The sequence below is a fragment of the Nelumbo nucifera genome, chromosome 1 (assembly GCF_055504915.1).
Source record: "Nelumbo nucifera cultivar China Antique chromosome 1, China Antique-T2T, whole genome shotgun sequence".
Taxonomy (NCBI): domain Eukaryota; kingdom Viridiplantae; phylum Streptophyta; class Magnoliopsida; order Proteales; family Nelumbonaceae; genus Nelumbo; species Nelumbo nucifera.
The window spans coordinates 9108976-9180502 of NC_142649.1; the positions used below are offsets into that span (position 1 = coordinate 9108976).

At 39.8% G+C, this 71527-nt stretch overlaps 4 protein-coding genes, 1 long non-coding RNA gene, 2 other non-coding genes and 1 pseudogene across 8 annotated transcripts in view; 7 read left to right on the forward strand and 1 right to left on the reverse strand.

The window, feature by feature from the left end:
• Positions 1 to 1830: 1830 nt before the first annotated feature.
• LOC104586828 (polygalacturonase-like) lies at positions 1831 to 3707 on the reverse strand. Its single transcript, XM_010244195.2, has 4 exons — positions 3195 to 3707; positions 2699 to 2988; positions 2344 to 2572; positions 1831 to 2236 (listed from the first exon to the last, which is right to left on the reverse strand). The coding sequence occupies exons 1-4, from the start codon at positions 3636 to 3638 to the stop codon at positions 2012 to 2014; spliced, it is 1188 nt and encodes a 395-aa protein (XP_010242497.1). The 5' UTR covers positions 3639 to 3707; the 3' UTR covers positions 1831 to 2011.
• A 3695-nt stretch (positions 3708 to 7402) lies between these two features.
• Positions 7403 to 14217, forward strand: LOC148802881 (vicilin Cor a 11.0101 pseudogene; annotated as a pseudogene).
• On the forward strand, positions 11470 to 11542 carry TRNAR-UCU (transfer RNA arginine (anticodon UCU)). The gene has a single exon. It is a non-coding gene; the product is annotated as a tRNA-Arg (tRNA).
• Positions 14218 to 18896: 4679 nt separating the features above from the next.
• LOC104591105 (uncharacterized) lies at positions 18897 to 27791 on the forward strand. Of its 2 annotated transcripts, XR_016076505.1 has the most exons (11): positions 18902 to 19323; positions 19444 to 19699; positions 19889 to 20041; positions 24869 to 24942; positions 25090 to 25166; positions 25253 to 25318; positions 25567 to 25927; positions 26010 to 26086; positions 26192 to 26306; positions 26392 to 26482; positions 27656 to 27791. It is a non-coding gene; the product is annotated as an uncharacterized LOC104591105 (long non-coding RNA). The 2 variants fall into 2 exon arrangements; XR_016076504.1 differs by having other exon boundaries at positions 18897 to 19323; positions 19444 to 20041.
• Positions 27792 to 30293: 2502 nt separating this feature from the next.
• On the forward strand, positions 30294 to 31977 carry LOC104591199 (polygalacturonase-like). Its single transcript, XM_088900319.1, has 4 exons — positions 30294 to 30728; positions 31001 to 31290; positions 31402 to 31630; positions 31759 to 31977. Exons 1-4 carry the CDS (start codon positions 30294 to 30296, stop codon positions 31975 to 31977), a joined length of 1173 nt encoding a protein of 390 aa, XP_088756445.1.
• Positions 31978 to 45111: 13134 nt separating this feature from the next.
• On the forward strand, positions 45112 to 47225 carry LOC104591005 (polygalacturonase-like). Its single transcript, XM_010249774.2, has 4 exons — positions 45112 to 45601; positions 46129 to 46418; positions 46570 to 46798; positions 46959 to 47225. Exons 1-4 carry the CDS (start codon positions 45167 to 45169, stop codon positions 47175 to 47177), a joined length of 1173 nt encoding a protein of 390 aa, XP_010248076.1. The 5' UTR covers positions 45112 to 45166; the 3' UTR covers positions 47178 to 47225.
• A 1222-nt stretch (positions 47226 to 48447) lies between these two features.
• LOC148802882 (small nucleolar RNA Z279/snoR105/snoR108) lies at positions 48448 to 48553 on the forward strand. The gene has a single exon (XR_016081760.1). It is a non-coding gene; the product is annotated as a small nucleolar RNA Z279/snoR105/snoR108 (small nucleolar RNA).
• Positions 48554 to 70019: 21466 nt separating this feature from the next.
• The window catches only part of LOC104591004 (polygalacturonase-like), a 2502-nt gene continuing 994 nt past the window's right edge, over positions 70020 to 71527 (forward strand). Inside the window, exons 1-2 of the mRNA XM_010249773.2 lie at positions 70020 to 70591; positions 71280 to 71527. The exon at positions 71280 to 71527 is cut by the window's right edge and continues 42 nt beyond it. Of these exons, the coding sequence (XP_010248075.1) occupies positions 70157 to 70591; positions 71280 to 71527 (683 nt within the window). The 5' untranslated portion in view covers positions 70020 to 70156. The remainder of the gene's footprint in view (positions 70592 to 71279) is intronic.

Here is a 71527-nt window from a genome sequence, read left to right on the forward strand (position 1 = left end):
TCTCAAAGCTATTCAGCTCGCAACAGCTTACTAACATAAGCATCGGAGCGACATCGCCGAACTAGCCACCCCGGATTCTCTGATCTTGTTTTGCAGATTTACTTAGCTCGCCGTCCAATTGAAAACCAGATCACCCTCCAATAGGGAACAATCAGATCGCGCTACATCGGATTAAAATTGGGAATGAAAAAAAAAATCAAAAGAAAAGAGAAAAATTAGAATGAATATTTGGAGCAAGGAGAGGCATGTAAGGTGGAAAACATAACTCTAGTAATATAGTATAGATAGTACTCATAAGAGAAGTGTTCTTTTTGTCACATGGCAAGGTTGCCTTCTAACTAAATTATAATCCACTCAAATATACGTTTAACCGATCATAGTAACTAAATGATGAGCATGGGACTGAGATGCCACTGGACTGGTCCAGGGCCCTTGGCATATGATATAAGAACCGTATATGAAGCCCCCATTATTTTCCTTTTTTTATTTTAAATAAATAACACTTACTTTCATGGGTTATCTTCTAGTCTTCTACCTTATGTATTCTTACTTTTGATTAGTATATTAGCCAATTCATTTCGAACAGCTTATCCAAAATGTATATCCTTCGAAAATTTAAATTATCACATAAATTTCATTTTATATATAATTTAAGATTTTCTTGTCTGCATGTTGAATTCTCCCAAAACCTCAAATGGATAGCAGAAAATCATTTGGTTTGGACTGCAGTATTTCAAACAATTCTCTCTCTCTCTCATGGATACACCATTTAATTGGTTGAAGTTAGGATTCTTCTTGCAATAGATTTTGACTAACTCTAAACCTACATTATTGATATTTTTTATTTTTTTCCATACATACATACACATATGTGTATAAAGAGAGAGAGCTTGGAACAATCAAAACTTGTGATAAATTTAGATGAATATCACCTGATTGGTAATTACCACTTTTTATGATATTGGTATTTGGTAAATTTGATTGATTATAAGTTTTTCCGATATCATGTCCTTTGAATATCATAAGAACATCCAAATCTGATCTAATTACTTAAAACTTGAATATGAATTGTATTACATCTAGGAGTGTTGCATTGATTTTGGATCATCTTAAAATTTAACCTGAATTTGCTTCATTATCTATACAAAATTTAATCGAATTCACATCTTTGGATGTGGCCAAATCTGCACCCAATCCAAATTGGATAGGCACATCAACATGTTTACACCAGTGCCATAAACTACTGAATACTTTTCTTCTTCATTCGCTAAGGTTTGGTAATTAATTTTTCTGATGTGGCAGTAATTTTTGTTTCCAAGAAAACTAACCATGCTGTCGAACACCCCCTGTAAGCACTGCGGACTCCATGAACATGGTGGTCAAGTCCCCGAAGGTATATATGAGAAATGGTGAAAAAGTGAATACATAGAGAGAGAAAGAAGAGAGAAGGTCCCTATTTGGGTATGGGCCCTTTATTTATATTATTCCTCCCCTCTAGAATGTCCTGGTGTGGCATTCCTTATTTTAAGGATTTATCTCCCTTTTGTAGTTAAGTGTTCATGGGGCATTTTAACTGCAAAATAGAGATAAATCCTTAAAATATGGAATGCCAAATATTGCAGCCTAAGTCATGATAACTCTGACAAAATGACTTGGCCTATTGCCTTGGGTTGGACTGGGCCAACTCGGTCTGAGCTTAAGTCGAGTCAACAAAGTCTATGGAGCTTGGGTCTACGGGGTTTTATTGGCCTATGCTCTTACTCCCCCCATCCCCGCCCCCCTCCAAATTATCATTAACTTGAATTCTAATTTGGGAATCTAAAATAATTAGATAAATAATGTTTATATTACAGCACTACAATTTGGAGAAACCTCCTTACACTTTGGATTTATTTACTGTTACAAATTAAATCAAACCACAATATAAATATTTTAGTACGTACAATATAATATAATTTTTGTGTCATCCCCAAACTGATCATGATTCATGTACATATGTGTGTTCATGTTCCTACAGACAACTGGTTGGTTGAACCAAACCAGAAACTTTTCCTCCTACATTTGTACAGGATGACTTTGCTGCTTGGTTTGCATTATTATAAGTAAGCTTTACATCTTCGACTGTGATCGCTGTGCATGGATTCTTGGGGCTACAGTCAAACTTCACAGCAATTTGTGTTGCCGATGTTCCACGGATGTTTTTGTACGCCACCTGGCTAATTTTTACCCCTGAAACCTGTGATGAGTACGTATTCCATTTGTCTTATTAGTTGAATATGAATGAAAAAGATGATCAAGTGAGGCTGTACGTATTTGCCTATTTATAACTAATGAAACAGCTACCTGATTAGGGCAATTCTTTTGACGAGGGCAGTAGTTTTGGTCAATTATGATGGGGTTTTTGACATTGTTCATGATGGCGTCTTCGAAAAGGACTCCTTTCACAAATGCATTACTGGGTCTTGCCCATGTCTTAATCCTTAGCCCGTTATCAGTACCAGACAAAGTAACGGTTTTAACTGTCACATTTTGAACTCCAACTTCGTTGAAGCTCTTGCCTAGACTTCCAATGCTGCAGCAAGAGGACCATATGTACACATAGTTACGTTCATCAGTGATCCACCAAGCTTTGAGAGAGAGAGAGAATCATGATGAGACGTATATATATATATATATATATATATACTACATCGCCTACCTGATGCCATGTCCAGGTCCACATTCAACGTTCTGTATCCACAGGTTTGTTGTAGCAGGGCCAATGGAGATGCTGTCGTCCCCGGTCTTGATGCTAGAGCTCAGGATGGTGACGCCCATCGACGATTCTACATGAATGCCGTCGGTATTTGGACTATCGCCTGAGGCTGCAATCTTAACTCCTCGCATGTTGACATTCCGGCAATTGTCGATCACAATGTGGAATAACTGGCTGTTGATGGAAGACAATCCATTGATCACAATGTTCTTCGAGCTCTCAAATGTTAAAGACTGCAATCACAATATATGTAAATTTAACAAAAGAAAAAGGAGATATATATATCAACCCCAAAGTAGGGGGTGTAAGCGAAGCAAAATCAGTTGATGTTTGAATCGAATATAATCAAATCTCAAATTCAAACCCTATTCTAAATAATCTTGCTAGCTTTTTGTTTTTCGAAACTCAAAACAAGTTTAATTTTCACAAAGCTGCAGACCTTGGCTCCTGTGGGACAACTCTTCCCACTAGTTTTGCAATCCCACAAAGAAGAGCCTTGGCCATCAAGGGTCCCTCCGTAGATAGAAACGCCATTAACATCCTGGAATCGAAGCCAGTAATCTGAGCTACCAAGGACACGGTAGTCGGATGGGGCCATGAGCGTTCCATCTATACGTATTTTGATGTCATTATTCCTGCAATCTTTCCCGTCGAAGACAGAACGGTTGAGCAAATATTTTCCGGGTGGCACATAAATCATGGCTGAACCGACTGACGCACAAGCTCTAGCCCATGCCTTGAGGAACGCTTGGGTTGTGTCAGTTTCGCCACCAGCTTTGGCTCCTAAACTCACCACATTATAGCTCGAACCTGCATATGATGAATGGAAGAACACGAGGGAGAGAATAGAGACAATAAGAAAAGCAATGATGGGCTTCAACATTTCGATCGAGAGAAAGAGACTAAGAGAGTCGAAACTGTTAGATAAAGGCTTTAATTTGTCGAGTTGAATTCTGAGAAATCAATGGAATTGAAAGAAAAATGCAGCACTATGGGCTATTTATAGAATTTGACTTGATAGGAGTCGTAAGGTAAGCTTACTGATGTGATATATAGGAATTTGAGACATATAATTAGCTACAGCCAAGGCAGGTGTTGGTATGATAAGAAATTAAGAAACTTTTAGGAGATTAATGAATCAATTCAATTTGAACACTTAAAGCCTTAATTGGTCAAACTCTCAAATGTGATAGGAGTATCAGTGTCACGTTTGAGAGTTTGATCAATCAAAACCATCCCCGTGAATTCTAGTCAGCTCGAACTCCCAGTGAGAAGTTTAATTAGTTTGAAGAGGCGTAATGCATGAGACATGTGGTATGAAGCTGCTGGGCCGGCCGCTAATAGGTAGCTCAGTTGATGGGCAACTTCAACAATCACGGGATTTGTATTTCATATTTCATATATTTAGGCTGCTATGTGATTCCTTGATTGCCATAGCAGGTATCGGGTCTGATTTTTCATTTCTTCATTTTGACTTTTCCAGGTGACGTTTTCTGTTTTCGGGGATTTGAATGCAGGTTTCCTGTAAATGTTTTTTTATTTTTTTCATGTGGGCATGCATGCAAATATGCAATAGCCCACATGTGATTATATCCTGTTGCATTAGCACTTTAATCTTCTCCCTGTGGGCATGTTTTTCATCAGGTTTAACTGCACCAAAACAAATTGATAATTGGTGGTTTGGTCTGGTCTAGCCTTAAAATGGTTTGGTTCGACTTAAGAAGTCCTCAAACCGTCATTTTTACTTTGATCTAGTTTGCTAAATTTTAGAAACCAGATCAAACCATAAACCATATTAAATCGAAATATTAATAATATATTTTATTAATGTATATGATATATCTACATTATTATTAAAAGTTTGAATCAGGTCTAGATTCTAGCTTTTTTTTATTAAAATACCCTTACTCTTTGAACTTGGTCTCCCTATATTTATGGGGGGGCAAAAAACTTAATTTGAACTACTACTTCTATTAAATTCACTATATTCCTCCTCATTAAGTCCTATATTTAAGGTATTAAGTTCAATTTCCTTTCATTAAATCTTATATTTAAAGCACATTAAATAAATGAACTGTGTGTACATTTCTTGACTAAAACATCCCTATTTATGAATTTAATCCCTCTTTTAACTATGTAGGCAAAATATGTAATTTAAAGTACTATATATTACTTTCTACTTCATACTTCATTAAATTTCCTCTCATCAAGGTATTGTTTCTCACAAATAAATTCAACAAATTAAGTATATATCTAATATTTTTAATATTGTAAAACCTATGTTCAAAACTAACATGAAAAATAATTAAATAAACCACCATTTTGTCTAAGTGGCAAGTAAATAGTTCAGCCATTGGCGTCAAATGGGTCAACCAATGTTCCCATAGTTAAATAATAAAAATTTAGAAATAAATATAAATATTACAAAAAGTATAAAAAGTTGTGAAGAAATTTTAGCACATCTCTAATATTATCTATTTATCATATCAAACAACATTAAACATGCTAAATAAAAGTGTTTTTATTTGATGGAAATGAAATACAATTTAAAACTCATCCAAAAACAAAACCATTTTCCTATCGTGTGGTCGATCAATGATTTAACCTTTTAGGTCAAATGGATCAACCCATGGTATCATAAATAAAAAATAAAAGTTTAAGATAGAGAAACAAGAAATTATTAAAAACATAGAAAATTTGTAAAAACACATTTGGGTGCATCTTTAATATTTTGTATTCATTATATTAAACAAAAATGAATGTGATAGATAAGAGTCATTTTAAATAATGATAGAAATAGAATTAAAAACTAAACTAACTTAAAATGAAAATTGTTTTTATATCTAATTAATGGCCAATGGTCCACAGGGAGGCAAATTATGTGGGCTTAACTCGAGTTCAAGTCAAGATAGCTTGTAATTTTAGATAGCCTAGCTTTGATCTTTGGTCCTCGACTTGGATGTAGGCATAGGTTTAAAAGTTTGGGCTTTTCTATTTTTTTAGGTTGGGCTAAATCTATACTTTCGGTAGCTAAAGTCAAGCCGGATTATATACATACAATTATAAATACATATATAGCACATATTTTTGCTTACATGCATGCATATACAATTATACACATCCATTTGATGTCAAATTTTGTTATAAGGTTAATGATAGATCCAAGTCCAAGACTAATCTTAGTGCATCAAAATTTCAATGCAGGTTGGAGGTTGGGCCCAAGTTAAATAGGATTAAACTTAACTTTGCTCTAAAGCTGGCCTTAAGTCCAATGCATAGGGTTGGGCCTGGGTTAAGCTTAAATTCAGCCCATCCTACTTGACCTGCACCATAATGGTCCAATTGCTTTGGTAAGTAAGTTAACCAATGATATCATAATTAAATAATGAAAATTTTAAAAATATATAGAAAGACAAAAAAATAAAAAATATATAAAAATTATAAAAAATTTAAAGTTGCCCATAAATGGAATGAAAAATAAGTGTGATAAACTAGAATTATTCTTAGAATTAATTATGTAAATGGAATGAAAAATTTAAAGTTGCCCACCATGTCATTTTTAAAATACCTATACTACCCCTATTTGAAATAAGGGATTTTTCACCAAACATTCATGAACATTTATTAAAATAAACACTCCCAAACTTCACCTTAAATTTATGGGTAAATTGCATATTAGTACCTTGTACTTTGGGGTTAGTCTCACTTTAGTACTCGAAATTCAAAACATGTCACTGCAGTACTTGAACTCCCAAAAACTATCAGTTTAGTCCAAAATTGTTAATTGTCATTAAGTGGCATGTAAAAGGATAAAAATGCCCTTTAGATGTCATCTAATTTTCTTTATCAACCAGTCATATTGAACTTACCTTATCCTACCGCTCATCTCTTTACAATCTCATAGCTAAAGAAGACCATTGCTAGAGATAGTCGACGGACAACAACAATATTTCTTGCCTTTCTTTTTTTTTTTACTTGTTTGATGCTTCTTCTACTGATAATGAAGCTCATGCTTCATAGGCAGCAACGAAAATTATACTAAGAATTGAAAAAAAAACAAAAAAAAAAAGGCAACTTAAGGAATTTGGTGGAAACATTAAGGCTGTGTTTGGAAATGATTCAAAAGCCCGTTCAAAACATTTATGTGTCGTGGCTTGATTTTGCAAGAGGTTGGTAATGTTACACTTACATCTGTGCAATGTTCAATAGTGAGATTTTGCATTTTCCGATAGTTTTTCATCGAAGAAGAGGGGAAAGTATGTATCCATTCTTTTGGATACAAACTTTTAATTATACTCTCAATCTCTCATGTATCACCATTGCTGCCAAACCCATGCCAACGGTAAGTTCCCATCTCTCATTTCCGACCTCAACAGCCCAGGAGCAAGTGCTATGCTCCCATGCATAGAGGAAAACAGAAACAGCGTGAGATTTTCAAACTGAGATTTTTGTCATTCTTCTGCAACTAGAGGTAATTGAATTCTCAGTTGTCTTATTATTTTTACTGACTCTTCTTCTCAAGATTTGGTTATTTGATCATTTGACATTATTTTCTGCTAAATTCAAGTAGCTTTCATGTTCAAATCTAAGATTAAGAAGATTTAGTCTTCCAAGAAGTTTGCTTGTGGATCTAAGGTCAGGTTCACAATGTTCTTAGAACATAAACCCACAGCATGGATCATATTCACATATCTGAGGTTAAGAAGATTTGAGATCATGTTCACACAGCATGGAGCATTGGGTTTAACATGGAGTTTTTTGCCATCATCCATGCTGTAAGAAAGGAATCTACATAGTCTATCTATCCAAAGGAAAATTCTAAAATTCAGGAGAAATCTAATTTACTGATGATGCATGCAAGGAGTGATAGGTTCTGATTTGATAATCTTTCTTCAACTATAGTGTAGAGCAAACAAAGGGACCAGAATTTGTAACCATGTATGGATTGAAGGAAAATGTTAGGCAACACTCCAACACATATGGCTTCATTCTACTATGACAATCAACTCCTCACTTGGAGTAAATTGACCTTCCCTCTACTTTCATGGTAAAAGGTACCAATAGTATAATTGTTTTTAAGGCAACTAAGTCAACTTGGACACTCGATTCTAAAAGTTTCCACATAGTCAAGCTCTATTTTTATGGTGAGACTATCATCTCTGATCACCCTTGTTCTCCCTCTTCTTTAATCTTCTTCAACTCCAACCACCCCTTCCTCTATTACCTCGACCCCTTCTTGATCCTATCTCCCATTTTTCATTTTCCTTTACCGACATTTTCATACAAATAGCAACAAAAATGCATATGATTGTGTTTGATTGCAGTGTAATTTTATTTGCATTAGTACAAATTCATGAAAGTACAAGTGCAAATTCTCATTTATTTTTTTTTGGGGTTTTATTTTATTTTGCTTCATATGTTAATTTACTTCATTTGTATTGCAATTAAACAAAATAAGCTAAAATTTTAAACAAAAATAAGTGAAAATTTACAGTACTCAAATCATTTGTACTTCCATAGTTTTGTATTAGTACAAATTTATTTGCATTGCAACTGAATACAACCTATGAGTTTTGAAGAAATGCAGTTTCCTTCTATCCCCTGCTCTTTTAAATTTATTGGAAGTTATTAGGTGCAATTTACATTCTATCCCCTGCTCGTTGTGGTTTTTTCAATAAGGCATGAAATGCAGTTGCTTTCTTATATACTTGCATTTTCATTCAACAATGTTCTCTGTTCTCTTCATTCAACGGCCAAACTTGAATGAAAACAGGAAAAAACCCAAACATTTAACATTCTGAAGAAAATGATAATTTTGGCATTTAAAAAAAAAATTAAGTCACACATGCCATCATGTGATATAAATAATTGTGAATTATTAATGACGGATATTAAGCTGATTATAGTTTGGGGGAAATGACAAGTTTTAAAATTCAGTTACTAAAATGAGAGTGTGAAACTAGCCCCAAAATACAAGGTAATAATCTACAATTTATCCTAAATTTATTAAAAGAATATTAGAGAAAAAAAGATATGCATATTTTCATTCTACAAATTTCCACATTTAAATATTATTGTATCTATTGGCCAGAGTTGGATCCAACTCGTCATCAGGGTTATAATCTTTGGAGCCAAGTTAAATCAATTTAATTCGGGTTTAGTATTTTCGGTGCTAGGCATTATTACGGCATGACTTGGACCAATGTCAGGCATTGTCAGCTTGATACATGAGCCTCACACTTACAAATTACAATTTCCCATCTCAGAATAGGGAAACTATTTTCCCAATTTACAACAATTCACTCCACCTATAAATACCATCCCCCCCTGAATTTGGCATCTTTCCCCCTTTACATTGATTCAAACGGTACGATGAAGCTGTTAGACAGTTTTGTATGCCCTCAGCTTCAATCAGAATGATGTACTTTATGAGTTTATTGTAAATGAATAAAAGTGCATATTTGATTCATGTTCCATTTGTATGTTTCTGTGTAATACTTTTAAACTGTACACTTATTGAGACTCGTGTTAGTTTAGAACGTTCACAGCCAGTGGGTCGGTCTGGGGAGACCTATCCTGACAAGGCTAACACTATGGTGCCACCAAGCCGGTTGGGGTGGCCTGTCTCAGCTGCCAGGGTGAGACCCTAGGCACATACAGTGTAGGATTAATTGAATCTATGAACTGGACCAGATTTCCAGTATTGCCCTGGACCTTGGAGATTGATGGGCAAAACTGGAAAGTTACACCCGACCCCTAGACTCGATTATGATATTGCACTAGGTGTCGGATTGGGCTGTCTTTGATGTACCATTCAGTGAGATCCTTAGCGGGGGTCAAAATCTGGGTATGTTGGGACAGTCCGAGAATTCATCTGAATGTGTGATCATAGTGACATGATCAACCTCTTTGTCGGACAAAGGTAATGATCGGGGATGCACTCTCACTGATGGAAACCAAGACTGTCGGCAGCCGATTTCAACCATTGAGATTTGTTTTGCAAAGTATATTTTATGAGATATAAAAGTATATATATTATGATTTCTAAAATGTTTGCAAGAAGGTTTTAATTCCCGGGATCCATATAAGTAGAGAGTGCAACACTGTTCTTTGCAGCCGAGGGAGAAGTCCTCTCTTGTCGGGTAGGGTATGATCATTATGGGCTGAGAGGTTAAGTGTAAGACCATTGAGGATAATACTTGATGGGCTAATCTTACATCTGCCCACAGTCCCTGGGTGTTACAAGGTGGCTTGGCCCAGGGACCACTTAGGGTAAGTGTTGGGCCCATAGAGCCCATTTGATGGGTTTCAGGGGGTGCACTGTCCATAACAGTGTATTCGGCCAGGCCTTGTAACAAAGGCTGGGCCGAACCCATGTGGCTGATGCGTAGATCAATGCTTGGGTCCCACGCCATACAAGAAAGCTCAACTGGGCAACTGTTAGGAAGGTTAAGTGAGCACATAAGCTTAATGGGCCTAAAGCCCATTTCAAACTGAGCTATTTTATTAGTTAATAATGGGGCGGATTCTGAGATTGATTAGCAGATAGGATAGGGTCTTGACCCTATCCACTCATAGAGTCCAGATCTGAATGTGATTCAAATCTAGAAACCTCCTAATGAGACTAGGAGAAAGCTAATCTAATTTGCAGATAAGATAAGGGTTTATCCCTATCACATAAACGGAGTCTTATCCAAATATGATTTGGATAAGTAGCTCCTAATTGGATTATAAGCTGATCTTTTAGGTTAACAAAAGAAGGAGGGGGCGGCAGCCTTTAGGAAACACACAATCAGATTTTCTTTAGTGTTGAAATCACAAGAAGAGTGAATTCTGCACTCTGCGAATACTCTCTTGCCGCCTCCCTATTCTTGCCGCCCTGTTTGCCAGTTCGATCTCCAATTGTGGGAGAAGTCAAGGTTCGATCTTGACATCAGTTCTTTGGGAAAGAATTAATAGGAAGCTGTGCTCACGTGCCATCCTGCTGATTCTTGCGAAGGACAGAGTTATTGGAGAAGAACACTACTGATTCTGCTCCATCCTACATTGCGCCATCTTCAGTGGGAGCAGTTTTTGGATCCTTCATTGGGCGTGAACCCCTTCATTGGGAGACACTATTTCTCCATATCAGGTATAATCCTCTCCTACTCCTTTTGATTCAGATCTGGTTCAATTTATGGTTCAAGAATGATCATTGAAAATATGATTTTCTAAAATAGGGAATGCGATTCCCAGTTGAAGGGAGAGAAAAATTTTTGAAATTCGCCCCCTTATTCCACAATCTTTGAGCGTCCATATGATGGATCTCTCATCCCTTCAGAAGCATGTATTTGAAAACGTGGGTATTTATTGAATAAATGATGTTATATAGGCACCATTTCAGCATTTCTCCCATGCAGATTCATATGCATAGAGATTCAAATAAAGAAACGTCATTTTAGCGTTTCCTCCAACAATTAGGTATTTATTCGTTGTTTTGCTGATGTAGTGTGCTTAATAACGTTTAATAACACCTAAATATCAATAAATAGGTCCATGATTATTTTTTCCAATTTTGTAAAGAAATGAAGTAAAAACATTTAATGATTCGAAACACATATGAAATAGTTATGAATTGTGAAGTGGAGTGGATCGTAAAACATTCCCACCCGAAAATAAAAAAGGGTGCTTGTGACATTGGATTATAGAAGGGTAAATGGAGTGAATAGTAAAGAGCGCCCGTGGCCTAATGGATAAGGCGTCTGACTTCTAATCAGGCGATTGTGGGTTCGAGTCCCACCGGGCGTGTATGTTTTACAAAGGATACAATAGCCAGTGGATTTTTCATTTTCCATATTTTGCCTCAGCCTCAAGGTCCTCAACCCGATCCAAAGTCACCCCAAACCGTTCTATCAGCAGATTTGGAATTCAATTAAAACTGACCTAACCTCTTCAAATCTTTAACCCGGACGGTTGGACCATTTGGCTCACCATAGAACCAACCATTTATGGGGTCTGATTTCACGGCAAATCATTCAGTTGCAATATATAAATCCATTAATGTGCTCAAGCTTTTGTCTTCCCTAAACTGAGTTCACATGCCTAACCAACTTGCAAGACCTCCAGACACACACACCGTCACGTCATCCACATCCCTCGGTTCATCAATCTCGCTATCTACCTCCCTTCCCTAGTCCCTCGTTTCTTTCGTTCGTCCCTGTCATAATGTCATATCATATCAGCCTATCAGGGTCCCAAATAAAGATCACAAGAACCAGCATTTGATTTTGGGCCAAACGCCCACCTATTTTGCCCGCAACAACAGCCCTATCTTCAAACTGTTCATCATAGCCCACGTATTTGCCCGAAATATAAGGGTCCAAAGACCAAACTCTGACCCACTGACCCACAAATGGCATCCCTCTCCACCCAAACAATTCCCGGCCCATTTGAGGGAAGGCTCAATTTTGAAAATAATTTCAAATTTGAAAGGTATGAGGGGTCAACCATTAGGGCCAACACTGCTCTCCCTTGTCTCCCTTGTCTCCCTTGTCTTGTGTACTACGTGTTCACAGTCTGGTTTGGTGTGGTTTGAAGAAGATCTTAGACCAAATCAATAAATTACAGTTTGAGAAATTTTTAAATGGAATCAAACCATTTTGGTATGGAAATCAAACCAAATAAAATTATTTTATTACAGTTTGGTGCGATTTCTAATACTGTTTGGGGACTTTGGACTATTTTATGATTTTTTTGGGCCTAACCCAATTAAAAAGCCCAAATAACTCTCCTAAAAATTAAAACTTAAAACTTTTATCTATTATTTTATTATAAAATAAAGAGTTCATTATATATTTATATTTTACCATTTCGATTAGATATATTATATATAATATTTATATATCATATATTCATATTATATATATATATATATAAATATATATAATTTCGGTTTATGGTTTACGGTTTAGTTCAGTTTATAAATTTCAATAAACCAAACCAAAACCACAAACCACAATTTAGAAAATTCTCAAACCGAACCAAACCGCAAATTCAATTTGATTTTGCAGTTTGAACCATATAATGAACACCTATGTTACACATTCCCATTCAAAAAAGTATGAATTTTTTTTCCAACTCCTCCCCATCAGCGAAACAGTTATACCCCTCAGCACAATTCGAAACAGGAGAATCCGTCCACCATAGCTTTCTCTCTTCCTTTTGTCGACAGCTTTGTCACCGGCTTACCCACTGAAACCGCAAAGAGATAACAAGCAAAGAGAAGGCAGCCGAGAGGAGGAGCAGCAACAGGAGTGACAAGAGTAACCCCTACTTCTTCGGTGAGTAGAGATTCAGCTCCCGATTCAAGCTTCTGAGTGGTCTAGGTAACTACCGCTTGGCTATCCTGGAAGTCGAACCTAACACTTTCCTGTTCCCCCACCACTGGGATGCAGATGTTGTTGTCATTGTTGTTAAGGGGAAAGCAACAATCAACTTGGTGCGCAATGATAACAGGAAATCCTACAATCTTGAGTGTGGAGATGTAGCTAGGATTCCTGCTGGAACGATGGTCTACTTGGTGAACAGAGACAACAACGAAAACCTCCAGATAGTCACACTCTTGAAGGCCATCTCAACTCTCGGCCACGTCTCGAAATTCTTCAGTGCCAACAGCGAAGATGGGGAATCATTCTACACTGCATTTAGCAATGAAATCCTGGAAGCCGTTCTAAATACTCCAAAAGACAAACTAAAGAGGATGTTGGGAAAGAAAAGGAAGGGAGTGATAAGGGAGGCGTCAAAGGAACAGATTAAGGCCATGAGCGAGCAGGCTTCTTCATCATCAGAGGGCGAGCGTTGGTGGAGCATACACAAAAGTGAGACGAGGGGCCCGTTCAACCTGTTGAAGAAAGGCCCCATCTATTCTAACAGCTATGGACAACTCTACGAGGCCCAACGTAACGACTACTAGCAGCTCAAAGACCTCGATGTCTCCGTCATATTTAGCAACATCAGCCAAGGAGCCGGAGCAATGCTAGCTCCCTTGTACAACACGAGGTCGACCAAGATAGCTTTTGTAGTGAAAGGGAGTGGATGGTGGGAGATGGCGTGCCCACACATCTCCAGTCAGAACCAGAGAGGAAGAGAAGGAGAAGGAGATGGGGTATAGTATGAGAAGGCCAGTTCCCGTGTGTCTTCAAATACAGGTTTCATAATTCCACTGGGGCATGTGTTCACCGTCGTTGCTTCCGAGAAAGAGAATCTGCAGATAATTGTATTCGGGATAAACGCCCAGGATAACAAAAGGAACATCGTTGGGAAAGAACACAACGCGAGGAAACAGATGGACAAGGAGGCGAAGGCACTGGTTTTTGACATGGGAGGAGTCGTTCTTTGTTCCTTGTCCCCTGAAGCAGAAGTAGCGCCACAAACACGATAATGGCGGACGACTGTTCTCCATCTTGGATTCCGCTGGTTTTTAGATAAATTGTAATTTGTAGGATGTAGGAGATAGACCTACTACTAATGCTGCTGCTACTTAGTACGTACTAGAGTCTGGCTAGAGTGAGTAAACATCAAATGTGATCCTTTTTGTAGAAAGAAAACAAATGAGCGAGAGCTTCTGCTTTCTAGTTTTGCTCACCCCCTATGAAATAATAATGAAATGAAGGCTCTTTTTGGTAGTTCAAAAAAATCAAAACAGGAGAAGAACTCTATTCGAAAATCGACGACTTCTCAGTTCTTCCATTCGAAAACAACGACTGTCTTCTTCCCCGTGCTCCTCCATTTGCCATCCGGTAGATTATTCCCCACCGTTTTCTTTCCCATTTTCAAAAAAGGAGAAGAAGAACTCTATTCGAAAATCAATGACTTCTCAGTTCTTCTGTTCGAAAACAACGACTGTCTTCTTCCCCGTGCTCCTCCATTCGTTTTCCAGTAGATTGTTTCCCACCATCATAAAATTATTACCGCTATACCCCTGAACGCAACAACAGGAGAAGAACTCTGTTCGAAAATCGACACCTTCTCTATTCCTCCGTTTGAAAACGACGATAGTCTTCTTCCCTGTGCTCCTCCATTAGCCATCCGGTAGATTGCTCCCTGCCGTCTTCTTCCCCGTGCTCAAAAAAAGGAAAAATGAATTCAGTTCGAAAACGACGACTTCTCTGTTGCTCCCGACTGTCTTCTTTCCCGTGCTCCTTCATTTGCCATCCGGTAGACGACTTCTCTTGCTCCCGACCATCTTTGTTTGTTAGAGGCCCCCTATACTAGCCGTTCGAGGCAGCCGTTCTTGAAGTGAGCTTCGGTCATCGTGCACCCCCATCCGCCAGAGCGGCTTCGGGGTGACGTTTAACAGTGAAGACGTTAACGTCTTTCTTATACTGAAATGAATTTCTTTTTTAAAATACAATTTAAATGGTTGTTTTTAAAGCCGGTTACGTATGATAACCCATATTCACCAAAACAGAGAAGGCGAACGTTGGTTCAATACGATATAGAAAAGATACTTTTTCCATATCATAGATTTTCCCATATTTTTATTATAAAATAAAGATTTCATTATATATTTATAATTTTATATATAATATTTATATATATCATATATTTATATTATATATATATATATATATAAAATTTCAGTTTATGGTTTATGGTTTAGTTCAGTTTATAAAATTCAATAAACCAAACCAAACCAAAACCACAAATCACAATTTAAAAAATTCTCAAACCGAACCAAACCGCAAATTCAGTTTGGTTCAATTTGATTTTGCGGTTTGAGCCATATAATGAACGCCTATGTTACACATTCCCATTCAAATGAAGTTTTCAATTTCCTTGAGTGACTTGCATCTCGCTACAAGGTTGGATGAGCTAAAAAATATGAGTAAATGGGAGATACCAGTTGGATGAGCTACCTAAATTTACTTGTAATATACCAGCAATATGTATACCATATATAAAAAAAATGTTGTTCATTACGCCCTTCCTCTCATTTTTCCCTGCTCCCTTTCTCCCTTTCTCCCTTTTCTACTTCTTCAATTCTCTCTCTTTCTTTCATTCCTTTTTCCCAGCCCTCCCATTAAACTAAGTCACCAAGGGTTTAGTATAACTTATCAGTGGTAGAGGTGTAAAGTGGGATGTGTCGTGTCAATACAATATGATTTTGTAGACCGCCCATGCTTAAGTGGTTGTGTTGCACCATTATTTGGGCCTGAGTGGGTCAAGCCTACCTGGCTCAAAACCCTTCAAAGGTCATGCCTAGTATGTCCCACAACATGAACCCAGGCAGCCCCGTGCCGGGCTGGACAAGAAATTGAAAATAATAATGAAAAAGTTAAAATAATATAGCAAGAAGACGGGTTAAATTTGGCGAATAATATAGAAGGAAGACGGGTTAAGAAAATATAAATTTTTAGTTATCAATTTGAACAAATCTTGATTGATTTAGTTTGATTTGCTAAATCTACTATATACATTTTTAGAAAATATGACTTGAAAATAAATACTAGAAACACAGTTAATTACAATGTTTTTGTTAAGATCATAATTTCACTATTAGTTAAATTTTGAATAAAGTATTTGCTGCTATATTCTCAAAAAGACGAATATATTAAAAATTCACTAAAGTCTTTTTTATAAATTATGCGACAATTAAACTACTAGTTTTCTAAAAACATTTTTTGTGGACATGAATTATCTCTTTTGTCTTATAGCTCCATTGCAGTAAACTCAAGTCTTGGAACCATTGAATGGTAGATCAAATAGAATGGGTGGTTTCCCTAGCTTTGCCAATTTCTTAGGAGAAGAAGAAAGGACAAGAAGGAGAAATGAATCAAAAGCCGAAAAATTGCTATGCATCAAGAAGACGAAGTTCATGGGTTGAGTTATTTGAATACCTAAAACCATCTAATCCACTAGTTTCAATTACCATTTCATATTCAATTGGACCAATTAGTTTGACTGGTTTGACCCAGTTATGCAATTTTGAAAAAAAAAGAGAAAATAAGAAAGTTTCACTATAATGTAGTTTTATTAATTAGAAAATTCAGAAAAATAGGGAGAAGATAAGAGAAAAAATTATTAACAATTTTATTAATGAACAGAAAAAAATCAATAAAGTAAGGAATTTTTCTAAAAAATCAGAAGATAACAAAAAAAGATGGATAGGGTTCAGCTTGGCCAATTAGAAATGTCTTAAGACTAGCTCCTATCTAAATGTAACATAACAAGGACTATGCATCACATTTAAGAATAATAAAATTAATAAAATGTAATAAGAATAATAAGAATTAAGATAAGGGAAATTTTTCAAAACTCACCATGAGTTTTCAGCATTTCTCTTAAACTCACCATAACTTTTCAAAATGTCTAAAACTCACCATGTCACTAACTTGACGTTAAACAGACTAACGGGTGTTAATATATTATCATTTTAACCTTAACTATAAAATATATACAAAATAAATTAACTGGTGTTAATATATTATCATTTTAATATTTAGACATGAAAAAAAGAAAAAAATCAAAAATTATTTTCAAATTATGGAAACTATAGAAATTGAAAAAAGAAATCAGAAAATAAAAATTGTAGAAAAAACAAAAAAAAAATATAGAAAAACACAGAAATTACAAATAAATAACAAAAAATACAGGAAAATTTATAGATTGTAGAAAATAGAAAATGTAAAAAAAAAAACAGAAATTATAAAAAACATTGGAAATTATAACAAAATACTAAAAATGCAAAAAAGAAAACAAGAAAATTGAAAACTGAAAAAGACTATTTTCCTCTAATTCGCCATTCAAGGGTAATTTGGTCATGAAAATTGTTATTTATGCTGACATGGACACCTCTGTTAAGAAGCATTAACGGTGCACTAACGGAAGGTGAGTTTTGGAGAATAAAAACTTACTGACATGGTGAGTTTTAGACATTTTTAAAAGTTGTGAGTTTAAGGGAAATGCTGAAAACCATGGTTTTCAAAACTAGATCGGACCAGACGGTCGGATCGGAAAAACTGGGAACCGATCACCTGTCCGGTTTCGTTTTCCCCCAAAACCGTTGATTTTGGTCAGCAAACCGCTGAACCGGTCGGTTAACTGTTCGAACCGTTCGAACGGTTTCCAATTTTTTTTTATTTTTTTCTTTTTTTTTGTCAGAATGGGCCAGTCGTTCGGGTCGAACGGTCGGACTGTTCGAACTGGTAACCGGACCCCTAACCGATTCATTTTTAAAAAACATGCTGAAAAATCATGGTGAGTTTTAGACAATTTCCCTTAAGATAAATATAAAAATTAATACAAATTTATCTAACACGTAACAAAAATAATTTAAATTGGAATTGATACCACTTGACCCAATTGATATTATCATAAAACTCTTGCCACATTTTCTTTGACAAAAATCCTGCATACAAAGAAATAAATACAAATGCTGAATCAATCCCAAGAGTGCCTAAAATTAGTGGTACAAAATGGCTCTCCACTTACATGAACTTCTGTAGTTGTACTCGTCCAATCTAAAATACCTAGATATCATAAATTAAAAGGAACAACACAACAATAAGGGACCCCTACATCAAATTAAATGAATATATGAAACCGACTAACGAATAGCGCCCGTGCCCTAATGGATAAGGCGTCTGACTTCTAATCAGGCGATTGTGGGTTCGAGTCCCACCGGGGCGTGTGTTGATGAATGATTGCTTCTTTTGTCTGTCCTAAATCCGAAGGCTCTCTCGACTCTCGTTAGAACGAAACTATTTATAAAATTCACTGATACTTTTTTGAACTGTTATAAGTAGTGGCAACACACACACACACGCTGCAAACCTGACTCTCGTGTCTGGCTTGATAGCTTGGGTAATAGCCCAATTGATCAAGGTATTCTTGAATTTCTTCATGGAGTGGCGGACTCTCTATTTCATTTTCACGTGTGTTTGGGTTTTAGTCTCATTGTCATGTATGATGATGCAATTGGAGTCCGGCGCCACGCTGGGACTGGGATGCGAGCAGAGGTCCTTATTAATATGAACTCATTTAGGACTTGTTTCAAGGGAATCTTATCAGTCAAAGAAAGCTCAAGGAACTACTTGGTCACACCCCATCACAGCTCCTTTACTGGAGCTCTCCTTGTCTCATTTAGTAATTCTGGTGGCCTTCTTCACTCTATAATACTTGTTGGCGGATCATGGCAAAGTATATCCATGAACAAACCTTGGTTGTTGTAAGGTAGTCTTGGTCTGTAAATTGCTAAAGTTATTAATTTGTCTGTTAGGCAACATAGAGATGTGAACCCTACATTGGAATATTGACCCTAGAGAATTTATCACTACACTACAAGAAAAACGATGTAAGGAGGACCGCCGCTATAAAGAGAGATAAGGTGGCGTTCTTTTATAGACCGCCGGCTACAAAACTAAAATTAAACCAAAAAAAAAAGAAACTTGGTGGCGGTCTTTATAACTGGCATGGCGGTTTTTACACTTGGACGGAACTTGAACCGGTCTAAATAACATTTCAACACTCCCGCCCTCAACCAAAATAGCTTGTTGCAGAACCTTTGTAAATAGTGGCAGCGATGAAGGGTAATCTCTCTCTCTCTCTCTCTCTCTCTCTCTTTCTGTCTCTGTCTCTCTCTCAATCTTCTTGTTCTTCTTCACATTTTTGCGGTTGATTCAATTTGTTTGTGATTTCTCCCATTTCAGGGCATAATGTGGTGAAGGGAGACATACATAGTTAAGGTACACTACAGGAAAATAGAATAGTAGCGGCAGTTTTATAATTGGTAGAAAGGTGATTGCCGCTAGAGAAGAAGAGCGAAAGATCCCCAGTTTTCCTTCCCTCGCTTCTTCCTCTTATATTTTATTTCTCATTTCTTTATCCCACCCTTTCTCTCTCTCTCTCTCTCTTAATCTACTTTGTACCACTGGACGACATCCAAATGGCAACAACATCCGGCAAGTAAGTTTCTCTCTCTCCCTCTCTTCGATCTGTCCGATTAGGTTTCTCTCTTCTCCACCATACAACGCCAACTAAAGATTCATCGTACCACAACATGATATGTGTCGACGAGGTTCAATAATAGATCGATATTTTAGCCATTCAATCCTATATCATCAATAGTGCCAAAATCGTTTTCTTAATGAGCAGCCATAGCCGAGGCCATGGAAGGGCATGACCAACACCTGTGTGGGATTTGTTGTTGAAGCATCCTCAGTTCATTCAGGTTTTGCTATCTTCGAATTGATCTTCAATAATTGAGGTTGCTACAAGTATGACGATTTTGACACTTAATCAATTGAGGTATGGGCCTACAATTTTGTTCTGGAATTTTGTGGATTTCATTTGGTTTCTTCTTTCCAAGCCTTCTTTCAATTGTTTATTTTGTATTTTGTCTTGTTTTTTTTTTTTATAATTTGATAATAATTTAGTGGATTTTTAAAAGTTTCAGCTTCCATATAACATCTACTGTTAGCTTGTCAAAACAAAATAAATAATTAGAAGCAAGAGTTTCAATGGTTCAAAACTCGTTTTAGTGGGTCAAAACTCTCGTACACGAAAACCACATATATCTAGGGTATCAACATTTTGAACCTTGCTCTTAAATTTTCTAACTAAGTTCATGACATGGTTGCTATTGTTTTGGGTACTATTAGGGCTGAAAGAAAATCACTATTCTTATCTATTTAAATTAAGCAAACTTGCAAGGGTTTTCCTTGATGCAATCTATTTGCAGCAACGATTCTCATATAGTATATACAATCAGCTGGAGAAAGTGTTGTAAACCAAAAGATCATAGAGCCGAAAGGGATTGTATTGTGTGAAGAGCAATTAGTCCAAGTCTGTACGTTGTATTATTGAATGCTTGAATGAAAGTGGACGTACTTCACACAAGAAGAAATTGCTTTCTACTTTTAGCCTTTACTGTGTTAATGTTTTGCACCCGTTGTTCATGAGATTGGTTTGAATGTGGTTCTGTATTCTGATTCATAATGATTAGATGTTTTTTCCTAGGAAATTTGACTCCATTAACAAATGCTTATATATTTTGCATATCTGCTGCCTTTTAAATCCATTTCATATTTTCTTTGTCCCTCGTTTTAATCTAAAATATAGGTAGAACTGCACAAAAACCGATAATAATGAGTATTTCCTGTAATTATTTGTTTGAGAACTTCATCTAAACGATGGCATGAGCATCTCTTCACTGGTTCCTGGTTACATCAATTGAGAATTGTGAAGAGTGGGCTCTTGGTGTTATAGATTGTAATGACTATAGGTTTGAGGCTTAAAGGTTAATCAGGTCAAGATTTGATGGGAACATCTATAATATACCTGAATCATCCATCGCTAGTATGGTAGCACAGGGGAAGTTTCTTGCTATCTTGGAAGTCTGATGGCGGAAATTTCCTTTGTGTGAGCAGAATTTTAAATCTACCCTACCTTTAAAAGCTTGGCTGCATGGATGACATGGAAACGGGAACCAAAATCTGGTGCATTTCTGGGATCCTGACTGGGCCAGATGAAGAAACAAGATTGATCTATCATTCTATTGAAAAGTATATTATTAAAATAGTCCATAATTTGTTGAATATTAACATCATGAATTTATTAAAGAAGGAAATGACAATTTATAGGAAAAATGGCATTCATTGTGTATTTTGGAAAGAACGGCTAGATAACAAAAGTAGCAAACTCAAGCAATGACAATGTGGTTTGGCTGAGTGAATTGATATAAAACTCAAAGAAGAAACTTTTTTTAGGGGTTTCATTAAAACGTGGGCTTGACTACTATTCTAGGTTATAATTACTCAATGTTGTTGCTCTTGGCTATTAGGGTTCTTAGGATGGGGTGGACTGGATACAGAGCTAACCTCTGGCATTTTAATACAGAGTTGTCCAGATTAAAACTTGCATCCTCATACTGTTAGTCTGAGATTTTACCTCATGTCAAGCAATAGAGACCAGATCTACTAGAAACAAGCTGATACACCAATTCAGAGATCAATACGTTAATTTTTTTTCCTTACATTCAATCAGACTCCAAATGCAAATCTCTGATTTGGTGTATCAGCAACTATTACACATCTTGTTGTTTCTAGCATATCTAGACCCATAGAAACTTCAGAGCTTGATTGTATAAATGAAATTGATGGCACCAAATTACTCTTTTAGCTAAAAGGTACTCAGTTGCACTAATAAATACAAATACTATCTCCTTTCATGGTTTGGAGAAGTAAATACATTTGTTTCTGTTGATTTTATGTATGTTCAATGTTTATTGTAAATTATAGTATATGTTTTCTTTTCTTCCTCATCTCTCTCTTCCTTCAACTTGTCGTAACAGCCTAATTTGTGTACCGTCCGAGAACAATTGGTACGTTTTTTCTTCACAGTTCACACCGGAGCTGCTTCCTGACTCTTTGTGTTCCTTTTATCAATAAAACCCATAAAAAGAACTATTAAATGGTGGGAAAAGACTTTGGTACTAACCCAGATGTACTTTTTGTCTTTTTTGAACTCTGAAATCTGGGGTGTTCAAATGGAATGGTTTGAATGAGTTTTTTTCTTTTTTCCAACTTGCAGGGGTGTCAGGCAAGGGGATCCACTTTCACCCTTCCTTTTTACCTTAGTAGCTGATGTGATTAGTAGGATAATTACTAAGGCTGACAGCGAAGATGCCATTAGGGGTTGGAGAATAGGGAGACACCAAGTCCCCGTCACCCACCTTCAGTTTGTAGATGACCTAATGATTTTTTGTGAAGGAGGTATTAGTGAAAAGGTAGCAAACCTAAAGGAGATAATAAAAGGATTTGAAAGTGTCTCTAATTTGAGAATAAATCTGGAAAAGAGCTGCATAGCGGGTATAAATTTGGAGGTAGGGGATGTCGAGGCTATTGCGGAATGTCTTGAGTGTTCCACCTCTACTTGGCCTATGTCATATTTAGGGCTTCCTTTAGGGGTAAATCCTAGGGAGAGTAGATTTTGGACCCCAGTGATAGAAAAGTTTGAGAAGAGATTAGCCTCATGGAAGAGGAACTATATCTCTTTAGGAGGGAGAATTACCCTAATAAGAGCTACCTTGGCTAACTTACCTACCTATTATTTGTCTGTCTTTAGGATACCGGTTAGGGAAGCCAGGAAACTGGAGAAGTTGATGAGAGACTTCTTATGGGAGCTGGGACAAGAAAAAAAGGATCACTTGGTTAATTGGGAAATTGTGTGCAGAAGTAAAGAAGAGGGGGGCTTGGGAATTGGGAGGGTAATTAGAAAGAATCAAGCTCTGTTAGGGAAATGGTTGTGGAGATGGCCTTTGGAAAGAGAGAGATTGTGGCATGAGGTGGTGGGAAGCATTCATGGGAGGTCAGAGAACGGATGGGATGCTAGTGTATCGAGGCAAGCTAACCTAGCAGCACCGTGGAAGGCTATTCACAACACCCTTCCTCAATTCCTCAATTTTATCAGGTATGAAGTTTGTTCTGGCAACTCTGTTCTTTTTTGGAAGGATATTTGGGTAGGAGACTCACCGTTAAAGGACTTGTTCCCTTCGCTTTTTTCTATTTCTTTGTACAAAAACGAGGTGGTCTCAAAATTTGTTTCACCTTTGGGAACACCCTTAGATCCTACTTGGGATTTTGGGTTTCGTAGAGGACTTAGGGATGCTGAAATTGAGTCTCTTTCTATTTTGCTTGGTTGTCTTAATCAGGTTTGTTTGGATCCCTCCAAGCCAGATAAGAGAGTTTGGACTCCTAGGCCCATTGGAACTTTCTCTTGTGCTTCTTTCTTCAAGTCCATCTCTCAACTTTCTTCTCACCAACCCTTTCCGTCTAAAGAAATTTGGTGCAGGACAGTCCCCCCAAAAATTATGGCTTTTTGTTGGGAGGTATTCCATGGGAAAGTAAACACTTTAGACAACCTACAAAAGAGAAGACCTTTTCTCTGTATTTCTCCTAATTGGTGTATCCTCTGTAGAGCTCACGGTGAGGATTGTTACCATCTACTAGTATCTTGTCTTTTTTCTACAGACCTTTGGGCTTGGCTACTTTCGTTGTTTGGGGGTAGTTGGAGTCTACCAGCAGAAGTTCACATGCTCTTCAACCATTCTACCTTTTATTGGCCTACAAAAATAGGGAGAATTATGTGGAGATGTGCTCGTGCTGCTTTGACTTGGACTCTTTGGGAAGAAAGGAATCTCAGAATTTTTCAAGACAAGGAAAGGAACAGCGAAGATTTGAAAGACTGTGTGTTAAACAGGGCAATACATTGGCTGAAGACCTTGGAAACCTTCCATCAATTCTCCTTTAATGACCTTTGGAGAAATTGGTCAGCAGTAGCAAGGTGCTCATCTTTAAAGGACAAATCAATTACAAGCTAGTCTCCTCCACCCGAAGGCTCAATAAAGTTGAACTTTGATGGAAGCAGCATGGGTAATCCAGGATTATCCGGAGTGGGGGGTGCTTTGAGAAATGAGAAGGGAGAGATTTTGTTGCTCTACTCAGGTCCCTTGGGAATTGGGAACTCCATCAGGGCAGAACTCTTAATAATCGAGGGGGATTCCAAAGTGGTGGTGGGTTGGTTAAAAAATTCTGAAGAGGCTATGTGGCGATACAAGAATGAAATGAAGAAATTTAGTTGGTTGACAAGGAATATGTTGGTCACTGTACAGTGGGTGGGGAGATCAGCAAATACTTTGTCAGATGTGTTAGCTAAGCAAGGGGTAAATAGGGAAGAATTATTTTGGGCTCAGTTGTGATTATTGTTTTTCTTTCCTAGTTTACTTGTAAGACTCAAGGAGGGGCTGCAGCTCGTGCCTCTCGTTGGGATGATGTATGAACTCACTCTAAAGTTGCTTCTGAATCAATAAACTTATTATTATTCATCAAAAAAAAAAAGAGTTTTTTCTTTGATCAGATCTAGGTTTCGATCCCGGCATCTGTAGGTTATGGGGTCCATCATGCTGCAAGTATACTGCTCTGGATATAGAAGTTCTCAAGTAAAGAAGGAAAATGAAAACTTATTGGTTAAAAAAATTAATAATTAATAATTATTATTTGAGATGTTGCACACTTTCGGGATTTTCTGTCTATGAGATTTTATGAATAACAATTATTACTTACCTTTCTGGTGTAGGGTCAAGATGGGTTGATTTGGAGATGGATTTGAATGATAAGTCTAAAGTAGAGAATGATGACTTTATTGATATGGTAATCTCTTTCTCTTCTTTGTAAATTCTCTAGTAATATCCTTAGTTCACAAGATTTTAGCCTGTAAAAGTAGCAGTGTTAATAAGAATTCTGTGTGAGAAAAGGTTAGTTAGTCAAAGATCTAAGTGGATGCTTTTTATATTCAAGGTTTTAATGATCACCAAATGGCCAAGCTAAAAAAGAGCAAGGCATTCACACTGGAAAGGGAGAGGGAGATCAGACAGGTAGAAGGAAACTCTGCACTAGCTCTGGCCTGGTTGGTCTGTGAAACTTTGTGCTATTCTTTTAATTAACTGAAATTTATTCACAGGTTGTGGAATCAGTGAATGAGCTTGCTCAAATTATGAAGGATCTCTCAGTCCTTGTGATAGACCAGGTTAGATGCTCCATCTCTCTTTATCAACAATGAACTTTCCTATAGGGTGGTTAATCCAAATTATTTCTCTAAGCAGGGTACCATTGTTGACTGGATAGACTATAACATCCAAACACCTCAAGTTGTTCTTTGACCTTGTAATTCTACCTATAGAGATAGAGAGATGGGGACAACAATGATGACAACAATATTAGATGCATGTCATATTTTTCATGCACTAGATGATTGAAAGAATTTGTTGGATGCAGTGCACAGCTTGCCTTACCAATGCCGGAAGAGAAGGGTCTAGTAATTTCAACTGCACCCATAGTAGCTGATCAAACGCCACATGTGCGTACCAATCCAGTTCTACTACCTCCACCAGTGCCAAGCCCAGTATCAGGAGCAACCTCTGAAACCTATGATTGTGAACCCATTATTGAAGTACCGGCAACACCAGAACATGAATGTAAAGAAATAACAGAAAGTGATATTGAGGATGCTTTTTCTGAGGATCCTGATGAAATTCAAGTTATCAAACTCAATATTGAAGAGTTCAAGCTCAACTTGCAGAAATACATAGAAGAGAATTGAATAAGGGAATGCATTTTAGTAGCTATAATGATATAAGTATGTAATTAGTTAAGTTGATACTTGAATATTTTATGACAGATAATAATTCTCTTAGACTGAAAGTTTTCTTCTGATTTAGGTTTGTGGACTGAAGTGGTCTTACGATAACTGCGAGCTAGCATATGGAGGAAATGATAGTGAAGCGAGTGATTAATTGTACTTCCTGGTTCTTAGGATGCTTACTGGCATCTCTTCATGTGATAATTTACTATGGCAATGGAAAATTGTAATTTTTAAACCTGCCTTCTTTTCTCTATGCAGCTTTTTGTTTGGAATCAACATTCCACACAGCCTGTGCTTAAATTCTGCGAGCACACTGCAGCAGTAAAAGCAATTCCATGGTCCCCACATCTCCATGGATAAACAGTAGTAATTGGTAAATATATTAGACCCCAACAAAAATTACATCACAAAAAGTTTAAAATGTGTTTTTATTTCTCTTTTTGTTCTCTTTCATGCAGTGTTGATATTATGTGCTTTAAACGAGGGCTTTTACTACTGTCATACACCACCCCTTCATTGCCGGCTAGCATCATGTATTTTTCTCTCCTTGTAAGTGTTGTACACTCAAACCCCGAAGCATCTGCTATCTGCCTTTGAATGTGATTAGCTACATCATAACTAGATCTTCCCCTGGTGCATGTTAGCTGTCTAGGAACCTTCCCAAGAAACTGAACCTGGTAACTAGGGTTTGGGTTTATGAAGAAGAATATGTGGTCCAAGAACTTGAACCCACTTACTGTCGTCCCATAGAGCATGCTCACATGCAGTCATTGCTACAGGAACATCAACCAATTCAGCAAACAGAGAGCTGAACCTCAGTAGGTATGGCTCCCTACATGTGGTTCCTTCAGGGCAAACCACCAGATCACCTTCAGTCAACAGCCTTTCCATGGTCTTCCCATCTTGTGGTCTATCTCGTATCAGCCTTACTGTTCTTATAGGGGCAATTATCTCAGACATCCTGCTTAGGCTGTATGCTACGGCAGTGACTGGCTTGCATAGTGAGGAATACAGGATCTAAGAGGGTTCTATGGCCATTTTTGAGCACTTCCATTGAATCAGAGATCTCTGCTCTATAAACATAGAACCTACTCATAGAAAGGAAGAAAAGTTCAGAAGGCTCAGTACTCCAATGAATGCATAGTAGTAATCCAAATGAGACGCATTGAGGTTATTCATAATCCATCCTTTATGATGGCCACCCTTCTTGGAGACGTGAGACACAGTGGTCAGAAGAACAGAACTAAGGAAATTTCCAAGTATGGAGTACAAAGCATTTACTGCAGGAACACTTGATGAATTTGTAGAGATAACTTCTAGAGAGCCAGGTATTTTCAGCATGATTATAGTACGCAGACCTTATTTTCTCCCTTTTGTCATACAATCCATCCCAAACCGAGACCATAAACTAGAATAGGTTTTCTTTTTGTCATAAGCTAGAATAGTTGATCTCCTAATTGGGGACTACTTTTCAGATTCTCTTGAAAGATTCCTATATAAGTATGCATGATTCATATTAGTTGGCTTGGCCTTGCATTGTTTCTTTCTTAACAAGTCAAGATAACTAATTTCTCATTTTAATCCTGGTCTTAATTAAATTAACTAAAAATTTCCACCACTAATTGCTTAGAATTCAGCCCATGTAAATTTTAGTTACTATTCCTATCTTTATAGTTAAAATACTTAAATATAATTCTAATATTTATATGTTTTGATTTGCAGGTTCAACCAATATGTTAAGTGGATTTGCATTGGAAGATGTGCTTCATTATTAGAGAATTTGATTATTTTTTTAAGTTATTGTACTATTTATATGTCAATTGGATATTGTATTTGAACAATGTCGTTTGGATATTTTAATATATAATCTTTGAATTAATAGATTTCATTTTAAATTGTTTCATCAAATGGTTTTGCTGTATTAAACAGGTATGAAAATGCTAGATTAATAAAAAATTCAGGTACCGCAAAAATGCTGCAATTAAGTGGGCATATGCATTTTTTTTGAAAAAAATAGGTATATGCCGGAGGTCATGTCCGCTAGGTTAGCCATCAACATGACCAAAAAATATTAGAATAAATCTAGTATAAATAAAAAATGAAAAAAAAAAGATCTAAGCCGGCGGTCATGAAACTGCCGGTTTAGCTACAAACAACACATAAGGTGGCGGTCATGTTCGGACTGCCTAAGAACACGACAGAGCATGACAGAAATCTAAGGCGGTGGTCTTTTGGTATCTAAGCCGCCTGATTAATGCTAAGCCGGCGGCTTGGTGTGACCACTTCTCCAGAGCAATTTGAACCGGCCACCTAAGGCGGCGGTCTTGACCTAAGCTGGCAGAGATTTAGGGGGCGGGCTGAAGACCGCCGCCTTAGATTAAAGCCGGCGGTCGTAAACTAATTTTATTGTAGTGCTAATTGGATTACAGAATACAGATCATTCAACCAAGTACATACGGTAGCTACAAATGAAGGTTTATGGTGTACAATCTTTACTAGTACTTTATATTAATGAAAGTTTATGGTTTGGATTAAAAAAGTCGAAGTATAACAGAGAGTCAAAACCAACATTCTCTGCTTTGAACTTCAGAACTCATCCTATTCACTATGGACAGCCATTTACATCTATTCATATAAACTTATTTTGTTCAAACATATCCTATTATTAGTTGTGGAAATTGTTGAGAAACAACTTCTCCGTTAGAGCACCCATTTATGAAATCGTTTTCCCTTTGTTTTTTAACAATCAATAGGATAACAATCCCTATAATATTAACCCATGTGAAGCAGTTGACTTAGAAAGCCATCAGGTGCTCCCTTACCCTACTTTTTGATATAAGCCATAAAAAGCCCAATATATAAGTGATTGCCATGTAATTGTGGTTGCTTAAATTAAACCCAATTAGTTGAATAATATTGTAGAATCGAATATATAGCTGCTTGAAGCTAGATAAGTTCACCCCAGAACATTCACCATCATCACCATCATTCACAGGATACATCCATACTCTCAGCAAGGAAGAGGCCATAAGGTTTGCTCCAGTTTAGACTTATAAATTTAGATGCTTAATTAGATACCAAATTATAGACCATGTCTATATGAATGTGAAGAACGCAAAAAATATTGACTATTAATTCATCTCGATCATATATATGTTGCATTTGACAATGTTTTCAACAAATAGGTACCTTTGTTCTAGGGCCACAGCTTAGGTGGGCTCAACCTGTGGGCCCGAGTTTTTGGGCTTCAAGCTGGGCCTTGGTTAGAGAACTCAGGTAGCTCTAGCTAGCTTGATTTGAGCCTGGCCTGACCCAAATTGAGATCTCCCAAATAAATACATACAGGAAAAAAATAACTTTATATATGTGTGTGTTGTGTGTGTGTTTTGTGGTTGATATAAATTTTTTGGTAAGTAGATTTCAGTATCAAATTCAATAGGAAAATGGTGTCAATTTAATTAATGTAATAATGCCTTCAATCACAAAACTCTAGACTGCAGTTACATATTGGTGGATGCAAAAAAAAGTACAATTTGCCTTGTATGAAGATGAACAATACAAAATCCAAATACAAATGCAAATGCAAATTTATTGTTCATATTGGATCCAATGGTGGGCTACTAAATAACTATTTAATGATGGTTTTTGTTCAACTCACGTGGCCAGCCTATTTCTTTCTTTCTCCTCCTAATTAATTAAGCAAGTTCTTTGCCAGCCTACTTCAAGAGGAAAATTAAATAGAACTGAAAGCATAAATGAGATTGAAATTAATTGCTAATTAATCTCCATATTGATTAATTTGCATAATTATCAACCCACCAAGATAAAAAAAAAAACTTGGGGCTGTTTGAGATTCCCAAATTTGTCTATATTTCGGATCAGATTCAGATTTAAGATTTCATTAGTTCGATCGGATTCAGATTAACCCAACCTGATTGCAGCCCCTAAGTGCATCTAATGCTGGATTACACTTAGTTTGTATATTTGGTTATTCGATAATTGAATTAAAATATAATTAGTAATAATAAAAGGAAATGCGATAAAAGCACAGCATATACAAACTTATGCAAGTGGCAAATTAAGATTTATAAGCTGCATCTCCTCATCTTGCGCTCAAAGCTTCCTATACGTGTAGACATTCATGAATCATGACTCAATTGCTTTTCCTTTTCAATTTATTTTTCCTTCATTAATATCAATTATATACAATATAATTGCTTTGGATTTCAATTTTCAAACCCCAATTGAATCCTATAAATAACCCCCCCCCCCCCCCCCCCAAAACATCAATAGCTTCTTCAATCAACCGTTAACTCCAAATTCTCTATTTCTAGTCTCTACCCTTCCCTCGACAAAAACAATGGTGAACCCCATAATTCCAATTCTTTCATTCTTCTTCTTTGTTGCATTCCATCCTTCACCAGTATATGCAATCTACAATGTGGTCAGGCTGGGAGCCATGCCAGATGGCAAGACAGATTCAACCCAAGCGTTCCTCAGTGCATGGGCAGCGGCTTGCAGCTCAGTCAGCCCGGCCATGATCTATGTGCCGCCGGGAAGATATTCTCTGAAGCAAGCAACCTTTGGTGGGAATTGCAAGAACACCGACATCATGATACGTATCGACGGGACTCTCGTCGCCCCATCGGACTACACTGTCCTGGGCAGTGCCGGAACCTGGATTAGGTTTGAGGGTGTGAGTGGTGTTACAGTCAATGGAGGAACACTTGATGGGCAAGGCAGCGCTCTGTGGGCTTGCAAGGCTGTGAGCAAGGGTTGCCCAGCAGGAGCTACGGTAGGTTAAATTAAGCAGTAAATCAAAACAACCAAATCAATATTGCATCCAAATGCAAAATTAAAGCTTTAACTACTGGGGGCACAAATTAAGCAGTAAATATATATATATATATATATACTTTTTCCATTGTTTATACATTGTTTAATACTATGTTCCTTGGTAAAAGAAAACTGCGATTTCCAGTCCCCAATGTCCACTATTCACTTGCAAGCAACTAGAGCTTGACCTGCCTGACCAGATGATTTTGTCTATATCAACCATGCATGCAGACTCTAACCATTGTGAACTCAAAGAACATTGTCATCAATGGATTATCATCTGTAAACAGCCAGATGTTCCACATTGTGATCAATGGCTGTGAAAATGTCTTCATCCAAGGAGTGATGGTCACAGCCTCAGCAAACAGCCCTAACACCGACGGGATCCATGTGCAACTGTCGACGGGCATCACCATCATGAGCTCCGGCATCAAGACCGGCGACGACTGTATATCGATTGGGCCTGGTACAACAAACTTGTGGATCGAGCATGTTGCATGTGGGCCTGGACATGGTATCAGGTTAGCTTTGTTAATCAGTAAGGGCTGGTGTATACTTGTTAATTACCTTGGTATATTATGAATGAACTCGATCAAGTGAGGTTGACGTGTGCATGGGTTTGTATGCTGCAGCATTGGGAGCCTTGCCAAGGACCTCGAAGAAGAGGGCGTTCAGAATGTGACAGTTAAAACTGCTATCTTCAATGGTACTCAAAATGGGCTCAGGATTAAGTCATGGGGAAGGGACAGCCGTGGATTTGTTAAAGATGTCCTCTTTACAAACATCGTCATGAAGAATGTATACAACCCAATTATAATTGATCAGAACTATTGCCCTCGAAGAGAAAACTGCCCTGATCAGGTACATCACTGCCCCATCACCTAACAGCTAGCCTAAGGAACCCTTAGGCGCTTGTCATTGGGCCTATATATAGGCCCAAAAATTCATTTAAGTTTCAAAGCTTTCTAATCAACGTTTTAATTTTACAGGTTTCAGGGGTGAAAATCAGTAATGTGACATATAAGGATATCCAAGGAACATCTGCAACACAAGTGGCTTTGAAATTTGACTGTAGCCCCAAGAATCCATGTGAAGGGATCAGATTGGATGATGTAAAGCTTACTTATCTCAATCAAACGGCACAATCATCTTGCACCAATGCAAGTGGAGTGGCCTATGGTTTAGTTGACCCAACAAGCTGTTTTTAGAAGAAAAGTAATATTTTGTTGTTTTTCCATTTTCCCATACACAAAATTTGGATTTGTAGTGGTTATCCATTTCTCATTTTTATTTTAAATTATTTTTTGACCCCAAGGTTTGTAATTTTGATTTTCCTTTTCTAGGATTGAATTACAGAGTTTTTTTTGTTTTTTTTTGGGTGCAAATTGATAGAGGTAATGGGGTTTTATTTTTGTCCTTTTGTGATTTAAGGGCCAGATCAACGGTGGAAACTCCTTTGATGGTCATCATTAAATGGATGTGCGATATCCTATAGCTTGAGAATTGAAGTGTCAATTAATTAGACCTCTTCCTCCTCCTTCTCCTTGGGCAAAAGTTAGGCTCAGGTTGACCTACCACTTACCATTCTTACTCTCCTAAGGCTCAGTTGACCTAAATTAATGTCACTCATCTAATATGTCACACACTCACATGTGAAGTGTGTCTTGAAGTAGAAGGATAGGCAGGTGGGAGTAGGGTATGTCTCTTACCTTTTTATTGTTTTCTCATCTTTCTTTTATTTATTCATTTGGGGCAGGGTGGTTAGAGACAAGTTTGGTTTGGAAGGTTGTTAAGTAACAAATTAAAAACAAGAGATATATTATGTATAGAGATGCATGGACTGATTAATATTTCTGTCATAAATTTGGACAATTAAACATCACCCCATTTCATTAATTAGTAAAATTTCAGAATATCTATTTGGAAGAAATGTAAAAGGAAACACATATCACAGAAGGCATTAATTCATAATATTCAAAAGCAAAGAGGGGAGTTTGGTAAGGGGTAACTACATTGAGAATATTTTCAATTTGGGTGCCGTATTTCTTTGGATTTCAGCCAATTTCTAGTCACATCAATAGAATTATAGTCCTATAAATAACTCCCCACCCCCAAACCGCTATTTCATCTGATCTCTTTCACTCTCTCTCAACCAAAATCCAAAATGCTGAAGGTCCTAACTTTTCTTCTCTCACTCTTCTTGGCCGTTTTCTCCCCGACTATAGAATTAAGTCATGGGGAAGGCCCAGGTATGGGTTTGTAAAAGGGATCGTTTTCAAAGACGTCATCATGAAGAATGTCCAAAACCCTATTGTAATCGACCAGAATTACTGTCCTCGATGAGCTCATGACTTGGGCTTCATATTGGGCCTCCAGGCCCATCATTTCACATGACGGACGGGGCTTTACTTCTCTATTAACAAATCCAGGCCCAAACCTTGAATCTGGCCCTTATATAAAGTCTAAAGCCCAGGCCCAAACCTAAGCTCGGTTTGGAGCTGGACTTATTTGAAAAATCCCAAATTCAGCCTGAAAATAATCGGACCTGGTGCTTGGAGTTCAATCCCAAGCCTGTGTGGCCTAAAACTATGTCCAATCCCAATATAAATGGGCCAGGTAAGGCTAGCCCATTGGGATACCTGGCCCATGAACAGGTCTAATAACTGATTCATTCCAAAACTCTTGTCACCATTAAAATTATAAAAGAAAAAAAAAAAATTTGCAGGTTTCAGGTGTAAAAATCAGTGAAGTAACTACAAAAAGCATCCAAGGAACGCCGGCAACACAAGTCGCAGTGAGATTCAAATGTAGTTGGAAGAATCCATGCAGCGGGATCAAATTGGAAGATGTAAAGCTAACTTATCAGAACCAACCAGCAGAATCATCTTGTGCCAATGCAGGCGGATCGGCTTATGGTTTGGTCGAACCAACCAGCTGTCAATAGGAGAGAGATCATGCTAGTTAGTTTTGGAGCTAACCCCATAAATCCACAATCCTACTAATATGGTTGTCTGTATTGTATTTTATGAACTCAAGTTTTGTGTGGTCCAATGAAGGAACATCAACTAATTAGGGTTTGAGAATTCATATATTAACCCAGCTACAAAGTGCTACCAACCAAATTCCATGATATCTTCATAGATATAAGACTTGAAATTAGTCTTCAAAATGCAAAGTTAGTCTAATTTTGTATTTTTATCAGACTTATTTGGTTATGATGGATACAAATACGAATTTCAAGACTGAAATTTATCTTTACCAAATGCAGCCTAAGATTTTTATATTCAATCAAATTTCAATCAGGTTGTGCACATAAATTAGAGTACATCAAGTTAAAGTGTTATTAATCACAACTGTTGATGTGCATACAAACTTGTATATAGTATTTATGAAGTAGAAAGATTCTTCTCCCACTCTTATAATAAGATTGAATTAATAGGATCAACTACCTAGTTGTTTAACCAACCTTTATAATTAAATCCCATTATTGTATGGATACATTAATTTCATTGTGAATAGTAGAACCAAAGAATAGGAACTGTACAAATTACCAATAACATTGATTAAGTATGTATTTGGTTCGACTTACATTTTTTCATTCAACGTTTGTATTTTATTTATTTATAAAACCGAAAAAGATAATAATTACAATCGTTTATGACAACTAGATTCCACATCAGCATAACAGTGAAAAAACACCTATCTGTTTATGGAACCTTTAAAAAATAACTTTCCTAAACGGTACGCATGCGCAAAAACCGAAGTCCACTTTTACCATTCTCAATGCATACGGAAGAACAAGAGAGGGAAACTATTGAAGTACCACCTATATAACAACATTTATTGAATAAACGCCCATGGGACCAAGCACACCGTAAATAAGAGAAGAAGCTATTTAGGGGAAGTAGCCATAGAAATGGTGGAGCCCACTATTTATTTATTATTTTTATTTAATATTTTTTCTAGTATGGATAAAATTTCTTATGTCCGAAAATATAGAATCAGAAAGAGATGCATTCATTCATAGATACCTAGCTAGTAGGACACATACAACATAAATGTATTTATTCTTTGACTTTTGTAACATTACGTTCTGTATTTGTATAATAAATGCTGGGTTTTAATCAATCAAAAAGATCTCCTGTAGGCACACTAGTCCTTTATGTGGCCTAAAGGAATAGTGTGACCACCTTAATATTTACAAGCGAAAAAAGAGGTACAAAAAAAAAGGCAAAAGATGGGCAAGGTTCTTAAAAATGCCCAGCCCATCTCAGTTACATTTTCAGGCCCAACTATTCATTAGAGGCCTGAACATACAATCTTGGTTTCTATGCCACCTTAATTAATTAATAAGGTTCGGTTTGGAAGGAGTACAAATATAAATACAAGGTTTTGCATTTTATATATTTATATTTGTACTACTTCCAAACTGAAATTAAAGAAATTGTTAAACACAAATCTCCATTACTATTTCGTATATATTGTTAATAAAAAAGAAGCCCCCCAATTCACCTTATAATTAGTTTAATAGTGTCTATAGTTCTTAGTAAAGTACTTTTCATGTAATACATCGAATGTGGTGATGTGTTTGGTCCGCAACCAAAGGAATGCCGTTATAATAGGTTAGTTGAATTTAGTTGGCTGGATTACCTTAATCTCTACCCATGTGAACCAGTTGACTTAATGAAATTCTTTTGGTTCTAATCTTAATGCCTAATTTATCAACTTTTCCAATGCACTTTGACTCAAGGCAGTAAGCGTGGAACCTTAGAGGATGATGTGCTTGTTGCAATGCAAATTTATTTGTACTGATGCAAAGTGATGATAATGCAAATGATTTCAATATAAATTATGAGTTATTTTTATTTCACAATTTCCAAAACAAAATTAAACCCGAATTTGCATTATTTTCATTTGTACTCCCAAGCATTTGTACTGGTGCAAATAAAATTGCACTGCAACCAAATACAGCCTAATGAGTATCTCAAAATCCAATTACTTAATTTGCTAATCAGAAACCTAAAATGTTTCTGTGCATGCTCTTAAGTACTTTGATTGAGTGGTCTGTAATCCAATTGGTTCAATATATGGCTCATTACTTGGTACATTGAAAGAAGGAAGAGACAACAGCATACCCAAATCTATCTTAGGCTTTCCAGCCTAAATTCAGTGGGTCGTATATTTGTGTTAATATATTAATTTGAGCATTAATCCACTTGCCATCTAATAAACTCTCTAGGGTCAACAGTATTCCAATTTAGGGTTCCCCCATCCTATGCTGTCTCACAGACAAATAACTTTCAGTTCCTATAATTGTTTATGGTAGATGTTGTGTTGGCATGTAGGTCAACAAACATCACACCTTGATCTCCACAAGCAACATAAAAGAAAATTTAGAAAAGCATTTCACAGATCAAGACTACCTTGAACATTACTCTGCCTTGATCTGCTAAAGATATAACAAAATATCATTTCTCTTCAAATAACTTTGGCTAGCTAGTCCCAAAGATTAAGGGTCTGTTTGGTGAAATCAAAATCGAAATCCTTCGCAATGGGAATTGAAATATTGATCTATTCCCATAGTTTTTGTTTGGTTCAGACAGGAATAAGATTGGGAATTAGAATAATCTGGAATGTGGATTTTGATTTTCCACTGGATGTGGATTTTGGATCAAGCTCAATTGAAATTAGGTGACTACGACTTAGGAAATCTAAATGAAGCAATGATTCTAATGCATTTGTTTGACCAATTCTTTTGTTTTTCCAAGATTGAATAGATTGCAGGGTTGAATGCGACCTCTATAATGCAATAGAAATTGCCTAAATGGACATTGAAAGCTAGCAATGATGCTGATCATTGACTTAAATTAAACAAAGAAAGAGGAAGTGCTAATTGTCAAGCCCCTTTATATTTAATTAAGCAAGAAGTACAATTACAAACATAACTAAAGCAAAGCATGGAGGGAAGATTACTCCCTGGTACGTACATCAACATTCAACAACAACCTAGCTAGCTCTAAATGCCATTCTCATTAATGCTTGTGCACATGGTACCTAATAATAATAACCTGGCATTGATTTATAGCTATCTAGTCAATGATTTATAGTTCACATGGCCAGCTTATAATTTTCTGTTAAGCAGCAAGTATTAATTAACAGGATCAATTAATCATCAAACTTATTGGTTTGCCTCCAATGATGTGCATTCAACTACCAAGAGGATATGATATGAGGAGGCTAACAATAATAATAAGAGAGAGAGAGAGATCACTATTTAATTTATTGATTATATGAATTAAATGACCTTATAATTAGGCCACAATGTTATAATCAAGCTGTGCAGCAACTTTAAAAGGCCTATATAGCCAATTTTAGTTCTATAATTGCTTGTCTAATTAACAGTTTGAATCAGCCATATGTCACCTTCCACGTGGCCAAAAGAAAAGAGGGCTGTGCCTAGGAGACGGTAGGAAACCTTTACTCTCACTGTGGATATAATCAGAACCCGAAATTAAGTTTTCATGTTGTTTATGGAATATAACATAGTGCCCTTTCTTTTAATTCACACGGTCATCTGAGCGTACATTTGGAACATCTCCCGTATTTGTACTTATTTTAAAGATGTTCCCACTACATTACATGGTTGAGATGTTCTTTGGGGGCGTCCATGTGAATAGCAGAACCAATAAGAGAGAGTGGCCATACGTAAAACACACATGCATTCTCTTATTTAATTAAAAGTCAAATGATGTTACCAAGAAAAAATCATTTTATTTAGAAAGAAATGACTTTGGGCCTTTTGTCTTTCCATCAAAGTTTAGTTTAAATTATTGATACGTATGCATTGTATCGTATCGTATCGTTTCGTATGTTTAGTTTCGGTATCAAAGTTTTTAAAGTGTTGATACCTATTGCATTGTGTCTTATCGAAAGAGTGATGGAAAGTCAATGACATTACCTAGGAATCCATCCTAACAAACTTATGTATTGAATTAAAAATCAAAGAGGCATGATAAGTTTAAACCTTAAGCACGATTATAAGCAATGTTTTCAACCCATTAATTAATATTGACTCAGACCATAAGACTGTCCAAATCGTCGTCCAGTCTCTGTTCTATATTCGACTTTCATAAAACCCCCATATTGACTCAGAAATCCATCTATTGAAACGATTGAGTCATTGATCTATTCAGTCTAATCTCACCGGGTCACAACTTACACACTAAAAAATGTATGGATTGAAACGTGGGGGAAGGTCATAATTTTGTATTCAGTTACCAGAGTGACCTCAATTTTCATTTTGTATCATTTTAACTATAAATTAAATTAGACCTAATACATCAAGAACGATTAACTCAGCATTTACATTAATTCTTGAATACAAAAAGCGACATATCTCAACACTTGCAAGAAACAAGGGGACCGGCCGGATCTATCTCAACACTTGTGGTGGATTGGGTTTTTAACGTATCTGGTCCTAATCTTGCGCTTGAAGTAGCTTTATTTCATTGCATGAAAACGAATTAATAAAAGGGAAAGGAGGGGTCGGAGGAGACATTTTTAATATGTCGGTCAAATTAATTTGTTGCACCGGGGATAACTCGTTACCTCTTTGGTTGCAGCTTCAGTAATCAATCAAACCCTTTGAGTGGAATTCTCGTACGTGCATGCATGCTGTATCTTTTTCTGGGAAACGGTGAATCAATGCCCTTTTGCTTTCATTATGGGGTTATTAGATAAATGATTTTTAATTGCTTTCTCCATAATTAAACATGATTCTTGTTCTTTTACCTGGCCTTACCTTTTTGTTTGGCCTGCTCAGGTACAACTCCTAGCTTTTTTAACACTCATCAAATTTCAGAATTCAGATTACTCAAATGATTACGTGGGGGTCTCACTCTCACATTGTTTGGGTTTCACCTTATCTTGTAAGACTTGGACCAGACCTGATGGTTGAACCGGTGACCCAGTGGCGACCTTTTTGACTGCTGGTTAAATGATGATTTTCACGGTTTGAATAAGCTAATTATAGGTTAACCAGTAAAATCGTGACCCTCTGAGCAATACTGCTTTATGTCCACTCTGATTTTACATTGGGCCAAATAGGAATTAGTGTTTTAAAAAGTAATTAAGAGTGGTTCTACTGGAACAAAGGGTTCAATCAATGATATCATGAATAAAATAAAATAAAATATGTTAAAATGATTAACATTTAGTATATATTCATCATATTAAACGAAAAATGAGTGTGATAGGTATGGATTTTTGAATAAAAATGTGAATAAAAAGAAAAGGCAAAAAAAAAAAATACATGACACATGACCTGCAAACAAGGTAAAACAATTCAATGGTTCAATTGACTAGATTGCTAGTACATTGACCAAGCCAACATTTTTTTTTTTTTTTTTTGTAATGGAATGGTTTGGGATAAAAGTAATGTTTTCAACCTGTCATTGATCTAGATAGTTGAACTGTTTGAACTATCACTTGGTTTCTTTTCTGGATTTAGTTTTTCTAAACATTGACCAAAATTTGTTAAATTGGTCAAAACCCATTTAGCTAGAAATTGAACCATTGATCCATTTGACTTGGTCACTAGGTCATGGGTTATACTTACATATTATTACCGATTTGGTTATATAAATATATAAACAAGCAAATATATATATACCCATAACTTTGTACCCTATTATCCAATTGGGGTGATTTTTTTCTTTTTTTATTTTGTATAACTATTCAAGATGTATGTGTCCCAAAGTGCCGTGCCTTGCTAATTTTGCCAGAAGAACCCCCACTTTTTATTCTTAAAATCCCCATTTTTAGCTTTTGATCCAAGATCTATTTTTTAAATGGTCCAACCATCAATTGTGATTACATGTTAAAAACACTGTTGTTTATTGAATAGGTTGGCCTGGGTAAGTTTCTGTAGCTCCATTTCCAAATCTGTTCATATTAGCTTTTTCTTTATGTCTTCTAGCAAAATCATTAATTCAACTCAGTGGTTTAATACATAAGAGGAAATAACATTACAAAGGAAATCTGGTGGTAAAGACCAAGTGATAGACCTAGGAACCACGAGAGCGTGATCGACGTGCCACCTTATGTTGCAGTTACTGACTCCCTCATTGAACCTACTTGCTTTTCTGATGCAAATAAGAATGAAAATTCGAGAAAAGCCATGGGAGCCGAATTTGATGCCTTACTCCGGAATAACACTTGGACCCTTGTGCCTTATAAATTCGAGATGAATGTAGTGGGTTGCAAATGGGTGTTTCACATCAAATACCGACCTGATGGTTCTATTGACAAATATAAAGCCCGCTTAGTGGCCAAAGGATTTCATCAACATGAAGGGGTGGATTTCAAGGAGACTTTCAGCCCAGTAATTAAACCAACTGCTATTAGAGTGGTTCTTTCACTTGTTGTCTCGTGTTAGTAGCCCATTCGTCAAATTGACATCCAAAATGCTTTTCTACACGGGGACATTCATGAAACCGTCTACATGAAACAACCGCCAGGATTCATTCACTCTGATTTCCCATCCCATGTATGCAAATTACAAAAATCGTTATATGGGCTAAAGCAAGCCTCACGGGCCTGATATCACAAACTCATGGGATTTCTTCTACAGAATGGTTTCTCCGCGTCGAAGGCTGATGTTTCTCTCTTCATTAAACATTGGGATAATCACATCCTCTTGGTTCTCATTTATGTAGATGACATATTGGTCACTGGGTCTGATACGGGGTCCATCGCCTCTCTCATTCAATCCATGAGCTCCATCTTTGCTGTTAAGGACTTAGGTGATCTTCATCACTTTCTTGGTTTGGAAGTTCATCGGCACTCTACTGGCATTTTTCTCTCCCAACGGCGATACACTATGGATCTCTTACGTCGTGCCAAGATGGATGGTGCCAAGCTTATATCCACCCCTATGTCTGCTTCTTGCAAGCTCAGTAAGTCCTCTGGTGGTCCAATCTTTGATCCTTTGTTATTTCGTAGTATTGTGGGTGCCTTGCAATATCTTACCTTCACAAGGCCTGACATTGCCTTTGCTGTAAGCAAATTATGCCAATTTCTGCACAATCCTCTCTCGAAACATTGGATGGTCGCCAAGAGGATCTTACGCTATCTGAAAGGCACTCTCCCCTTTGGTCTCCACTTCTCTCCATCAGACACTCTACGATTACAGGCCTTCTCTGATGCAGATTGGGCTGGGTGCCTAGATGACCGACGCTCTCAAAGTGGATTCTGCATTTTCATGGGTCATAACCTCATATCTTGAACATCCCGCAAGCAATCTACAGTCTCCCGTTCTAGCACCGAATTCGAATATCGGTGCTTAGCCACATGTGCCTTTGAGTTGGTCTTGCTCCGCTCACTCTTTACTGAACTTGGACTCTCCTTCATCCCACCACCTATTCTGTGGTGTGATAACTTGGGCACCACCTATCTCATTGCCAACCCGGTGTTCCATGCTCGCACCAAGCACATCGAAATAGATTTTCATTTTGTACATGAGCTTGTAAAACAAAAATGTATCATGGTGCAGTTTATATCCAGCAAGGATCAAACAACAGATGCTCTTACGAAGCCTCTCAGTTCATCCCGGTTCTGCTTACTGCACTCCAAACTGAAGGTTGCAGCACCCCCCTTCAGTTTGTGGGAGGGTGTTAAGGATAACAGCTACAGCTCACAAAGCTCTTTGGTCACGATAAGTCTTGACTCATCGAGATAAACTCTTGTTATCTCACTCCTCAAGATAAACTTCTGTAAACTCTATCTATAACTGTAACTTATCATCATCTCTGTTCTATCTATAATTGCACAAACCAATCAAAGGCTGCCAAGTGTATATAGCTTACTTCTCTATAAATATCAGTAGCTCAATGCTCATCATTGTCGAGCCATAGCCTTTTCTCAGACTCCCCTTGTGTTCTATCTCCTACAAATGGAAAATAATTTTGGAATTGATTAAATAAATAGCTAATAACATACTTAAAAATAAGGGGAAACTATATAACAACTGTAATGAGGTGCCCTCATTCTTTAATCTATTTATGATATTTTTCAATTTTTATTTTAATATTTTTTTGTCTTAAGTATTAATCCTAGATTTAACACGAGTAGCAAACAAAAAAACAGAAAAAAAAAACTATGAGAAGAATCAAATGTGCGTGATGAATCAATTTTTGGTGATGTATCAATTTTTTGTGTTAAGTACCTCATCATTTGGTTTGCTTCCAAGTGGTCGGTGACTCAGAGGCCGAAGTGAACTTTTGTTGGATGAGGACCTGGATGTCGAGCTGACTAGGCCGAGCTGGGGGCAGATTAGGTGCCGAGTTAACTGGGCCGAGTTGGGCAGGTTAGGTGTCGAGCTGACTGGGTTGAGATAGGCAAGTTAGGTGACGAGCTGATCAGAGTGCCGAGCTGCTTATTAGGTGTCGAGTTGCCTGGTGGCGACCTGAATTGATTGTTGAGCTTCATAATTCTTTAGAGACCTGCAAGGAATCAATGTCAGAGGACCCAGGGTGGCTAATCTGGTAAGGTCGCTCCGATGCTTAAGTCAGTACTCTCGGAGTAGACAACGAGCTAAAAATCACAAAGTATGAGAGCTAGAATATGCTTATTTGCCCCCTATGCCATTGGGGCCGGTGCCTTTATATAGGCATAGTTTGGCGTGGGCTTCATGCACCACATCCGAGATTTCCGAGAAGTCGTCTAAGTGGTCCGAGATTCCCTGAGGCAACCGCCATGCACGTTGACCACCCTCCGGATCGTTCGGTACGTGGGCCAACTTTCAAGGATCGTGGGAAGTCTCGCAGGTCGCCAAGTTGCCAGGTTGGCGCCTGTGCTAGGCCGCCAGTTCAGCGCCTGTACCAGGTCGCCAGGTGGGCGCCTGTGCCAGGCCGCCAGTTCGGCGCCTGTGCCAGGCCGCCAGTTCGGCGCCTGTGCCAAGCCGCCAGGTTGGCGCCTATGCCAGGCCGCCAGTTCAGCGCCTGGGCCAGGCCACCAGTTCATGCCTGTGCCAAGCCGCCAGTTTGCGCCTGGGCCAGGTTGCCAGGTCGCGCTTGGGTTAGGCCGCCAGGTGGGACACCATCAACTTGGCTAAGGCATGTTGTTGCCTAAGTGGTTCTGGGTGTCACCTATTTATTCTGAGGTGCCATGTGTCACAATATCATTGGAGGGCCAAATCCGCCCTCATCATTTGCCCCCCACTCCCGAGTTGAAAGTAACTCGACGAAGGGAGTAGATTGCTCCTTTTGGTCTGAAAAGACTAATTCGATGAGCTCGTAAGTGTCGATTCAATTTCTTAGGCTCTGGGAGTGACTCGTAGTCCATTGTCCATACCCTTGATTTTGCCCATGACGAAGAGGCGACTGGGTCTTATGTGGTGCCAAAGTCTTTGCCAGTTCGGCACTTTAGCCCTTAGGCTCTGTGAGTGACTCATAATCCACTCTCCTTGATCTTTGATTTTGCCCATGGTGAAGAGGCAACTGGGTCTTATGTGGTGCCAAGGTCTTTTATCAGCTCGATACCTTAGAGCTATGGCCACGCTACATCAGCCTCGTTAGTGACGTCGATTACCCAATCCTACAAGAAGCTACTAGGAGCTCGACCTACGTGGGTAGCACTATTGACTTTAGGTCACTAGCTCACACGGGAGCCTTGGAAGGCTCGACCGGCAGGGGCATCCATGTAGCCTGTTGGCCGCCTACTCCCGCGGAAGCCACAAAGAGCTCATCTTTGTAGAGGGTACCTCGCGAAGAGGACTGATGAGGCTTTATCTGAGTTGAAATAAAGTTGGTAGAGCTGCTTAGTCTGTTGGCCATCAACTTCCTGCATAGTCTTTGAGTTCATAAAAAATGGAAACTAGAAAGTGAGAGCTTTTAGTTTCTAAAAGGTGAGAACTTAGCTTTCTGGAAGAAGAGGACTAAACCTTTCAGAGGATGAGAACTTAGCTTTTTGTAGCGTTTCCCACAGATGACGCCAATTGATGGATCAATTTTTGGTGATGTATCAATTTTTTGTGCTAAGTACCTTGTCATATGGTCTGCTTCCAAGTGGCCGATGACTCAAAGGCCGAAGTGAACTTTTGCTGGATGAGGACCTGGATGTTGAGCTGACCAGGCCGAGCTGGGGCAGATTAGGTGTCGAGTTAATTGGGTCGAGCTGGGAAAGTTAGGTGCCGAGCTGATTGGGCCGAGTTAGGCAGGTTAGGTGACGAGCTGACCAGAGTGTCGAGCTGCCTATTAGGTGCCGAGCTGACTAGAGGGCTGAGCTGCCTATTAGTTGCCGAGCTGACCAGAGGGCCGAGCTGCCTGGTGGTGAGCTGGATTGATTGTTGAGCTTCGTAGTTCTTTAGAGACCTGAAAGGAATCAATGTCAAAGGATCCGAAGTGGCTAACCCGGCGAGGTTGGTCCGATGCTTAAGTCAGTACTCTCATAGTAGATAGCGAGCTAAAAATCACAATGTATGAGAGCTAGAATATGCTTATTTGCCCCCCTATGTCATTGGGGTTGGTGCCTTTATATAGGCATAGTTTGGTGTGGGCTTCACGCACCGCATCTGAGATTTTTGAGAAGTCATCTAAGTGATCCGAGATTCCCTGAGGCAACCGCCATGCACGTTGACCACCCTTCGGATTGTTCGATACGTGGGCCAACTTCCAAGGATCGTGGGAACTCTCGCAGGGCGCCAGGTCGACGTCTGTGCCAGGCCGCCAATTCGATGCTTATGCCAGGCTACCAATTCACGCTTGGGCTAGGCCGCTAGTTCGCGCCTAGGCCAGGCCGCCAGTTCGCGTCTGGGCCTGGTTGCTAGGTCAGCGCCCGTGCCAGGCCGCCAGGTCGCGCCTGGGCCAAATTGCCAAGTCGCGTCTGGGCCAGGCCGCTAATTCGCGCCTAGGCCAGGCCTCCAGTTCGCGCCTGGGCCAGGCCTCTAGTTCGCGCCTGGGCCAGGCCGCCAGATGGGACACCATCAACTTGGCTTAGACAAATTATTGCCTAAGTGGTTCCGGGTATCACCTACTTGTTCCGAGGTATCATATGTCACAATATCATTGAAGGGCCAAATCCACCTAATAGTGCACTCTATAAATTTAGTTTTTTTTAAAATAAAGAGAAAAGGGTGTGTCACTCTCTTGTTTCTTGGCAAGGCAGTTAATAAATATAAAATGTCACCGTTTCGGCGCTGCTTTTCTTCCGATTTCCGATTTCACCCAATTCAAATTAAACCTCGTTATTATCAATTTATCATTAACAAAGTAGTCATTTTCCTCCTATAAATACCCACAAATCGATGCGTATGAGCACATCTTCATCTATTCTCCACGGTTCAACTTTCATCTCTCTCTCTCTCCCCATCCCTCTCTCAGAAGATAGAGCCAACAGAAAATGGCAAAGCAGAGCATAACATTTATTCTTTTACTTCTCTTCGTCTTGTTGTATCGAACATCAGCAGGTTCAGTCTACAATGTAATCCAGTTGGGGGCCAAACCAGACGGACAAACTGACTCAACGAAAGCTTTTCTCAGTGCTTGGTCAGGGGCCTGTGGATCAGCCAGTCCGGCCATGATCTACGTCCCAAGAGGAAGGTATCTGCTCAAACAGGCCACCTTCGGTGGCAATTGCAAGAACTCCGCCATCACCATTCGTATCGACGGAATCCTCGTCGCTCCTTCCGACTACCGTGTCCTCGGTAACGCCGACACCTGGCTTATGTTCCAGGGCGTCAACGGCGTCACACTCAACGGAGGAACCCTCGATGGAAGGGGAACCGCTTTGTGGGCTTGCAAAGCTACGGGGAAGAACTGCCCAGACGGAGCTACGGTAAGTTGTCATAGGTTTTTCCGGTATCATATATCACAGAAATACATATTAGTGAAAGACCAAAGTGCCCTCGTACAATATGGTTCTTAAGGGTTTTTTAGTAATTTTGTTATACTCCCTTTCTTTAACGGGTTAACTGCCCTCTAAATCCACGACTACGAGGTCCATGACTGGACCGGTGTTTAGTTTAGACTTTAGAATTGACTTTCGAAAGACACGAAAGTCAAAACCAAAAGATCAAGACCAAAAGTTTTGATTCGTTCAGTTGTTGGGGTCCACATTCAGAGCATTGAAAGGTGCTGATTTCACAATTGTAGGAAACAGTGTTACTAAGGGCAGCATAGTAGCCTGATCCAGTCACGATTCAACCACATCGTGTATTCACATTATAGGCACAGAGTCTGATCTAGTGTAGTTCCAGGGTTAGAAGCCTAGAAGTAGAATGCTAAATCCAACGGCTAGGCCGTCTGTGGCTCAGAAATCTACAAATTGAAGCTGACGTACATGGTTCCTGTGTGACTCTGCAGACTTTGACATTTGTGAACTCTAAAAACATCGTGATCAACGGATTGTCGTCGATCAACAGCCAGATGTTCCACATTGTGATCAACGGCTGCCAAAATGTGTTCATGGGAGGGGTGATGATCACGGCCTCCGGCGACAGCCCCAACACCGACGGCATTCATGTTCAGCTGTCGACGGGTGTCACGATCATGAGCACCGGCATCAAGACCGGCGATGACTGCATCTCGATCGGCCCCGGTACGACCAACTTGTGGATAGAAAACGTGGCATGTGGTCCCGGACACGGCATCAGGTGAATTTTTAGTTTTTACTATTTGCTTGGGTGGGCCGTGGGCGCTCATAAGCTCATTCCCGGTGAAAATACAATGAAAATCAACCGCACAAGATCATTTCCCTTCTAAAGAGGAAAAGACTAACGTGTGCATGGGTGCGCTTTGTTGCAGCATTGGTAGTCTTGCAAAGGATCTGAACGAACAAGGAGTGCAGAACGTGACAGTTAAAACCGTTATTTTTACGGGTACCCAAAATGGGGTGAGAATCAAGTCTTGGGGAAGGCCCAGCAATGGGTTCGTTAGAAAAGTGCTCTACCGAGATGTCTTGATGAAGAATGTCCAAAACCCCATTGTTATTGATCAAAATTACTGCCCTCGCAATGAGAGTTGCCCTGGTCAGGTACGGTCCTACAAGGGTATATTTGGAAAAACAATTACTTCTTTAGCCCACTTCAGGTTTACATTTTACAAGTGCAAAAGCAGGCCCATAGGCCCATAATATAATCTTCTGAGTTCTGATGAGCAGCAATATATTTAATTATTTATTGATTGATTCACAGGTTTCTGGCGTAAAAATCAGTGACATAACATACAAAGGAATCCACGGGACATCGGCAACTGCAGTGGCTATAAAATTTGACTGTAGTCGGACGAACCCCTGCAGAGGGATCAGACTAGAAGACGTAAAGCTCACCTATCCGAACCAACCGGCCAAATCGTCTTGTACCAATGTAGACGGTTCAGCTTATGGTTTGGTTGAACCATCGAGTTGTTTGTAGAACAAAAGCATATAAATATAAATATACATGTAGAGAGAGATTGAAAATTTGAAACTAAAGATTGTTCATGCCATGGATGAGTCTGGTTTTGGAGCCAACCCCATGATGCAAATTGTAATAGTAGTTACATATATATGTATACACAAATCTTGTGAAGTCGATTTTAGAAAACAAAAAGAAAAAAAAGAATTTATGAAGTTGTTGTTCTCTTTCCCCTTGATTATATTCCATCTATTTCCTGGTTTATAGATAAATAGGCTAAGTACCAAAGTAGAAGGTGGGAGCTGGTTCAACTGGTAAAGCATGATGAAGCAGTACTTCTCACATACATGGCTAGGCCCATGGAAGCCATTTACTTAGGCTGTGTTTGGTTTGAAAGAAAGGGAAAGATAGGGAAACCTATACAAGGTTTACCAAATACAGCCTTAATGACACACGGTCAAGCCTGTGATTGCCAAATTGTTCGCTTTTCCAAATTCCAGTCCAAAACTTTTGGAAATAAAAGTAGACCCATGATCCATTGCAACTTTAATAAAAGAATTTTTAGGGCTGGTGAATGTTAATTGGGCTTTAACTTATTAATGGGATGGGCTAAAATATGGGCTCCAACTTGGGTACATCCATTGGCTAAGGAGATCTATTTAGAATTGCTCTGTGAATAGATACAAAAATGCCTATAACCAGGTTGTATTGTATGTATAGACAACGGGACTGCATTTTTGAGCACTCAATTTTAACTCTTCTACTTCTTTGCAAGTAGATTATGATTATTTCTCTCTCTTGCTGACATAAATCAAACGAATGTCCAACTAGTGGATGACCAAAATGTGATAATGATGGTATGCTTAATAGATTCTTCAGTGCCTGAATGTATTTGGGCAATTGTTATACAATGTTAACACTTTATTTCTTCTATAAAAATAGTCCTGTGTCTCAGATCTCCATTGATATCTGTCTAAAAAGTTAAAATTCCTAAACTGGGTAGTGAGTAGAAGCTGTTTGTTCAGGATCCTATTGGCCAAGTAGGCCCAAGCTAGAGGTTTCCTTCTGTAAATTTGGAGAAATCATATGCACATTAGAATCGTAAGAAGCGAAGGGTATGTTACTTTATGTGAAGTCACTTTTGTTAAACAAAAGGAGGTATAATAATTTGCTTGTACGAAGTTTGAGAAGTCCCACATCGAGAAGAAAGAAGGGAAATGCGGAGGTGCAGGTGTTATAAATATATGGACCCATGAGGGAAAGATGTATGATCCTTCAGGCAGTTAACGGGATATGATGAGTGGTTAAAACTCGCTTGTTTACTGCGAGAGGAGTGTCCGCCCCAAGCCTGGTTACGACAAGCGGAGCACTCCGATATATACCAATCTGATCCCCATGTAATGCCTTTTTAATACGCAATGGCATCGGTGCCTCTTTCAAATTCTCGTTGGACCTCCTCTGACTACAAGGGTCCATGACACCCCCTCCCCCCCCCAACCTAGCCTCTTCTAAATCATTGGACATCTTCCTTCCTTTAGCATAATGTGACCCAACTCTTGGGTCTGAGCTTTTGGGCTACGGCTGGGCCAGGGCAAAAAAGCTTTGGTCTGACTTAAACTTCTAGTGGGCTTGGATTGAGGCCTTAATGTCATGCCCATATCATTTATATACACTTTATCTCCTACTTCCTGCCTCCTATATGAGTGTCTATATAGCTTAAGCTTCAGAAAATTCTGGTGGGGGGAAACTAATGATTCAAAAAAGGCAAAATGGATTTGGTGGAACCAGGTTTGTAAAAACAAGCAGGATGAAGGAGATTTATATGCCTTCAATTTGGTACCGTTGGCAAAAAACAAGCAGGATGAAGGAGATCTATATGCCTTCAATTTGGTTCCCTTGGCAAAGTTGGCTTGAAAATTGTTAAAAGCCAAATACTGATGACTTGGAGGATAGAAAGATATTAGAAATTGACATAATATGGAAGGTCAATAAAGGAGAAGGATTGATGTGTGGGCACCGTTTTCCAGTTTGCCGGTTCAACCGTTGTGGTCGAACGGTTTGACCCATGATGTCATAAATAAATAAAAAAAAAACAAAAATATTTATATATAATAAAAAATACTATAGAAATTTAAATAAAATATAAAAAATACATAGAAAAATACAGGAAAAATAACAACATATGAAAAAATAAAAATATTAAAATACAGAAAATACAAAAGAATACAGAAAAAATTCCAAAAAATACAGAAAATTACCATGTGGCTTCTTTTATATAAAATAAATAAAAGAAGTTATAATGACAAAAATACCCCTGCCACCAATATGAAAGAAAAAAAACCCGGCACAACTAGCTAATGACAGAAAAATAACATCAATAATAGATAAACAAATGGGACCACAAACTAATCAGCCCTTTTCTCAAAATTGTGCTTTCACCTCCAATTTAGCTAGAGTAAGCCAAGGGATTAACAGCCCTCAAAATCCATTGAGTCTTCGACGTCTTCATTCATGGACTGAATCAGACGGATCAGAAATGAGAGTTTTTTCTGTCATATTGATGGGTGATGACATGACAGATCCAAAACATTCAGCCTCATCAGACATCATTCCCCCAGCAGAATGGGCAAAGTAGATATTGTAAAAGTGACGGAGGAAGGCTTGAGGATCCTTCTCTGATAAGTCTTCAAGATAATGAGCATAAGATAACCCAGGAGATGATGGCTCTGGAATGATATGGCCTTGCTCCTTGAACCACTCCAAATCCTTGGTTAATTTCTTAGACCTTTCCAAACCAGTATTTCTGAAATCGGTATCTGAAACAAAGCAACAAGAAGGCTTAGAGACACAAGAAATATATGGTATGTAAATTTAATAAGTTTCAAGAATTGGAGTATCTTCTTGGTGAGATAAATACCCTACATAGATCAGGCATCATCATTCACCCCCAGCCTTACCAGGCATCATCATTCAACCCAACTATAGCTATCTATTCTGCACATCTCTAAAGTCAACAAGTTTCAAAATATCTTTTTGTTAGGAAAAATTTGAGGTGGGGAGGGTGAATGTGGGATTCAATCCCAGGTTAATAGGAAATACATCTTATGACTTTACCAGATGAGCCAGCTGCACCTTCACAATCAGAAAAATCATTCATGAAACCTAGGTAAAGATAACTTAATTTGGCACTTCCATTCCAAAAAGTGTTTTCAACAACTGGAGTTCTAGGCAAATTAACTACTATCGAACTTGTGAAACCAAAACGAGTCAAGGAAATGTCCAATTACAACCCTTTGGATAAACGATTGCTTATGCTAATATTTGACTAAATGTTCAGAAGCTGTACAAATATGATAATTTCTAATCCCTTGATGACTTAAATCTTGGAATCTGCATAACAGCTTCTACCTACATCATACATGCACGTGTATTTATGCCATAGTTGTCTGTATCAAGAAAACAAACTACCAGAGATACCACGTATTTGAATGAACTTCTTTTACCAAATAATACTGAAACCTCTGACCTTATTGACAAGCCTCACAATTATCTCTTTCAGGACTCTATCATTTGCCTCCTCTAAGGTAATACCGATTCATCAGGATTTGGAGAATGCATCTACAGAATAACTTCAACCTGTCTTCAATATGAGGGTTTCCATAAAAATCTTCTGTTCTAATGATAAAATACCATAGGTCCAACTCTCCAAGTATCCAACCAAACTGATGACATATATGATTATTAACAGAAAATGTCAGAGCAGAAATTAATTTAAATTTTGAATTTAATCAAAACTTCAATTCATTAGCTATCTTTAACATATGAGTTTTTAAAACTTAAAAGGGTAAGAAATGAACTTACGAGTCAACGATAATGATGTTGGAACCTTTGTTAATTTTCTTGAGGTACGAAATCTTCAGAGCAGCTATTGTTGAAGTGGATAGACTGGAAGAAAACTCTCAATTATGAGAAGAAGATAGAAGAAGGAGAACTAAGACCACAATGGAGTTTGATAAATTATCATTCCAAGAGGAAATTAAATGGAGGCAGAGATCAAAATGCTTGTGGCTGAAGGAAGGTGAGTTACAATAACCTCCCTGATACAAAAATACTTCTGATGGGTGACAATAACCTCTTCGAAAAAAAAAAAAAGAAACAAATACTTTTGATGAGTTACAATAACCTCCCTGATACATATAACTTTCCACAGGTTTCATTGCAAATTTTCCATACAAGAATACCCAAATTCTAATATCACCATCTCAAATGTTATCAACTTGTTACAATTTTGGATCTACATCTTTTTCTTTTTTTATAAATTTTTTCGAGCAAAAAATTCAAAAAAAATTAAGCAAGATTAAATAAACAAAGAATTAAGCAAATCAATTAAAAAATCAATTAAATCATAAAAAATTCAGAAAACAAAAAATTATACCTTTAGGGTTTCACTGTTGAATGCCGGTAATGGTGGTGTGGCAGTGGGTTTGCCGCTGGTGGGCACAGGCAGTCAGGCTTGGTTGCAGGCAAGTTGCCGTTGCAAGCCTGCAAGTGCTGCTCCAACTCGCAGACAGTGGGCTTGCTTGCCAATGCCCAATGTTGAGTGTTGAGTGCCACTGCAAATTTGTCGGACAACTGCTGCAAGCTTGTGGTCTGCCGCTGCAAGTGCTGGTGAGTCTTTTCAGTTTTCGCCGTCGGACGCCACTGCAAGTGCTGGTGAGGGTGAGTCTTTTCGTCACTGCAAGCTCGTTACTCACCGTCGGTCGGTGTGTGTCGCTGTCAAACGCCGGAGGTGATGGCTGCCACAGGTGGTCGATCGGTAGGGTGTGAGGGTTGAGAGGATTGAGGAGGGGACTCGGGAAGGGTTAGAAATTCTAACCCTAAAGCTAAAGGGAGTAAGGGATTCGAACTGGGTTGGGATATAATAGGTATTTTATTTTTTGGTTTTTGTATTTAAAACATTGAAAATAAAAATACTAACCTGTGAACCGCTAACCGGGTCAAATAGTTTAGCGGTCCGATCGCCTGGGTCAACGGTTTTCTGACATTTTCAATGATTTTTTACAATTTCTGATTTTTAGTAAAACTGGACCCGGGGGGCTGACTGGTTACCGATTTTTCTGATCCGACCGTCTGGTCCGATCCGGTTTTGAAAACCATGTGTGGAAGGATCCCTGGATCCCTAGATCCCAGGCTTGGAAGGTTTTAAGCCAATGGGTCCCAAACCCGGGCTAGACAATGTTTGGGTAGCAGCAGATCTCATAAAACCAGGAAGAGAGAGTTTGGGATGTGGGAAAAATTGCAAGTTTTTTATTTACAGTTGAGACAAACAAAGTTCTGGAAATCAATCTAGCTTGTAACTTGTGGGAAGATAAACTAGTTGGGAACCATAACCCAAAAGGAAACTTCACAATACAGTCAGCCTATTGTTTATCTATTCTGTCCTTGGGTACCTTAGAGAGTAGTCAGAGGCATTTTTTTTGATAAGGAACAGTGGAGTGCCCTTTAGAAAATACCCTGTCGATCCGAAAACCCAAAATTTCCTATGGAGATGTTGTCATAATGGTATTCATGTTCAAAAGAACTTTCAAAGAATAAAAATATAGTTCATCAACCCTCTGCCCTAGGTGTAATAAAGAAGAGCAAACAACTGTTCATGCTCTTCTGTGAAAAAGGCAGGTGTTTCTGGTTTGGGGTGGGTTGTGGTTTAAAACACTCTATTGAGTTGAACATAACAAACTTTGAAGGCTCGTTTTGTGGAATCTTCAAGGAGTTTAGGACACCAAACCTTGATTTACTTAGAAAATTTGGAAAGACTTCACATATTTGTTTTTGAGAATGGGAATAATAATCCCTACATCGTTATATCCTCAATTCACATGTTAGCAATGGAGACATCTTGGATCTTGCATGTGAAATTGGAAACCTGTTCGTTAGCTAAAACAAAACACAGAAAGTTAACTTTTTGGTTACCACTGGATCCTAGCTCCTACAAAGTTAATACTGATGGTGGTTTTGTTGCTTCTTTTGGTTTTTTTATTAGAGACAAGTTTGGCCTAAACCAAACTTGAATTTGAATTCAATTCAATGGGTCGAATTGAATAAAAAAACGAATTGAAAATGATCAGTGCTAGCTAGGAATTTGAATTCCACGTTGGCTGGATAACCGGAGGCGGCCACAGGATTTATTAGAAGGCGGTGAGGTGATTTAGCTTGAAACGGAATCAAAGGAAAACGGTTACTGTGGTTGAATTAATTAGTTAAGCTTTAAGGATACCAGAACAAATACGCATCCTTGTCTTCTTTTCCCATGTGAAAGAAAACTGACATCAAACCGTTATCATGCAATGCAATGTATGGGTGTCAACATCCCATGACCAAACACACTCCAATTGCCTGCCTTGTTCATCATGATCACAAGTTTGAGTTTCAGAGTTGGATCATTATGGAAGGAAGGAAGAATGCTAACTTTGTACACAAATGACAAATAGTATAAATTATGGAGGAATAGGGCTGTTAATTAGGCTGCTAGTTGAATGAGAGATCTTACGTGCATGAATATTTAGGCCACTTTTGCTTGTTTAACAAGTTTTATGTTGTTGTGTGAGTGTGAACACATCAGATCGTCTATGCTCATCAAATTCAACTTCAAACATTAATTTTATATATCCACAAGCAATAAGAATTAATGAATATGATGAGAAGGACACAAGGAACAAGGAACGTGCATTGCACATGAAAATAAATCCTCATCCATCTCTTATATCTACACACCTAGGACATGGATTCAAACTTTAGGGCATCATTGATGATGATAAATTGTGCTCATGAACAAATAGAACTAAGATTACGATGGCATTTTATAACACTCAATTTTTACATATCTAACATGTGAAATTAAATGGTCTCACATCTTACCGCAATCCACCAGACACATTTCAAAGTTGAAGAAACAACGTTAATGCCATTTATTTTACAATAATATCTATAATAATAATAATAATTAGATTTTTAATATTGCCAAATAGTCTATTTCCAAGGGTAATAGTAAATTTTACAGTTTTTGATGTTAGACAATTGCTCCAACTCAAATCATCTTTATCTTTTTAGAGCCTTTATAAAGAAGAAAATCATTTATACTTGTTTTCAGATTTCAAACTCAAATAAGCTTTTTGATTTTTAAACATCAGACTTCAGATTTATTAAATGTCACCTAAACTTTTAATAAAAGGGGAAGAAAATGGAGGAAATAAGGGTTTTACTTCACCCTTTACTCCATTATAATTAAAATGCATTGCACTCCACTCCACTTGAATTTCAGTACGTATCAAATAAAAATATTGTTGAGAATACTTTTCTAAGTTAAAGAGATCCTTCTCACGTCAAAGATGCCTACAAAATCATAATATTATTTTCTAAGCATAGAATATGTACATATAACTTGTTTCCGTTTCTTGTTAAGTTTTTGAATTGAAAACAGTGATTAAATATGAATTTTCTAAGTGGGTGGTTATGAGAAGAACACATTTTTTTAACAAATTTTCATGAAAAATGATAAATACTAATGATGGCATGATTACCCAAATCCTTATAAAATTAATGAATTGGGCCTTGTGTGATGCACGGGAAAAACCAATATCCAATATAGTGATAGAAGATACTACTTAATTTCTTCTAATTGATAAAATTGCCAAATTTCTGTTTAACTACATTGTTATAAGATGTGAATGCTCCATGGGTCCCAGTTTTGATGGTTAATGATGGAGGGTGATTTGGCTCGACCTCGTAGCACGGGGACACATGGATGCAACATGGCGTAAGTGACAATTCAGCGTGGCAGTCTGACCATAATTCGGCGTAATGAACTCGCCGGAGCCCGGCGAGACAACTCGGTGAACGTGGCAACTCGTTGAGAAGTAACATCCAGCTTACCCCAAATTCTCCCTAAGGGAGGAGCGCCCCGAGCTCCCTCCAAGCGAGGACTCCCGAGCTCCTCCCAGTGGGCCCTAAACTCTTCCTTCCTGAGAAGGGAACACCCCAACCTACGGATAAGTATCCCGAAGTGGAAACACTTCGGGATAGCCCCATTAACACTCCTGCCCATACTTGCCTAAGGCTCGCCTCAAGCATAAGCACCTCGGCATACCCCCAGCACCCCAACGTAAGGTAGCTCGGTGCAAAGTAGCTCGACAACCTGCAGGAAAGATCTGCCTATCAATAGTATCAGCCGATTCTGGAGGTTGCGCCCATGTCTCTTGTCAGGCGGTGTCGTGCCTGCCACTTCTACCAGATGTGGCACGCCTGACAGGTCCGTACCCTGCAACGGCTGCCTGCATCCGCCACCTCGGCTCTAGCAGTAACGGTTGTGGCAGAGGTGGTTACACCTGATTTGAGAGATCTCCAATATAAAAAGACCCCGACCCCCAAGGAGCAAAGGTACTGAACTTGCGCCATCTACACTCTTATATCTCTCTTTGTATTCTCTTCAGTTCTCTCAGAGTTCTAACTTAAGCATCGGAGTGTTCCCGCTGGGCGAGCTCCCTGGGAATCCTTCACCTTCCTCTTCATCTCAAGTACCGTCCATCACCAGCTAGGAGCTAGGTTTCCGCCATCTAGGAGTGCCCAGATCGCGCTGCATCATTTGGCGCCGCCTGTGGGAATGCTTCAAAAAGCCTTCCTCCAATCTCTGCAACTCTTAGGACTCAGCATCCATGGCTTCCTCCAGCAATGCTGGACGAGGTGCAAACTACAACGCCTCTGAGGAACAACCCCAGCTTCCCACTGTCTGCATTGGACAGTTCACCGTCCCTCTCTCTATAGACGAAGTTCCCAGTCTGAATGTGCCTCAGGCAATGGCACCCATGACCGTTTCACTTCCTTCCATGATCGGAACAACCTTCGTTGAACCCTCCATCATCCCTCCGGTGGCCAGCCAAAGCCAGCTTGAGGACCTAATGCAATGTATGCGAGCTATGCAAGCTCAAATGCAACAGTTCCAACAGTTTCAACTTTATCAACAGCAAGTGCTGCACCAAGTTTCCCAGTATCAATATCAACAGCAGTTTCCTCCACTGCCTCAGGCCCATCAACCACTCCCTCCTCGGCATCCGGCCAAGCAGCAAGCCAAGCCCTACCGCTGGAATGAAATTCCTTATCACCGTGGAGAGACCTCGGCATCGTCTCACGGCAGGAAAGAGAGATCAGCTACCCCTGCCTCATAGCCTGCAGTCAGGTCGGGGGCCTCCCAGCCAGTTAGGCCCACATTGCCTCAACATTCGCAGTTCGAGCTCCCACGTGCCGAAAACCAGTTCGAGGTGCTGGCCATAGACTTGAGACAAGGCTCCTCAATTCGCAGCTACCAACAGTAGTTTGAGCCCCTCCCTGGGCCCATCGAGCTCGGTAATACCGAGGCCAGCATCACTAACACCGAGCCAGCAAAGAAGCAGCGGAGGCGTCACTGAGCTCGCCGAGCTGCCACTCACGATCTGCTCGAGCTCAGGGGTAAGGAAGAGGTAAGCTCGGGTGAAGTAAAAGCTACTCCACTTCTTTCAGTTCCTTCCCCTTTGTCGCCAGAACTTCTCGCTATTCCAATAACAAAGGACTTCAAACTTTCTCCACTGGATAAGTATGATGGATCCTTCGACCCAAACGACCATGTTGATGCCTTCCAGTCCCAGATGCACCTGGCAAGGGCCAGTGAATCCTGTATGTGTATGGCTTTCTCCACCACCTTCAAAGGGGTAGCCCGCACATGGTACTGAAACCTTACGCCCGAATCGATAAGAAGTTGGGCGCAGTTCGTGCAAGTCTTCATTTCCCATTTTGTCACCAGCAAGAGGTGCCCAAGAACTCAGGAGAGCCTCCTTGGCATAGTCCAAAAGGAAGGGAAGTCCATTCGAAGCTATATCAAGCGGTTCAATGACACTTGTTTGCAAATACCCGACCTGGACCCCACAGTTCGGCTCACTACAGCCAAGCGGGGCATCACCCATAAAGAATTCAAGTGGCATGTGGTTGTTAATCAGCCCAAGACTGGGACCGAGTTCCTCAAGCTCGTGGATCAGTTTATAGGGACGGAGGAGGAGATCAACCAGAAAGGTGAACAGGCCCTTGATAAAAGAAAAAGGGAGATAGAGCCCTCAACTTAGAGCGATAGTAAGAAGAAGAAGGACCAAGCTCGGGAGGCAAGGCCAGGACAGCCTTTCTGAGCTCCAGTGGCAGAAAGGACGAACTACACACCCCTGAACGCGAAGCGGGCCAAAATCCTTATGGCGATCAAGGACGCCCCGTATGTGAAGTGGCCACCTCGGTTGAAGGCAGATCCTAATGTAAGGAATAAAAATTTGTACTGTAATTTCCATAAATACCACGATCATAGTACCGAAAATTGTAAAAACCTCCGCAACGAGATAGAGGAGCTCATCCGTCACGGATACTTAAGAAATTTTGTACAGAATAATAATAATAATAAAGCAGGTCGGCAGGGGGAGCAGAGTAGAGATGCTCCCGAACCCAGCAGGCAAGCAGAGCAGCCGCAAAGGCAGCCCCCTGAAGAAAGGCCAGTTTGGGAAACTATTCATGTAATTGTTGGAGGTTCAATCGTCGCGGGCTGCACCTCGGTTGCAACTCAAACATTAGCTCGCGAGGCTGCCAGGGAAGAGCAGAATCCCCCGAAGTGGCCAAGGATGGAAGAACCGATCTTCTTCACAGAGGATGATGCGTGCGGGGTCCACTACCCCCATGATGACGCGCTCGTCATAAAGATAAAGATCAATGACTTTGAAGTCAGGCATGTCCTCGTCGACTCGGGCAGCTCGGAAAATATCCTTTTCAAAGCAGCATTCGACAAACTTCAGCTCTGGGAGAGCGACCTCAAGCCTGCAAGCACTCCATTGGTAGGATTTAGCGGAGAGGAGGTCAGACCCTTAGGAAGAGTTACCATACCTGTGGAGGTCGGCACCTGGCCTAGCATGGTAAGGCTCAACCATGATTTCTTGGTGGTCACGACTCCCTCCCCGTATAATGCAATAGTAGGTCGGCCCATCACCCACGCCTTACGTGCAGTGGTCTCTACCTACTATCTGGCAATGAAGTTCCCTACGGACTTCGGAGTTGGGGTAGCGCGAGGCGATCAACTTGAGTCCCGCAAGTGTTATGTCGCCGCCCTCAAAGGAAAAGCCAAGGTGGTAGACGACCTCGAGCTGGAGCCGCACCCACCGAAGAGATTGTCTCCATCCCGACATCGACTGAGGACCTAGGTCGAGCACTTCAGATCGACACTTCTATTGAGGAGCCTCTACGATCCCAACTGGTAAGTTTCTTACTTAAAAATTTAGATGTTTTTGCATGGTCCGCGACAGAGATGCCCGTCATAGACCCTAGCATCATAACTCACAAGCTGAATACTGATCCTGTAGTTAGGTCCGTTAGACAAAAGAAACGCAACTTAGCCCCAGAGCACTAGAGGGTAGTTGACGAGGAGGTCGGGAAGCTCCTCACATCTGACTTTATCAGGGAAGTCCATTACTTGAGCTGGGTGGCCAACCCCATTCTAGTAAAAAAGGCTAACAGTAAATGGCGATGTGCGTCGACTACACCGACCTGAACCGAGCTTGCCCGAAATACTGCTTCCCACTCCCCAGGATCGACCATCTGGTGGACACGACCTCAGGGCATGAGTTGCTGAGTTTCCTAGACGCCTATTCGGGCTACAACCAGATCAGGATGGACCCAGCTGATGAAGAAAAGACAACCTTCATAACCGAGCTCGGCCTGTACTATTACAAGGTCATGCCCTTTGGGTTAAAAAATGTTGGGGCAACCTTTTAGAGACTTGTAAATAAATTATTTGACCCATTGATTGGCAGGAAAATAGAATGTTATGTAGACGACATGGTCGTCAAAACCCAATTTTCACATGATTTAATACAAGATTTGCATTCAGTTTTTGAAATTCTGCGTAAGTTTAACATGAAGTTGAACTCGAATAAGTGTGTCTTCAGTGTCACCTCGGGTAAATGCTTGGGGTACATCGTTAACTGACGTGACATTGAGGCTAACCTGGACAAAATTAAGGCTATCCTAGAAATGAGACCACCCCGAAAATTGAAGGAGGCAAAGAAGTTGAACGGCCGTTTAGCCGCTCTGAGCCATTTCTTGTCCAAGTCGGCAGACCGCTGCTTGCCTTTCTTTAAGGCAATAAAAAGCAAACGCTTCGAATGGACCGAAGAGTGCCAGCTCACGTTCGGCGAGCTCAAAAAGTACCTCACCAGCATCCCAGTCTTAATCCGACCCGAAGAGGGTGATGTTTTAGAGCTGTACCTCTCAGCAAGTGACGAGGTGGTCTGCTCGGTACTAATAAGAGAAGTGGATCGGGTCCAACGACCCGTCTACTATGTTAGTAAAGTGTTGTAGGGAGCAGAAACGAGGTATCTAGAGATAGAGAACCTAGCCTATGCACTAGCCATTGCAGCCCGGAAGCTCCGTTCATACTTCCAAGCTCACACCATCATTGTCCTTACCAACAAACCTCTGAGGCAAGTCCTGCTCAAGCCCGAGGTCTCCGGAAGGTTGACGAAGTGGGCCATCGAGTTCAACAAGTACGAGCTTCAGTACAAGCCACGAACTGCTATCAAGGCCCAAGCCTTAACAGATTTCGTCACAAAATGCACCTTTAGCTTTGAAGTCCCCAGGTCGGTCGAACACGAGACCCCCAGCTCAGGCGAGCCTGAGGTTCCCAGGCCGGTTGAGCTCGAGCACCGTTAAGTAGCAACTAGCATGGCATCCCTCCTAGTGAGACCAAGCGCAAACTGGGATGAGGAGCCTTGGATCCTTCACGTAGATGGCTCGTCAAACCAGCAGGGCAGCAGAGATGGGATCGTTCTGTACGGGCCAAGCGGTGTGAAACTGGAGTATGCACTACGTTTCAAGTTCACGACATCCAACAACGAAGCAGAGTACGAGGCGTTACTAGCCGGGCTAAATCTAGAAAACGAGGTGAAAACCAAGCACATTGTCATCTGCAGTTATTCTCAGCTCGTGGTCAACCAGGTTACGGGTGAGTACGAAGCTCGTGAGCCAACCATGATAGCTTACTTAGCCAAAGTAAGAGGGGCTCTGCTCAACTTCTAGTCACACTTCATCCAGCGGATCTCAAGATCAGAGAACACTAAGGCCGATGCCCTATCCCGGTTAACCAGCACTAGTGATAACACCATGAGAACCGTGTATATAGAGAACTTACCTCGGCCTAGCATTCTCGGGGGGGGGGGGGGGGCAGAGAAGGTCGCTCCCGTCGTTCAAGCAGAGCCGAGCTGGATCGATCCGCTCGCGAGCTTCCTGCTACATTGAACCCTCCCTACAGATCGTAATGCCGCCAGAAGGGTAGAGCGTTAGGCAGCCAAATACATCATGATAGACGAACGACTATACCGAAAATCCTACACGCTCCCCTATCTGCGCTGCTTGCGACCCTCTGAGGCCGAACTCGTCCTCCGCGATACTCATGAGGGCCTGTGTGGCGGACACTTGGGGGGTAGGGCCCTCGCCCAGAAAGCTTTCGACAGGGGTATTACTGGCCAACGAGGAAGGTAGATGCGACCGAACTTGTCAAAAAATGCGACAAGTGTCAGAAGCACGCCAACATCCACCACCAGCCTGCCGCCGACCTAAAATACCTTACTAGCCCGTGGCCATTTGCATAGTGGGGGATCGACATACTCGGGCCATTCCCACCAGCAACAGGGAAAAGAAGGTTCCTAGTGGTGGCAGTCAATTATTTCACTAAGTGGGTTGAGGCTGAACCCCTCACAACAATCATAGCCCGGAATGTGCAGAACTTCTTTCGAAAGAGCATAGTGTGCCGTTTCGGACTACCTCGGGTACTGATCTCTAACAATGGTAAGCAGTTCGAGGACATCAAATTCCAGAACTGGTGTCAAGAAATGGGAATTCAACAGAACTTCACCTCAGTGACACACCCTCAAGCAAACGGTCAAGCAGAAGTCACGAACAGAGCTATCCTCCGCGGACTAAAGGCATGCCTGGACCGAGCCAAGGGACTATGGGCAGACGAGCTGCCCAACGTATTATGGGCTTATCGGACCACAGTAAAGACCGCAACAGGCAAGACTCCCTTCAACCTCACTTACGGCATTGAAGCAGTCATCCCAGTCGAGATCGAGGTCCCCACGCTATGACTAGAATCATATGATGAGAAGGCAAATGAAGACGAGCTACGCACCAATCTCGATCTACTTGACAAGGTATGGGACCTCGCATATATCAGGACCGCGGCCTACCAGCAAAGAGTAGCTCGGTACTATAACGCCAAGGTCAAAAAACAAAACTTCTACGTCGGAGACCTGGTTCTTCGTAAAGTTATGGTGCCTGAGCCCGGTGTTGGTAAGCTCGGGCCTAATTGGGAAGGACCCTACCGAGTAAAGCAGGTGCTCAGGGAATGTACATACGAGCTCGAAACCCTAGAAGGGAAACAAGTACCTCGGGCATGGAACATTATCAACTTAAGGCAATATTACCCATGATGGCCGAGCTGAGTGAACTACAAGTTGCTCTCTGAGCCCAAGGGCCAAAATGCTGAGCTAATGATGACCTTGGCACTATAAGACCTAGTCGCCTCTTCGGCATGGGAAAACTGTAGAAAGAACCAAGGGCCTCGACACTACAGTGCATAGTATGCCAAGGATGCAAGCAGCTCGGATATGGACCCTACGGTGCTTAGCCCACCTCGACATACAACGGGTTGGACCCGCTAGGGACAACCAGCAAGTCAAGTATTGGAAGACAGTTCAGGCATATGCCTTACTCTATCGCTCACCTTGGTGTACGTTATAAAAACCACCCCTACAAGGTACTGGGAGACAGTTCAGGGTGGCGACAGTTGAGAAACCCTACTTTGTGCACTTAACTATGATAGCTCGGATAAAACAATCACTTCGGCAAGTAACAACACTTGGCAAACAACAAATTTCATTAATGGAGAGTTCTATACAATGAGCTCGATTAAAAAGAAGAGAAGAAGAGAAAGAAGAAACTAAAACTGAGCTCGCAGGCTCATAGTACAAGGACAACTATTTTGGCTCATCGTTTCTACTCGGGACCTCCTCAGGAGATTTGGGTAGGTCAGTGACATCTACCTCGTTGTCGCCACCCTCTTCTTCGGAATCCGCATCCTCTGTAGCTTGCCGGGCTATGTCACTCGTGATCTGTCAAGTGGTGATGGCACTTGTGTCGAGCTCGGGGTACGTGTTCCTTATCAACCATTGGCTGAGTTTGAAGCCCTTACGATAGGCCTCCCCCAGCATGGTATCGAACCTATCCGACTTGATATAGTCCATGACGGCCTTGACCTTGGTCTCCTCTATGGCTTGGGTGAAGATCTCGGTTTTCTCCTTGATATCAACCTTGAGGAACTCCACCTCGTGCTCTAGGGCTCCCTTGTCCTCCTTGAGGCCTTTCACCTCGAGCTCTGCCCATCCCTCTCGTGTGCCAGGTCCTCTTTCTTCGCCATCAGTGCTTCGATGACGTTCTTCTGAGCTGAAGCATCACTCTCTAGCCGATAGATTTGGTCACGAGCTGCCCTCAGATCGGTGTGGGCTGCGTGAGCCGAGTCCTCGGTAGATAGAGCCCACTTCAGGTGCTTCTCGAACTGAAGGGTCAAGGCATGCATAGCGGAGTTCACCTGATAAGAGAGGATTGGTTAGCACCGAAAAAAAAAGAGAAAGGGGGAGAAGTCTTTATAACTTACCACCACTGTGTGGGTGGCAGCTCGGGCTCTAAGCTGAGTAGGAGTGAGGTCGCCCCAGATGGAGACATCTTCGACGTAGACAACCCCCTTACTCTTTCGAAGGCTGCACTGAGGGATCAGGATGCTCCGGGCTCCCTCTTGACTCCGCAAGATGGAAATCACCATCTCGGCTGTGCGAATGGGCTTGGTGGAAGCTTCAGCCGCTGCATTAGCGACCTCGGTGGTGACCTCGGGCTCCACAGCTGCCTTTGGAATAGGCTCTACCGATGTCTCGGGCTCCCGAGGTGGTAAGATCTCCTCCAAATCGATGATCGGAGGTACATTAGGGAGCTCAAGCTCAGAGGTAGAAGCCTGTGGAAGCTTGGGCTCGGAGGTGGGGGCCTATGGGTACTCGATGCGAGCTCTCTTGGCATCTCTCTTCTTCCTCCCCTTCATATGCCTGAAGAGCCTCTCCCTTGAGCTTCTCTTCTTCCATGGGTCCTGCAATAAAGCTCGGCGTCAGCAATTCAAAGGTACAAACCACAAAGGTAAAATGTTTTAACTCTAGGTAAGACGACCTACCTGGGCTCAAGCCGGCATGTATGAGCTTGCTCGCGATGATATAATCCTTGTAATTAAACCCGAGCTCAGCCCATGACTGGAGCATCTCCCTTGTCTTCTTGTCCAGGATAACGCCGGGGTCTTGAACAACTGCCCTCCAATGAGTGGGGAAGGGCCACCCTATGGTGTTCCGAACTACGAAGTAGTCCTACTTCCAGGCCAGGACTTTGCTAGGAAGCTTGTGCAGTAACTTGAAACCTGGACGATGGGACAGGTAGTAGGCCCGCCGGTGCTCGAGGAGAACGCTTGAAGTGCTCTTCTTTATTGAGAGAATAAAGCAAAAAATGTCTAAGTTTAAAGGGAGGACATACTCGAAGTAGAGGGAAATGGTCCCGACCACATTACGAATGGAGTTCGGGTGAAGCTGGTCTATTGTGACGCTGAAGTGGTTCAAAACCTCTATGATAAGAGGGTGGAAAGGAAGATGGAGCCCGGCTATAAGCTGCTCCCGGAAGATCACGATCTCGCCAGTACCGTGCTCCCATGGGAAGTTACCCGCAGGTAGACTATAGGTGTACTCCCTAGGTAGATTGTATTGTCGGATGAGGTGTCGGAGCCTCTCCAGGGTCATAGTGGAAAGACCGAACCTATCTGGCATCCGACCTCGATGAGAGGTGGACGCCAGATTACCCAAGGCCTCCTGCGCCTCGTGAGACTACACTTCGGTGGGATCACCCTGAGCCGAGGTACCCACCTCGGGCTCATCCAGCTGACTATCGAAACTAGACATAGCGGAGAAAAATGAAAACGAACTAGAAGGAATAAGGAAAGTGAAAGAAAAGCTAAGGGGACTCACCAAGGAAAAACAACCGAACTAGGGAGAATTGACCCGAGCTGGAGACCTTAGATGCAAGCTCAAGACGAATGCTGAGAATTTATGGCAAGGGAAAAATGACTAGGACCCCCTCTATTTATAGCCACTGTACTCGGGCATCAATGGTCAAGATCAAGACGATCTGACGTCTCTCAAGAAGACCGGCTACGCGACCCCCGAGGCGAAATCAGTTTAGCGCGTTTTTTGACGTCCACGAAGTCCATAGATCGCATGACGTCCGCGCGTAGATTGTATGCGACCCGGGTTGCCCTTGATTGAGCCGAGCAGTGAACTGGTCTGACCAATAAGCCGCTTGACAAGAAGGCCTGAGCTCCGAGCCAAATCCTCCTGGCACACCGCGGACTCCCTGCGCTAGGTCAAAACCCCCAGCACGGGGAGTGGGGGGCAATTGATGGAGATTGATTTGGCCCGACCTTGTAGCACAGGGACACGTGGGTACAACCTGGCATAAGTGACAACTCAGCGTGGCAGCCTGGCCATAACTCGGCGTAATGAACTCGCCGAAGTCCGGCGAGACAACTCGGTGGACGTGGCAACTCGCCGAGAAGTAACATCCAGCTTACCCCGAATTCTCCCTAAGGGAGGAGTGCCCCGAGCTCCCTCCAAGCGAGGACTCCCGAGCTCCTCCCAGTGGGCCCCGAACTCTTCCTTCCTGAGAAGGGAACACCCCGACCTACGGATAAGTATCCCGGACAACCCCATTAGCACTTCTACCCGTAAAGGCTCGCCTCAAGCATAAGCACCTTGGCGTACGCCTAGCACCCCGACGTAAAGTAGCTCGGACCAAGGCAGCTCGGTGCAAAGTAGCTCGGCAACCTGCAGGAAAGATCTGCCTGTCAATACTACTTGCCGAATCTGGAGGCTGTGCCTACGTCTCTTGTCAGGCGGCGTCATGCCTGCCAGATGTGGCATGCCTGACATGTCCATACCCTGCAATGGTTGCCTGCATCTGCCACCTCGGCTCTGGTAGTAACGGTTGTGGCAGAGGCGGTTACGCCTGATTTGAGAGATCTCCAATATAAAATGACCCCGACCCCCAAGGAGCAAAGGTACTGAATTTGCGCCATCTGCACTCTTAGCTCTCTCTTTGTATTCTCTTCAGTTCTCTCAAGTTCTAACTTAAGCATCGAAGTGTTCCCAGGGCGAGCTCCCTGGGAATCCTTCACCTTCCTCTTCGTCTCAAGTACCGTCCGTCACCAGTTAGGAGCCAGGTTTCCGCCAGCTAGGAGTGCCCAGATCGCGCTGCATCAGTTAACTAAGCGGTTAATCCATTCAACCCTTTAAAACCCATGCAAATTGTCATTTAACCCAAACTTGAAAATACCACTTATTCTCGGTTTTAATGGTCCAATCGTCTGATATTTTATTTTTTAATTAAATAAAAGCCACTTAAGTTTCTAAAAACATCTCCAACTCACCAGCCTTAATATTAAAAAGGCAAAGAACACTAAACTCCACATAGACACTAATGAATGAATCCAATAACCTTAACTAGACCTAGAAGAACAAGGTCTGTTCCTTCTGCCTTGTCATTACCAAACCTACCAGACCAAAACTTGTTTGCAACCGATCATATGCAATTCTATAATCGGAGTTTCATCAACATGAATTTAATCTAATGCAAAAGATGTTTACAAAGTAGAAGAAAATAAAAACGAAAATATAGTAGTAAAGTAAAGATTACCTAATAATCAGAATTAATCTGGTCAAATGACAGTGTGAATCTATCTCAACATTTTTTGGGTAGGGGAAGAAAAAGCATGGTTTTTAAAACCGATTTGGAGACCGAATTGGTCAGGGGTCTGGTTATTGGGTCGAACAATTCAACTATTCGAACCGAACGATCGGCCTGTTCTAATAAAAAAATAAAAAAATAAAATAAATGGTCAAAACTGTTTGAACAATTTGAACGGTTAATTGTCCGGTTCAGCAGTTTATTGATCAAAATCAATGTTTTATTGAAAAAATTCGATTTTGGGGGAAACAGAATTGGTCTCAATTTGTCCAGTCCGGTCTGGTTTTAAAAACCATGAGAAAAAGCTTATACCTAGGTGACATGAGATGGCTACTTCCTTTTCTCCCTTGTAAATGTTTAAATGCAAACTTCCTAAAAAAACAGAATGGGAAGGAAACAAATAGTTCCTTGTGCTCATGCATGATACGTTTCTCTTGCTCATCATGTCTCTCTCACTTGTGCTCATGCATGGCAAAATGGTTATAGCATTAAATTAAACCACCACGTAAGTGCCGAGACATGAAGGAATATGCTTCAGCCTTTGGGAGAGGTTGGTGAATGTATAATGAAAGATTTGCAGGAAATTAATGTCCCCAAACGTCTCTCGCTTGTCATTGGCGTTAATGAATATAATAAGAAAACAAAAATTTCAAAAAAAGAGAAAAATATAACCAAATTCCTAAATATATATACTTTAAATGTATCATAAAAGTGGTAAACAATCAAGTGATATTTATCAAAATTTACAAAAGGGTTCGTCAAAGCTTTTTTAGTATCGATCACGTCTTTTTTAGTATTCGTCCATGTTAATATCCCATGTGTGTAGAAAAGGACAACACTGTATACATGTTGTGTATATATCAGTTGTATAGAAAAGGACATTAGATGACTACGGAACCTTAAATCACATATCTTAATATTGAATTGAAGCCCAAAATGGCTCTACACTTTACCAATTCACACACCCTAGAAAGGTTGTAATTCTTAGTCCTGTAACCCCACATGGCCACGATGCCTTGCACCCCTCTCTCTCTCTCTCTCTCTCTCTCTCTCTCTGATACATACAAAAAACAAACGTAAAACTAGGGTGGCCAAAAATGGAATTAAAAGTGGTTCGCCAGGCACTGTTTGGCCCTACAACTGATTCCTTCTCTACTATCCTTTTCACTTGTCACGTCCTCCAACCATCGATTGGTTGCCATATCCAACAGGTTTAGTTTGGCCATTTTGCCAAGCTCCATTTGGTAATTAGGTCCTGTTTGGCTATTATAGGAATACAAATCCAATCCATCTAGCTTCCCTTATCTTGCATGTCATCCATAAGAATAAAATCTAGGGCATCTGTTTTGCTCAACAAACAATTAGAACAAATAACAACGACAACAACAATAATAATAATAATAATAATAATAATAATAATAATAAAACATGAACTCAAATGCTTTTTCTTTACATCACACAAGTTGGTCAGATTGAACTAAGATCAGAATTTTGAACAAAAAGGGGAGAAAAGGAAGGAAAGAAGAGTTTAACTTCACCCTTTACTCCATCAGAATATATGTTATTGTAATGCATTTTACTCCACTCTACTTGGAATTACAAACTTGAATTTCAGTATCAGATAAAAATATTATTGAGACTTCTCTAAGTTAAGAGATCATTTTCACATCCAAGATGCCTATAAAATCATAATATTATGTGTGTGTGTTTAATAATATGTATATATATACACATACATACACAAACATGTGTATATACATTTTTATTTTCAATTTTATTATACTACTTTCATTCCAAATTTATTGTATTTTTTAAATTTTATTTTATTATTTCATATATCTATCTTTATCTATATATATATATATATATATATATATATATATATATATATAAACAATTGTGTATATCAAAATTCATATGAAATAAAATTTTAAAATTTTTCTTAATTTCTTGTCTATCTTGTTAATATATTTTAACTTTTTTTTCAATCTTTTTAAAAAAATTATAACACCCACAACCTGACCCAACCCAATATTAGCCAACTTGGGCTTGGGTGCGGGCCATGCCAAGCTTTCCTTTTGAGGAGGCAGGTATGGCCTGTCAAGGCTTGCGAAATGTCATAAACTCATAATAACTAGGGAGAATGAGGTTCATCACAGGGTCAGAAATTTTAGGCCCAAAGTACAGTTAGGGTAGGTGCCAGCTCGGAACTGATGCCAATTCACGAGCAGGCATTGATGTATAAAGTGGGGGTATTTGACATTTTGAATGTTTATAGTTCTGTATTAAAATTCAGAAATCTGCAATGAGCCTATCCGTACCTTTCCATAATAGCCAACACTCGACAGCTTGAAGCCCAAAATGGCTCTACACATTATTACCACTCACACAACAAAGAAAAAAAAAAGTCGCAATTGTTAGTCCTGTAATCCCACATGGCTAGTGGCCACGATGCCTTGCACCTGTATATCTTTCTCTCTCAAAAAAAAAAAAAAAAAACAAAAACTAGGGTGGCCAAAAATGGAATTGAAAGTGGGTCCCCTGCCACTGTTTGGGCCTATTACTACTGATTGTTTCTCTAATATAAATCCTTTTCACTCGTCACGTCCTCAAGTCCCCAACTATCAATTTGTGTACTGCATTATGTGATGAAAGCCCCCCATGTCCCCTATATTTCAGAAAATTTTCTCTAAATTTTATTTTTAATATAAATAAAGCAATATGTATAATTTTAAGAGTGGGGGATGAAATTTGAGTTTCCAACATGTCCTATTTATATCATGATCATCGTTCCTACTAACTATAAACAAAATGCACCATATCCATATTGTAAAACCAAAATTAGGGCTGTAAATCAATCGGATTCAGTTAAATCCGCATCTGGTCTGATTATCAAATCCTTGGATTTGAATCCAGACCAAGTCCAAACATAATTTAGGATTTAATCTGCATCCATTATAATTGTGTTTAAAATGACAAACAATAAAAAAATAATAATAATTTTTTAACTTATACATATATAAAAAATGTATACAAATATAAAAGGTTAAATTTATTATTTATAAACTTTATATAATTATATATATTATCTATATATATTATATAATTATACTATAATATATAGTATCTAATATTTTATTAGATTCATATTTTAATCTGATTGGATGGCTTAAAAATCAGCATCCGGTTTAATTGTTAATTGGATGCAAGCCTAGCATCCACATCTGGGTTATGAGATAATCGGATTTGGAGTCAAATATTTAGATATCACACTTTTGGAGTCCATTGACGGGCTGTACTGGGGTTTCCATCACTAGTTGATGCCCTCCAATGTTAATTAACAAAATTAGAATTCATAATACATCCAAAGGATAAATGCATACATACATACATATACCCATAAAATTTCATATATATATATATAGATATAATTATCGATCGAAAAAGCAAAAGAAGTCTATTACCTTCAATGTGCTAGAGCTACAGTGCTATTTACTCTAACTAAATGTCCTACAACTACAAACAATATTAAAGATGTAACAATTAATTTTTTGGTGCCACCATCCTATATTAAGCTAGCTAGCTTTTAGGAGAACAAGAGTTTGAGATCTCCTCTAGTTTCTTCTTTTGGTAATACGTGGGTTGTTTGACAAATCCCACACGCCATTATCAATCAGTCCACATATAACATGAAACTCTAGATCCTGTGGGGCACCATTAATTCACTAAGATCAACTACAACTAACAAATGGCTTACATAAGGAGGACATGTTCTTATTGAACTATTTACTATACGTAACATGAATGAAAGCTACTTAATTTGTTATATTTCTCTGATTTATATATTCAAATCCACCCAATTTGCTTTGGCTTGTGCCCATCTCCAACCCCTTGGTAAATCTTATAAATAGCCCGACGCTCTCTAACTTTCTCTCATCTCTCTCTCCTACACAGCTTAACAAATCATCCAAAGTTTCTCGATCGATCATTAATTTGGGTCGACTTTCTGATAATCTCCTCCTCTCACATAGTTCGGCTCATCCTCTTCCTCTCTCTCAATCAAAATGTCGAAACCCACCACTAATTTTCTTCTCTCACTTATCTACGTATTCATCTATTCAACATCTGAAGCTGCAACTTACAATGTAGCCAGCTTTGGAGCCAAAGCCGATGGCAAAACTGACTCAACTCCTGCATTCCTCAAAGCATGGGCTGGGGCTTGCGGTTCGGTCAGTTCCGCCATGATCTATGTCCCACCGGGGAGATACTTACTCAATCATGCAGTGTTCAGCGGCCAATGCAAGAACAACGACATCACAATACGTTTGGACGGGACACTCGTGGCCCCCTCCGCCTACCGTATCCTTGGTAGCTCCGGTTACTGGCTTTCCTTCCGGGACGTCAATGGGGTTTCAATCTACGGAGGGACCCTTGATGGGCAAGGATCTGCCCTGTGGGCTTGCAAGGCTGCCGGGAAGAGTTGCCCGAACGGAGCCAGGGTAAGTTGATAATAGCTAACAACTAATTAAGTTCTCATTTCTGTCGTGTGTACGTGATTCCAAGTTTGCCCGAAAATATTCTTTAGTATTTTCTGAAAGGAGAGTAGTGAAACAGTGAAGTGATAGAGCTTCATGGAGTGAATTAGCTTCTTTCTCTTAATTAGTGACCCTACCTAGCTATAAATATAATTATCCTGGTTGGAGAGAGAAAACTTAATTTGGCTGTCCATCGACAGATTGGGCTGTCAACAGGGCTCTGCCTACGTGTCCAGCGATGCATCCAGCACCAATACTATCCATCGAATGAAAGACCTTAATTTTTGTATTGGCCACATGCATGTTCACTCCACAGAGTCCATTATATTCACATATATCTTTAACAAGGAATGAACAAGGAAATTAGTCTATTCATATACTATATTAATTTAGTTTGTTTAATTTTATTAAATAAATCCTCCAAAGTAGGAATTTATATATACATAGTCTAGACTGATATCTGTCCCATAGATAGAGGGTCGCTAATTAGATTTCTTCTGCAATGACCCTCCTAGTAGAACCTTTTCCTTAGAAAACTTGATAAGAATAACAAGAAAATGTTCAACTGACCTCTGAATTCCAGACCTAGCATGAAGCCCATAACACATATTGACACTTCTTTTTCTTCTTTGTTTGTGGGTTGCTAGTGCAGTCTCTAACCATTACAAATTCAAAGAACATTGCGATCAATGGATTATCATCGATAAATAGCCAGTTATACCACATTGTGATCGATGATTGCCAGAATGTCAATGTGCAAGGGGTGAAGATTGCAGCCTCAGGAAACAGCCCGAACACTGATGGCATTCATGTTGAATCATCGTCGGCTGTCACGATCCAGAGCTCTAACATCAAGACCGGCGACGACTGCATCTCTATTGGCCCCGGTACTACCAACTT

What these genes read in the sequence shown, in the direction of transcription:
- LOC104586828 (XM_010244195.2), bottom strand. Translation starts at nt 3,638, where the DNA reads ATGTTGAAGCCCATCATTGCTTTTCTTATTGTCTCTATTCTCTCCCTC. An exon ending in GTTGTCCCACAGGAGCCAAG is followed by an intron (nt 2,989 to 3,194) that starts GTCTGCAGCTTT and finishes TTGTGATTGCAG; the next exon opens with TCTTTAACATTTGAGAGCTC. An exon ending in GGACCTGGACATGGCATCAG is followed by an intron (nt 2,573 to 2,698) that starts GTAGGCGATGTA and finishes CTCTTGCTGCAG; the next exon opens with CATTGGAAGTCTAGGCAAGA.
- LOC104591199 (XM_088900319.1), top strand. Translation starts at nt 30,294, where the DNA reads ATGGTGAACCCCATAATTCCAATTCTTTCATTCTTCTTCTTTGTTGCA. An exon ending in GTTGCCCAGCAGGAGCTACG is followed by an intron (nt 30,729 to 31,000) that starts GTAGGTTAAATT and finishes CCATGCATGCAG; the next exon opens with ACTCTAACCATTGTGAACTC. An exon ending in GGGCCTGGACATGGTATCAG is followed by an intron (nt 31,291 to 31,401) that starts GTTAGCTTTGTT and finishes TGTATGCTGCAG; the next exon opens with CATTGGGAGCCTTGCCAAGG.
- LOC104591005 (XM_010249774.2), top strand. Translation starts at nt 45,167, where the DNA reads ATGGCAAAGCAGAGCATAACATTTATTCTTTTACTTCTCTTCGTCTTG. An exon ending in ACTGCCCAGACGGAGCTACG is followed by an intron (nt 45,602 to 46,128) that starts GTAAGTTGTCAT and finishes GTGACTCTGCAG; the next exon opens with ACTTTGACATTTGTGAACTC. An exon ending in GGTCCCGGACACGGCATCAG is followed by an intron (nt 46,419 to 46,569) that starts GTGAATTTTTAG and finishes GCTTTGTTGCAG; the next exon opens with CATTGGTAGTCTTGCAAAGG.